The following is a 72,089-nucleotide window of genomic DNA, read 5'->3' on the forward strand; positions in this document are numbered from 1 at the left end:
GAGCGGAGGTGCAGAGCAAGAAGGCAGCAGCTTGTAGAGATGACAGCACCACAAAATCCTAAAGAGGCAGAGATGCAGGTTAGATTAGGACATTTTAAGTGCATGATTCTTTTTTTAATTAGTCTTTAATTATTTTAGATGGAGTAACTGTACAGTAAGTCATATGTGAGAATTGCAGTTCTTTGTTATCATCATAAGCATTATAGTAACTAAACTAAACGTTTTTAGCATTTCAGGCTAAGGAGGTCAGGACAAAAAAAATTTTGCTGAAAAGGGAAACAACCACTGTCCAAAATGCCAGAAAGCCCTCCAGAGACTGATGCATGTGGATGAATCCTCTCTAAATCTACAGAAAAAGGTTGAAAGATCCAAAAAACACGTTTTTCATAATGTGCTGATAAACATTTACCAAGTACCAAGGAAATACGGCAAGAATTGTGTCAAGAAAGATTACAAACTACAAGGACTAACATTAATAATCTTTTCAAAAAGGGAAATATCTATAAGGTACAATAACATTTATTTTAGAAAAAAATTCTAATTGATACAGTACAAAATCTTAATGGCAAATACCTTCTCGAGAATTTGTCAAGTCAGCTGTCATGCACTTTTCTGATGCATGTGTCCTTTCTGGGTTGTCCACCCATTCATATCTAACAAAGATGCCTTTCTCTATAAAGGTCATAAAAACAGAGGCTTCAGGGGCATGTGCTCAGTGGACAACTGAACTGGGAGAGAAGAGGGAGACAAACAAAGAAAGTAAGAAAGAATCATGACCAGGCTGAATGACTGTGGAAAAGTAGGTAGAGTGTTCTTTATGAGACATGACTGACATGTCTGACATGACAGAATCTGCTGAGAATGGTCACATGGTAGCAGTATTCTATGACCTGAAGAAAAGCAGGGAATCTGATGAGCTTCTGATTCACACTGATTTTTCCAAAAATCATTAATGCAAATTGTCATCAGCAAACTGAGGTTCGGACAGCTCACTTCACATCCTCTCAGCAACAGGCGACTCCTATATACAGGAATCTTCAGGTGGATGAAAAAAAAGGGCAACTTCTATATTGTTTAGCCCAGAGATATTTGAGAAGGGCTAAGCAAAAGGCACATGTGTCTTTAAAGCAAGCCATGGGAGAGGTTTCAGAAGAACAGCAGACAGATTATTGGTCAGTGAAGGAAAAGACATTGCAAATGCCAAGCGATTGCGGGACAGTCTACTGAATTCTCGGTACAGCTGTTCTACATTGACGAGAAAGCTATGGAACAAGCTTGTACAGAAAATGGCAAAACAAGTACCAGTGGTTCCTCTTACACCAGGAAAAGCCATCTACAGAGATGTCAGCTGTCTGTGCTAAACTTAGCAGACTCTTGAGTGTACACAGAACATCTTTCACAGACAGATGAAATCGGCCAGGAAAGCAAAGGTATTATTGGACAGTGCACCATCTTGGACACTTCGGTTTTTAGACTTAAAATAGAATTATTTAATGTAAGTTATCTACTGCGTCCTATGCTTACTGACTGCTTTTAGATTGTGTTTACAGTCTATTCCCACAAATATATCCAAAAACAAAACAAAAAAAAAGTGGAATAGCCATTTACCCCTACAACAAAGTTTATTTCAGTGCCCAAATCAACTGCAAGCCAAGTCCAGGTAGAGGTATGCATAATGCTTCCATTATTCCTGGTCTAGCAGCTATCAGCAATCTTGGCGTCATATTCAATTCAGATCTATCATTTGAGCAACATATACCCAATATTAGTAGGACAGCCTTTATGCATCTTAGGAACTTTGTCAAACTAAGAAAGTCCTTATCTCTACAGGACGCAGAAAAGCTAGTACACACTTTTATTACCTCAAGGCTAGATTACTGTAATGCACTACTGTCAGGTTGTTCCAGCAGGAACCTCAATAAACTTCGGTTAGTTCAAAACGCTGCAGCCAGGGTCCTTACTAAGACTAGAAAATTTGACCATATCAGTCCAGACACCCGTTTATCCATATCAGACACCCGTTTAGCTAAAGGAATTTAGCATATCCACATCAAAACATTCAGCTTTCAAACACTGAACTTATGATCTTAGAACAAAAAAGTAAACATTTCCAAAGAAGTTCTTCAATCAGCAGTTAGGTTTGGTTAGTTTTAATGTGAGGAGTGAAATGTAACTGTCATGACCCAGTTGGATTCAATTATTTTATTTCCTTTTTTTGTGCACTTGCAAGTGGGATTTGGCAGGTGGGGGCGGGTTGGGCATTTTTCTGCATCAATGAGTATTAATACTCTTTCTGTCTCTTTACTTGATTTAAATTGCCTGTCATAACAGGAAATTCACTTGGCTTTTAAAGGTATTCGACCTGAACCACAGTAGCTTTTGCTCTTTGAAAGGTTGCTTTGCTTTGTTATTCTGTTCCTGAGCAAATGTGATGACACCTCTTGTCAACAGCTCATTATTTATACTTAATTCAAAATGAGAAAATAATTAGTGTGGTGTAGTTACAATATAGATGTTTTTTGTGCAATTATAACCCGGCTTCATCTGAATTATTAGTGATAATGAAAGACTTTACCCGACCTATTTGTTCACGGTGCTTGTGTTGCTTTGCTCATGTAATCTTTTGTTCCTGTATCACTGTTCTAATGAGCAACTGATAGCAACTGATAGCAACAATGATATCAGATGCATTCAATATTGCATTTTTCAGGTCTAAATTTCTAGACCATTGTAAAACTAGTACTCCAGAAAGAATATTATTTATTACACATTTTACACATTTTACTTTTAAAAGTACTTGGACTACAGTATTACAGCCATAAATTGAAATTGTATTTGCTTTGGACACTATTCAGTCTCATAATTGAGTTGTGGATTTGAATGCACATTTAGGGGACATGTGGTATACCATTTTAATACTCAACAGAAATTAGCAGTGTGTGTAACTGTGTGTTATTAACATTTACATTTAAGGAATTTAGCTTATCCAGAGCGACTTACACAAGTGCTTCGCTGTTTACTCAAAAAAAAAGCCTTAGTAAGAAAATGCATGGGACGATATTACTTTACCAAGAGAGCCAATGTAAAGAAAAAAAGAGGACCAAGCACTGAACCTTGTGGAATGCCAGTGGAGAGACAGCAAGGAACAGATGTGTCCCCATGTCATGTCACCTGCAGGTACAATGCAAACCCTTGCCATGCAGAGCTGGTAATACCTAGGCTGCTGAGGACAGACAGGAGGATCTTGTGGTCCACTGTATCAAAAGCTGCGGTGAAGTTGAGGAGAATCAAGACTGATGACAGTTTGGCAGATTTTGTTACATTGTGTTTGTCTATAATTGTGATTTAGATAATGACCAGGCCACATTTTATTAGTAATCAATGCAGAAATCTAGATCATTCCAAAAAGGGCACTTACTTTTTCTTGCAACTGTAAATGTTGCAGTGCACTTTTATTAAATTATGTATGAAAAATGTCACACATAAGTGACAGTAAGCTAAAAAACTTTAAAATAGCATTTCCTACACTAAATAAGTAAATGACTCCCACCCCACCCATTATATTATTCTGATTAATAAATTCAACTTATATTAACACACAATACCCAGCCAACATGCTGATGTCACTCTCATTAGTGGGTGCCAGGTGGGCATGGGTTCTGAGTGGTTTGCAAGGGCTTTGAATGGCCGCTATTGTTACAGCCCACTTCAGTCTCACATAGGTTCCATCTAGGCCACATGGACAGTGTACATCCCAGATAAGGCCCATGCCTAACCCCTCCTAGTCGCATCACTGACCCTGGTGGGCATCCACATGTGGTGCTAATGTGGAACCAGAGAACAAAACATTCTGGTTCTTAGTTAAGCTGCCTATTTGGGCCCCACATGGAGATGTTAGCTGGGTAATTATAATTCAATTCAGTGTCACATTTTTGTACTTACTCTATTAACAGTTATAGAATCAATAGCATATAATATTTAGGCTATGTAGAGTTATAAAGTTTAGTAAAACCGCATATAATCTGTGAAGGGTTCTACTTCAAAACATGTGACTTGCAACCAGTGATGTTATTTCCTCTGGTGGGAAACATGTGGAAGGTAGTAACTGCCGTAGGCTGCATTTTCCGACTGCTACGTCATAAAGGCTGATCCAAGGTGAAGCACCCTTTGTATACACCCTAAAATGCAGCCTACTTGAATTCCTCTTTGTTATCCTGTAAAATTTAAATGACTGATGATTTAAAGAACATCTTCAGCATTTCCATTTCTGTAGAAAAAGGTGGACATGCATCTCGCCACCATTTCCGTGAAGACATGGAAAAGACAGAGGCACAAGTCAACAGGCTCCATTTTCTCCCACAAGTTCTCTCACAAATTCTATGCCGCAATTGCAAGAGGCTGCAAGAACCATTACAGGTTAAGGAAACTGCAGATTTTGTATTCTAGCTTTCAGCAGCAGGCAACAGCAATACAAGTCACAGTGAGATGCCGACCCTATGAGAAGGGCAAAGAAATTGCAAAAAAAGACAGAAATAGGAGCACAACAGGAGAAATGCAGGCCAGACAAAAAGAGTAGCTGATCTGGGTGAAAAGGAGCAAATGCACAAACATAAGTAGCGGAGAGCGGAGGTGCAGAGCAAGAAGGCAGCAGCTTGTAGAGATGACAGCACCACAAAATCCTAAAGAGGCAGAGATGCAGGTTAGATTAGGACATTTTAAGTGCATGATTCTTTTTTTAATTAGTCTTTAATTTTAGATGGAGTAACTGTACAGTAAGTCATATGTGAGAATTGTAGTTCTTTGTTATCATCATAAGCATTATAGTAACTAAACTTAACGTTTTTAGCATTTCAGGCTAAGGAGGTCAGGACAAAAAAAAAAAAATTGGTCCAAATTATAAAGAAATGAACAAAAAATGAACAATTTTGCTGAAAAGGGAAACAACCACTGTCCAAAATGCCAGAAAGCCCTCTAGAGACTGATGCATGTGGATGAATCCTCTCTAAATCTACAGAAAAAGGTTGAAAGATCCAAAAAACACGTTTTTCATAATGTGCTGATTTTTCCAAAAATCATTAATGCAAATTGTCATCAGCAAACTGAGGTTCGGACAGCTCACTTCACATCCTCTCAGCAACAGGCGACTCCTATATACAGGAATCTTCAGGTGGATGAAAAAAAAGGGCAACTTCTATATGTTTAGCCCAGAGATGTTTGAGAAGGGCTAAGCAAAAGGCACATGTGTCTTTAAAGCAAGCCATGGGAGAGGTTTCAGAAGAACAGCAGACAGATTATTGGTCAGTGAAGGAAAAGACATTGCAAATGCCAAGCGATTGCGGGACTGTCCACTGAATTCTTGGTACAGCTGTTCTACATTGACGAGAAAGCTATGGAACAAGCTTGTACAGAAAATGGCAAAACAACTACCAGTGGTTCCTCTTACACCAGGAAAAGCCATCTACAGAGATGTCAGCTGTCTGTGCTAATCTTAGCAGACTCTTGAGTGTACACAGAACACCTTTCACAGACAGATGAAATCGGCCAGGAAAGCAAAGGTATTATTGGACAGTGCACCATCTTGGACACTTCGGTTTTTAGACTTAAAATAGAATTATTTAATGTAAGTTATCTACTGCGTCCTATGCTTACTGACTGCTTTTAGATTGTGTTTACAGTCTATTCCCACAAATATATCCAAAAACAAAACAAAAAAAAGTGGAATAGCCATTTACCCCTACAACAAAGTTTATTTCAGTGCCCAAATCAACTGCAAGCCAAGTCCAGTTAGAGGTATGCATCATGCTTCCATTATTCCTGGTCTAGCAGCTATCAGCAATCTTGGCGTCATATTCAATTCAGATCTATCATTTGAGCAACATATACCCAATATTAGTAGGACAGCCTTTATGCATCTTAGGAACTAAGGAAACTAAGAAAGTCCTTAATCTCTACAGGACGCAGAAAAGCTAGTACACACTTTTATTACCTCAAGGCTAGATTACTGTAATGCACTACTGTCAGGTTGTTCCAGCAGGAACCTCAATAAACTTCGGTTAGTTCAAAACGCTGCAGCCAGGGTCCTTACTAAGACTAGAAAATTTGACCATATCAGTCCAGTTCTATCAGCACTACATTGGCTCCCAGTTAAATTCCGTATTGATTACAAAATTCTTCTATTAACATACAAAGCCCTACATGGCCTTGCTCCTGAGTACCTGCGAGATCTTACTACATATTATGAACCATCAAGAACACTTAGATCAAAGGGTGCTGGCTTTTAACTCATCCCCAAAATGAGAAAACCTCAGCAGGGGGAAGAGCCTTTTCGTATAAAGCCCCCCAACTCTGGAATAACTTTCCAGATAATGTTTGGGACTCAGACACAGTCTCAATCTTTAAATCTAAGATGAATACTCATCTGTTTAGTTTAGCTTTTGGTAATTAATGTTTCCCCTTAGATAAAGGTTGCAGGTCCAGGGGTTCGTGGACCCAGGGAATTGTGGCATACTGAAATGCTGGAGCTGTCGTCTTGCTGCTTACACGCCATCACTCAGGTTTGTGGACAGTGGAGCAGATGGACGCTATTGTTTCAGGGTGCTCCCGTGTCTGCGTTACCTTCTGGTTCTCTCCTTTTAATTAGGCTGTTATAGTCAGACCTGCCAGAGTCGTCAGACACACTCTGATACTGCCCAACATTCTCTGCTCTCTATAAATTCATTCAGAACTAACTGTCTGAGTAAATTGTCACCCAGCCCGGCCTGCTGGGGTCCTCTCTACCTGCGTCTGACCAGCTGCCACCTACCAGTCCGACCTTGCTTTGCTCCCTGGCTGCCTACCAGCCTCAGGTGGCCTTCAGGTTTTGCCTGCATTAGTTTGTCACGTTTGTCTTGTTTATCCTTCTCTGTTATTGCTGCACTCTTGTGTTTTCCCCTGTTTATTTTGATTAAAACGTTATCATGCATCGCACCGTCCCTGCGAGTGTTCACCCGTCCATGTCTAGCTTAGCCAGCATGACACTTAGACAAAAGCCAAACTGTGATGACTAGACAACTGGGTCAGAGCATCTCTGAAATTAGGCAGGCTTTGTGGTTTTAATTTTCTAAAATGTAGTAAACCATGACAGTAAACCTCAATTTACAACATTCAACAATATTCCATTATTATTATTAAATATTAACATTAGTAATGCAGCATTATTAATAACACATTTAACCAATAGATTAATACATTTGGTTGTTACTCTATAAATATTCTGGGGACAAAAATAACAATTTCTATTAAAAACAAATATATTGGTTACATTTGATGAGTGTAATATAGAATTTTTTGGAAGGATAAGTCCCAATAAAGACACTGAAGTGAAAAAGTTTTTCTTACCTGCACTCCAATAAAGTCTAGCCTGCATGGACTGTACGTTAGTTTTATCCCATCTTCTAATAATACTGAGCATGTGACCTGCGCTCACTTACATCTTCATGTGTCCTACCTTGCTTTCACATTAGCCACAGTTTTGTTTTTTTATCTGGTGTCGACGAGGAGGATTGGTTTTACATTGTGAGTCTTGGTTCCTCTCAGGGATTCTTCCTGTTGATCTGAGGGAGTTTTCCCTTGCCACTGTCACCGCTGGCTTGCTCAAAAGAGGCTCAGATTCAGATCACTGTGAAGCTGCTTTGTGACTACATTGTGATTAACATCAATTTGATTTGAAATTAGCTAAATGCCTCATCCTTCCAAATTCTCTCTACAGTAAAAGTCACTTTTGGTGATAAAGGCCACCTTGAGTCTAGTATTTGTTTGACTTTTTCAGTTGTGCTTTTTTTACCGTCAAGTTGGAAATGTGGAACATAGGCAATAGAGTAAACACTGGGAAATTTTGGTCACATTCACTTATCCCAACTGATTTTCTGGGGGGTCAACCTCTTTGCCATCATGACTGGCTCCAAATCGGAGAGCTACAGAATGTGTCCACCAAACGACAGGAGAAAACATTAAACCTTAAAACCCTCTGCATACATTATCCCGACTTCAAGCTCACACAGACTTTATGGCCTCTGCCTGGCACACTCCTTTTAAAATGTGCAAAGACCAAGGCCGAGCAGGTGAGTCTCCCCAGACGTGCACAAATTCACTAAATCAATAGTGAGATGTGGGTGGCGCTTAAGATTGAACAATTTGCATTTTCTTGTTCCCTTGTTTTTATTTCTGTAAAAGCTCCCTAGACAGATGAAGACTTTGCAGGTGCCAATAGTGGTAAGTGTTGGGGACAAACTGTACATTTTGTGTCAGTTCTCAAAACACTGAACATGTGTGAACATGTGTGCTAACATCACTTGCATTATCTGGTGGATACTGGTAAGACAAAACATTTCCACATGGCACTGGTCCAAAATTTGATTCCACCAGCATCACGTCTGACAGTTCTGAAAGAAAAGTATCTAGGCCAAGCTTGTTTTCTTTTAAAACCACCATGCAATATTAGAATATATGAAAGCTGACATCAGCACCAAAAAGAAAAGTACAGAGCTCCTGAAAGTGAAGAAATGGGTAAAAAGAAAAAACTTCTGCCTGCGAAATGACTGACTGGGATAATTACAAATAGCATGTTTTCCATTAATCTTGGTGTTTTCCTAGGCTAATATTATTTTTTTTAAGTATAGGAAAAACGATATAGTAATTACCCACTCCATTCTATTCTGAGGTGCTAGAAGTTATTTGGGTTATTTACACAGTTCTAATGGAAATAAACCACTGTATATCACTTTAGTTTGAACTCGCTCTTGGTGAACGGTGTATTAAATGTGAATGAAATCCATCTCTGACCACCTCTGAATGTGGTTTAAGTGATCAGATCATAATCTAATTACAATTCATCTTGGTGTCTAGTGAAAAGCATGATTCAATAGATTGTTCTCGCATTCCCATGATGGCTCTATCAGAAAACGTAATGGACAACAGAAACTACAAGGAAAACATATTCCATTTACACTTGTGTTAAATGTGGACGAGATCCGTCTTCCACCACTTTTGACTGATCCAATGTAATTTGATCGCAATGTGTCTTAGGGGTGTTTACACCAGCCTTTTTATGCAGACAAGTAAAATCTGAACGTGATCCGTTCACTAAATATGCATGTTAATTTGAAAACCTAAATGTAAAAAAATATCGTTAACAATGTTATAGGGCATCAAACAGCGATGTAAAGATTGTTGCATCCTACATAGACAGTCACATTGTAAATGCTTAAGTGCGTAGCAAGAAGACAAGGAGGCTGCTGTGTAATGTCGGTTACCTTAAAAAAGGTTTGTCCTCAGCGCTCAATAGACTGACTTATACACAGTACAATGAGAAGCATAATAAAGTCAGGAATGTTTCTTGGAACCATTTTTAAACAGATCACATATCAAACAATTGTACATGAGTACAATTATTGGCAGATGTAGCCACTTTACCACGGTCTGAAAGAAGACCTTTACAAATGATTGAATGGCATTTAATCCTATCGAGTTGAGTCTATCAAAGGAAACCCTCAGCTCTACCACTGTACAAAGAAAGTCCAATATTGCCATGACATTCATGTCCATGATGAGTGGAGGTAAACTTTTGACCAAAACTGTAAACAGAGCAGTGAATGTTTTGCCACTGCACTCTCAAATGGTTATTTACCTATAGGGGTTACTTGACATCATCACAAAGATGTACATATATGTAATGATATCAGGTCAACCCCTATAAGCGAATCCCCTTGACTGATAACAAGACCACTCCTGTAGTGATGCAACTTCAGAAATGGGCTGGGGCAATCCTGTTCCTTTTTGGATCTGAAAGGGTCCAGGATGATCCAGGGGTAGGGGGAGCCTGTGGGGAGCGAGAAAAGAATGATTTAGGTAATGTATATGAGTGGTACCAATGTTTGAGCTGTACCCACATGTAGTCTCTGAGTCTGTGTGGTTTCACAGCACTAGACCTGTGTTCATTGCAGGTATAGTGAAAATCCAAAATCCCAGAATAACAGTATGTTGACTTATAAGCAACAAGATTGTTTTTAGCTTGCTATTATAATTTCTTTTCTATTTTACTCATGAGTGTAAATGTTTCTGTGTTTAACGCTTAAATAAATCAAGAGCACTTTTGGGACTTTGGTGCTTCTGTGGCCTCCGACATTCGGCCATTTACACTAACCTACTTGTGACTTCACTAGAAGTGCCCTCGTTACCTATCTAAACTATATGGATAATATGCTCGTTTATTGTTCCTTCCAAAATCAAGGGTATTAAAAAGAGTTTATCCTGCTTATGTTGGATTAACTGGCTCCACTGTCCAGTGAATGCTTTCTACTAGATCAATTTGCTACTGGAGCATTGCTGTGAGGATTTGATTGCAGCGACAAGAGCATTAGTGAAGTCAGGATGTCGGATGGTCATCAATTCCTCTTATCCCTAAAGTATTAGTATGGCGCCCTATCATTCCAGAGCTCAATGCTGGGGAGCTTTATACCACATCTGGCATTAGGTATGGTGCTAAAAGGTTCATGCTCATCTGCTCCAGAGAGCAGCAAACTTTTAATTTGACTAAAATTACTGCTCAAACTATTTCAGCACATGCAACTGCCATTATGAAAAAGACTGTGATTGTTCACAGACCATTGAAGATCACTAACATTCTCCACTAGGAGGCGATGTAATAAATCTAATATGACAGATATGTTTTATATTAACCTAAATAAACTTTTTCACAATATTTACTTATTTTGAGATGCACTAGTATATACACTGCGCAAAAAAATAAAGGGAACACTCAAATAACACATCCTAGATCTGAATGAATGAAATATTCTCATTGAATACTTTGTTCTGTACAAAGCTGACAACAAAATCACACAAAAATCATCAATGGAAATCAAATGTATTAACCAATTTGTAACCGTTTGTGCAGACACATGCACATTTGTGTCCTGCTGGAGGTCATTTTGCAGGGCTCTGGCAGTGCTCCTCTTGTTCCTCCTTGCACAAAGGCGGAGGTAGCGGTCCTGCTGCTGGGTTGTTGCCCTCCTACGGCCCCCTCCATGTCTCCTGGTGTACTGACAGACACAGCAAACCTTTTTGCCACAGCTCGCATTGATGTGCCATCCTGGATGAGCTGCACTACTTGAGTCACTTGTGTGGGTTGTAGAGTCCGTCTCATGCTACCACGAGTATGAAAGCACCACCAACATTCAAAAGTGATCAAAACATCAGCCAGAAAGCATAGGTACTGAGAAGTGGTCTGTGGTCCCAACCTGCAGAACCACTCCTTTATTGAGTGTGTCTTGCTAATTGCCAATAATTTCCACCTGTTGTCTATTCCATTTGCACAACAGCATGTGAAATTGATTGTCAATCAGTGTTGCTTCCTAAGTGGACAGTTTGATTTCACAGAAGTTGGAGTTATATTGTGTTGTTTAAGTGTTCCCTTTATTTTTTTGAGCAGTGTATATGTTTCTCTGTAGCGGTGGACAAACTGTCTATAGTTCAGCTGGTGCACAAACAGTCAATTAATCTATACCAATCTATATCAAAGTGCACTGAAGCTGTTCTGTGGCTTATTGTGGCCAGACATCTTCCTAAAACACTAGATCGTTTTGAATTTCATTTGCCTGGTGTGTACGTAGACTTTGTTTATCATCTTTGTATGTTTTGTCAAGTGTTGACAGCTTGATTCCACTGCTGCCAGATGTTTTTGCTTTCACAGAGCTGATTTATAGGTCCTGGATAGAACCCTACTAAATCAGTGCTGCTTTTAAATATATACTAGTTCACCTCGGGCAAGTGTAATTATTTTAATACTAGGGGCTAGTGGCAAATATTAAGCTATAAGTTACCTGAAGTCGAGGTCTGTGCCATTGTTAAGGATTGCTTTTAGTGGGCTGACTGTAACAGCAATGCTACTATATAGTTACCCAGACCTTTGCCAGTAGTACATGTGCATATGTGCCATTAAAGGTGAGTCCTGTTTCCAGGCACCAGAGTTATTGTTCTTTCAGAATGGTTCTAGACTACCTGTAGTCCACTGCCTTCTGTAGAACACCAACAGTTTGGTCTTCGATAGCTCTCTCAACAGTTCTGACCACATTATTCTGTCCACCACGTGGGAGTTCAGCCAAAGACAACAAATAATACAATGCAACCACCCCCTATCTGAGAAAACTGGAAACGCTTACACATCATCTTAACCCGCTCCTCTATAAATGAAAGATTTATTGGTGTTTCCTTGCATCTATAACAAGGAGTGTGTAATCTGCGACGTATGCGCACTATTGGTTGATCTCCCTAATGTAATGTGGAATAAGCATGAAAGACAATCAGAAAAAATAATAGATAGCATTACAACAGTCATCACACGATATATGCAAACCATTTACAGGTCAGTGACTCATTGAGCAAGATGACACATGTAACAACTAATCCAACTAATCCAAGCCAAGCCTCTATTTCACACAGGTGCTATCTACCCAAAATATGTGCCGAACCTGCCAAAACAGCAACGAACAGTGATCAGGTAATGTCAATGAAATCAAAAATATGTATGAATCCACACATATTTACCTCCCCCTTTCAACAAAAGTCCAGGCAATTGGGCTTTGGCCTTCAAGAAAAATTTAAGAAACGTTTAAGTCAGAGGACGAATCTAAAAAAATCTAACTAAGCATTCAGTTAAATCAATCATTAATAAATGAAAGGAATATTGCACGTGTTAAAATCTGCCTAGAGCAGGTTGTCCTCACATGCTGAGAGAGACAAGCTCAAGCTCCATCATGACCATGCTGGTTGACCGATCAGCATGGTCAGCCTGAACACAGTGGTCCATCAGTATGCCCAGGTTAGCTAAACTGGTTAGCCAGCTTTGCCAAACTAGTCAAAGTATGATTGATAATGCTGATTAATCAGGACTGAGATGGTCAACCAGCTGTTTTTGCCTGGATAACAAGCTTTTCCACCACCTTCCCCCTTAAAGAGCAGTTTAGACCTTCTTAAACCAGCTAGCAGTAAAATCTGGTCTTCAGGATTTCTGAGCTAAACATTAACCTCATAACTTCAGTGCAAACCTAAAGAACCAAACTACAGACACTAGTCTGTGTTGCTCTGTATTAAGAACGCACTCATTTTGGATCATCAATGGATTAAGTAACAGTGCTACACTGCCCTTATGTGGTGTAACTCCTCAGTGCACCAGCCCCTGTTCGAATGGCGGTACCTCCCATAAACCCACGGTCCACGCTGAACAGTGCTTCTCCTATAAAATTATACATTAATATAATTAAGAGATTACAGGGAACATACCCTGTGTGGCCAAAAGTATGTGGCCACCCTCGCTAATGATTGAGTTCAGGTGTTTCAGGCAGACCGTTAGCGAGGGAACACTTTGCAGCAGTGAATAGTGCAGCCAGCCTCTTATTATAGATAGTTATTAAAAGGTAAAAATGTCACTTCTCTCCCATTCATATTTTTTTTAAATGTGTGTTCAGGTCGACTGTGCTTAAAGTCCTATTTTGCATAACGGAAAGGTGTGGGTAAATAAAGAGAAAGCTGGGCAGTTGGGAAGATAATGTAAGCCTAAGAAATGAAAGGAAAGCTCAATAGAATAACACTAATATGATTACTACATTATCAATCAGATGACAACTGTATTAATTAGTATGATCTATGCCTCTGTTTATAGTTTTGATAGATTCGTTAGATACATATATAGTCATGAGCCGGCCTCGGAGCTCCACACTCCAGCCCAATAGGTGGCGGTGGTGCACCAAACCGCCAACCACCCACCAGAGGAAGAACCACGAAACCAAAACACTCCCAGCGCCACAGCGGAGAGTCAATAGAGTAAATATACTGCACGGTTTTACAGATAGTCAACCTCGACAGCTGTACGTTCTCCATTTTCCTCGTGAAACCGAGTGCTGGTGTCCTCTTGTATCGGTTTAGTAGTTTATGTTAGCGCTTAGCTGGCTAAACAGCCTCCTGTCGAAAGCTAGCCAGCTAGTGCTAAACGCCGGTCTAATACACCGATGAGCCAGAACATTATGACCACTCACAGGGGAAGAGAATAACGTCGTTAATTATCTCGTAACATCGGTGCACGTTAAGGTCTGTTAGCTAGCATTATATCAGACATTAAGGGAACAGTTGGTTCTAGCTGTCAGCCTGTTGACAACAGGTGCGGGAGAAATGGGCGGGCATGAGGATCTGAGCGACTTTGACAAGGGTCAGGTCGTAATGGCCAGACGTTTGGGTCTGAGCGCCTCCGAAACGGCAAAGCTTTTGGGGTGCTCCCGGTCAGCAGTGGTGAGTACCTACCGAGAGTGGTCCCAGGAGGAACACACCACGAACCGGATACCCGCCGCGTGGAAATCAGGCCAAGGCAGTGCATTAAAAAAAGGGACAAAAAAGCAACCAGGGGCCCCCCAAAGCTCGACAAACAGCCCCCAAAGCTCGACAAAGCAGTGATTTAACCAAACACTTTAACCAAAACTGAAGTGAGGGTGCTGTATCTGTCTGCTGCACATACAGTACCCCCTACATATATCCAACCCCCCCCCCTTTAAAACTCACTAGATTTATGTGGCTTACAGATTACTTTGATATTTTAAACGGTTATATTTACTAATTCATTAAAAAATGTAGTCATTTCAATTAATATGGAGTTTCTGCTAGAAAATATTTAGTGGCACTTATGCTTGCCTTTAAGCTCCTGTGCTGTGTAAGCTCCACATTTACACATTTACATGTTACAATGTAGGAAAAGGCTATGAAATTATTATTATTATTATTATGTAGTGTTTAGATATTCCAGAGAGCACTGTTGGAGGAAATGGTAGCTGCATCCTATCACCCAGGAACTGCCTAGACAAGGCAAGTCTCTCAAAGCTCAGCGTCAGAGCAAGGAGTGGAATTCTGAGAGAAGCCACAAAAATGGCAACAATCACTTTGAAAAAGCTACAGAGACCAGTGACTGAGACTGGCTTCCACCAGCCAACGATACAGGCATACATCTGTGAGGATGGCTATAAATCGCTATAAAAGAGAAAATGCATCAGAGCACATCTGAAGTTTGGCAGAAAGTTTAAGAGTGACCCAGATAAAGTCTGGCGCAAACCTAACACTGGCTGTTCCTCAACAAACTCATGATGACACTATGTTGTGGGTTTTTTACAGGATGTTTTAGCTAAAAAACATTAAAGCTTGGTGGAAACTCCACCTTTCAGCAGAACATTGATCCCAAGGCCAAACAACAGAATGTTCTGCAATGGCCAGGTCAAAGTCCAGATTTCAGTGCAATCGAGAATCTGTGGCACTATTTTAAAACTGAGGTCCACAAGTGTCATTTAACCTGCCTGAACAACCTTGAGAACATTAACCTAAAGAAGTTGAATATTTATAGAAGCAACACGTTTATTAAAGAGGGATTCCCTGATCTGTATGAGTGTCATTGACTTTTGATGAGTTTTAAGGGAGTTAAATACTTTTACAAGGCATATATAATGTATACTGTTTACTGTTAGCTGGATCACTACAGATGCTAATAATGCTATAATAATAATAATGCATAACTTTTCAGCCTCTGAAATGGTAAAAGTTTATTTGTAAAGCACCTTTCAACTCAAAGTGCTTAAAAGAAACAAAGAAAAAAAGACATTAAAATGCATGAATTAAAATGCAATAATGAATAATAATGAAATAAATAAGTAAAGAATAAATAATAAACAGCAGCTGTAACTTAACAAATCTGTAAGACCAACCTCATGTTTGTGTTTGATGCCAAATCAAGTTGCCTACTACTTTTAAAACAAGATTACAGTGGTGATAATAACAATAAAGAAAACTGTAAAATATGTCTATGAATGTCTGTTCCATCCATTCATCAGAAAAAAGCATCCAGAAACGCCCATGCATTCCCCCCTTTATTGATTGATGGTGTGGAGGTGAAAAAATTTGGTCATTTTGAGCTCTACTTATGAACCAAGTTTATTGCAGCAGAATTTTCCCCAAAAATCAGCTTAATGCAAACGCTATCACAGTGCACAAACACAAGCATAGTCTTCTTGTTTTTCCTACATTTCTGTAAACTAATTACTGTTTAGCACCTTACATAGCATGGCATTAGCCACCAAAATGCTAAATATTTGCATCCATCAAATTGATATACTAATTTCACTAATACTTTAATTATACAGCATGCTCTGGGATGCTCTATGTTACATTTTATACAACAGAAAACATACAAAAATCAATGCTCTGTCGTGCTTGAATCCACTGATTACATTTACTCTCTATCTGCTGTGCTGCTCAACATTGCTAGGAGTAGCAAGTTCTACCCCGGCTTTGGGTGTGTTTATTTGATTCTCCAAAATGATGCAGGTGTTTGATGTCTTCAGCATTTCTTTTACTGGTTACAGGAGAATTGTCACAACAAACAGTGCACCCCACACTGCTGTGTATGGAGCTGTGTAGCTGCAGACTATGCTAACTCTCCTCTGCCATCAAAAGCACCTACAATCATGCAAGTGTCACAACTGGGCCGATGAGATAAGGTCACCTGATCTGATGAGTCTCATTTTCTTTTACATCATGTGAAAAGCCAGGTACATGTGTGCCGTTTGGATTGGTAAAGTGGTGGTCCTAGAATTTACTTTAGGATGAGGCAGTGGGATGCTCTGGTCAACGTTCTGTTGTCGACTTGCAGGAGTTGCTGCTGCTATTGCTATGTTTGTTCCAGATACCATGGAGGTCTTATAAGGCCTGTGCCTTGGCAGACCAGAGGTTGAATGTTAAGGACCAACAGTAAGCAGTGGTCATAATGTTTTGGCTCATCGGTGGGCGTATATAGGCTTGCCAAGTGTTAGTAGAAGTGTTTCAGTGTTTAGGCAGAACAACCGAGATCTTGTACGTTGAGAGAGTGGTGGTAGTGAACTTTCACTATATCTCCCAGGTTTTACAGGTGAACAAAAGTAATTTGCTGTATTCATACATCCCATAATTTTATCTATATCAGTTTGTACTCAATTCTTATATAATGGATGGCTTTAAAGTTATCCTATAGGCAATATAGGCAATTGTTGATCATTTATTTAACCACCATATAATAAGATCCATAGTAATACTATAGGAAACGATTTTACATTTTTATTGTAAAGTATAACACTTGTAATATACAGCCTTGTACAGCCACCCCTTTAAAACATTTGTCTTTATTATATTTAAACATATGACCCTGGTATTTTTTGACAGCAAGAAAAAGATACTGATGGTAGATACTGGAGATACTTTGAGACATTAATTGTCTCAACAGCTACATGTAGATTCCATAATGACATTTTAGGATTTTTACATAGACTTTTTATACATTTGGTGGTGTAATTTTAGGCTCAACCTGCTAGGCAGTTGTTTCACTTGTAAATTATTTTGTAGACAGTGGAACGGCTGATTTATTTTTAATTATTTATTTTTTCATGTCTTGCCTTGCTCCCACGCATCTACAGCATTCTTTCAGAAGGCTGGAAGATACCTCTTTGGATCTTGCCATGGAGTTCCCCCACTTACTTCAGCAATCAAGAGCAAACCAAGCTAAATGTCTTTAGTATGTCTTTAAATATCTTTAATTACACCCCCGCAATAAGTGCTGATAACATAGTTCTTTCAGGAATAATGGAAAATTCCTGTAGTATTACTTAAGGGTCTTGTTTTGTTAATCTAAGGGACTGCCAACAAAGTAAACAGCTATTGGCATGGTATGTATTTTCTAATGTTGGTTCTTTCTGCTTTCTTTCCTTCTGTTTTCCTGCATTTTGCTATAGAGGTCTAGTTGATGCACTTAATAAGAATCTTGACCATTCAGTACCAGTGAGCGTTTTGAAATGGAGGTGGTTCCACCCAGTAGTGAGACAAAAGCCACTGCAAGCAGCGAAGCAGATGTTGAGGAGGAAGGACAGGAAGAGGTGCACACGGCCATGCTGTGGTCCATTCAAGAGGCTGTGGAAAGGCAGACCCTTCAGATCGGAGTCTCAGCTTGTGGGGCTACGGCTGTGGTGGACGTGCTTCAGGCTCTGGGGATTACGGTGTCTCCAGAAACGGCAGACCATTGTGTACGGACTAGACTAAGGAGAAACGATTCCCCGTTGCCTGACTACCTTCACTCACGCAGCAAAGCTGGTACATTGCCCTCTACCACATGTCACTTATAGCAACATTTTATAGCTTTTTTACTTTTATAAAAGCAATGGCAGCTCTGCATCTCTAGACTAATTCTTGCTGAGGGTTTGTCAGGGTATCAAACAGTGGACCCTGTTTGACAAATCAGTTTGAATCATGGGCTGAGTGTATCTGCCTCTCTACAATCAGTATTCTCTATACGGTAGTAAAGCCACACATATCTCAAATCTAGCTCTAGACAACACACAACTGGTCCAAAGATCTGATTTGTGCCATCTAAATCCTGCACTTTAAGATATGAACAACCTCATCACTGCAGAGCTCAACATGCTTAAATCAGTTTATAAACTAATTATTGTACTCTTCATTCATTTGGGTATGTTAAAGAAAGATATTCTCTTGGCCCCAGCCTATGAATCACTCATAGACACCCATAATCTAACCCAATATGCATATCCTCTCCATCAGGTGCCACCCATCATCAGTTGATAGACGGAGCAGAGCAGGCCAGTGGTGGTCGAGTGCTGGGCAGATTCTTTGGTTTCCACCCAGCGAGGCGGGTAAAGCTTGTACCCTGGCTGGCACGTTGGATTAGGCGAGGAGCTGTGCCTGTAGCCACTATGAACATGCAACGGGGAGTAGCAGAGGGTGCAGAAATCCCTGATGCCTGGCATCACCAGCTGATTTTTGGGGTGGCTCCCAATGCTGTGTTCATGACTAATCCTCTGGATGTGGGTATGTGGTGCAGTGTTGGAGGCCTGTGATCTCCACATCCTAAAATATTTTAGAATCCTTATAATGGCCACTGAAAATCTGGATTAGGTTTAACTGGGGAGATATCATATAATTTAACACTGATTTCAAATTGAGAACCATAGCTTTACACTAAGGCACTATGTGCATGTTTGTTCTGTCCCTCATCTCGCACACCTGATTCATGTCATTAACTAATTTACAGGCTCCTCCTTCATGTGCTATATCAGGTGTCTTTGAAGTGTGTGACTTTTTTTTTAATGATGGCAGTGACTGTTGTCAGCCATTTATTGCTCATCTGGTATTTCATGTTCACAGTTGGTGAAGAAGAGGTACACGTGCGCCTGTGCAGTGAATCGGTGCTGCTTATCCGGCGTGAAGATGTCTTAAAGAGGCTAACGCAAGACTGCACACTTTCGCTGATCTCAGACCAGCAGGCTGACGCCCGTTGGAAAACCCTAAATGTGGAAGGTACTTTAAAAGCATGTGCTGTAGACATCCATATTTGTACATACATTTGTCTCCTTTGCCTTGCTCCGCCATTTCAACATAATGTACCATTACAACGTCACACAGGCTATATTATATATATATATATATATATATATATATATATATATATATATATATATATATATATATATAAAAAATATAGCATTATTGTTTTTCAACAAAACACTGTTAGGCTAAGTCTCCAGTGCAGAATAGGTAAGCAAGGTCATTAGAGAAGACATGAGACAGGGTTCATTGACAACTAAAATACAAAGACAGTAAATGCAGTAAATGTACAAATATGTGCATGAATACAAGATACTTTTTACAAAATGTTTTTTTTTATGCACTCAGAACATTGAGATCTGCAGACAGAGTACAGTCCTGCCATCTAGTGGTTGGTGTTCAAACAACACAACCTAAAATGAACCACTATCAGACACAATTGTTTGCATGCAGACTATTAATAAAAAAAGATACTGTTTTTTTGAGTCAATACTGTATTGCAAAACATGATATTGCGTCACTTCAATATATCGATACTTTCTACATGGGTCGGCTGTATTAAAAACGCAGAATGGCTCAAAATGAACATTACATACTGGATCCAGCTCGCTACAGTCTGAAAAATGTGCTACTCTGAGGCTTCCGCCTGAACTAATACTGATTACATGCGTCTTATGCTGGTCTGTATATGTATATATATACACACACACACGGACAAAATTGTTGGTACCCCTCGGTTAATGAAAGAAAAACCCACAATGGTCACAGAAATAACTTGAATCTGACAAAAGTAATAATAAATAAAAATTCTATGAAAATGAACAAATGAAATCCGACATTGATTTTGAACCATGCTTCAACAGAACTATTTAAAAAAATAAACTCATAAAACAGGCCTGGACAAAAATGATGGTTCCCTTGAAAATAATGTGACCAAAGAGACATGTTAAATCAAGGTGTGTGCACTAATTAGCGTCACAGGTGTCTACAATCTTGTCAGTAGGCCTATATAGGGCTACAGGTAGTCACTGTGCTGTTTGGTGACATGGTGTGTACCACACTCAACATGGACCAGAGGAAGCAATGGAAAGAGTTGTCTCAGGAGATTAGAAAGAAAATTATAGACAAGCATGTTAAAAGTAAAGGTTATAAGATCATCTTCAAGCAGCTTGATGTCCCTGTGACTACTGTAGCACATATTATTTAGAAATATAAGATCCATGGGACTTTAGCCAACCTCCCTGGATGTGGCCGCAGGTGTGGTAACAAAATGGTAACAAAAGAGCCCAGAAAAATCTCTAAAGAGATTAAAGGTGAACATCAAGCTCAAGGAACATCAGTGTCAGATCCGTCATTGTTTGAGCCAAAGTGGACTTCAGGGAGACGACCAAGAAGGACACCATTGTTGAAAACAAATGATAAAAAAAGCCAGACTGGAATTGGCCAAACTACATGTTGATAAGCCCCAAAGCTTCTGTGAGAATGTCCCATGGACAGATGGAACTTTTTACCAAGGCACATCAGTCTCTATGTTTACAGATGGAAAAATTAAGCATATCAAGAAAAGAACACTGTCTCTACTGTGAAACATGGAGGAGGCTCTGTTATGTCCTGGGGCTGCTTTGCTGCATCTGGCACATGGTGTCTTGAATCTGTGCAGGGTACAATGAAATCTCAAGACTGGCAAGATTCTAGAGAGAAATGTGCTGCCCAGTGTAAGAAAGCTTGGTCTCAGTCGCAGGTCATGGGTCTTGCAACAGGATAATGACCCAAAACACACAGCTACAAACACCCAAGAATGGCTAAGAGGAAAACATTGGACTATTCTGAAGTGGCCTTCTATGAGCCCTGACCTAAATCCTATTGGGCATCTTTGGAAGAAGCTGAAACATGCCGTCTGGAAAAGGCACCCTTCAAACCTGAGACAACTGGAGCAGTTTGCTCATGAGGAGTGGGCCAAAATACCTGCTGAGAGGTGCAGAAGTCTCATTGACAGTTACAGGAATCGTTTGATTACAGTAATTGCCTCAAAAGGTTATGCAACAAAATATTTAGTTAAGGGTACCATCATTTTTGTCCAGGCCTGTTTTATGAGTTTATTTTTTTAAATAATTCTGTTGAAGCATGGTTCAAAATCAGTGTCAGAGTTTCTTTTTGGCATCAACCCTGCTGAAGACTAATTCTCAACAGCTGACTCACAAGTAGACTAAGCTCAGCAGAGTAGATTATTTCTATAGCTCTGTTAGACCACACTAAAAATTTCAGGTATGTAATATCAGGTCCAATTCACATACAAAAGTGTGCAATGTCTAAGAGTGAAACTTGCTTACCACTGAGCTGACCGTTAACAAAACTTGACTGGAACAATTGAATCATTTTGCTCAAACAGTTTGAAAGATTTGCCATGGACTTCAATAGTTTTATTGTGTGCTATTTAAACATCCTGACCAATGACGAATGTTGTTCTTTGGGTTGTGGGATAAATCAAGGCATTCTTTAACAAGCACAAATAATTGGCTCCGAAAACAAGGCAGGTCAATTTTTAGCCATGTCACATCAAGACCTCTTAATTGTATTTTCAGCATTTTGTAAAAACAATATAATTGCGATACCGTTTTGTCCATATTATGCTGTCCTAACACCAACATATCCTTCTTTCTTTTTTTTTTCTTTAAATAAGGTCAAGTTAGGCGTATGATTAATGAAGAAGACCACAGTGATGAAGACCATCCAAAAATGACACACATAAGGATCCCTGCAGCTTACAGCTCTGGAATCACATTGTTTGCTCTCAGAGACTCTTCGCTTGGTCAGGAGCTTCTCAGTGCCCCTGAATTGCCTTTGTTGTTGTGAGCAGCGTACCACTCCCTACATTGTGACTGGATCTGTCTCTCGTGCCGCTCATTGCTGTGTTTCTAACAGATGTGCAAATGAAGTATTGTGACAGTATTTTAATTTGTACAAAGGCTTCGGCAATATCTTTGACACTTTCTTCTTTGAAAGACTGGTGAGAAGCCTGCAAATGACTTTGAGCACAAATTTTAGGAATGTGCAAGTTGTGGCATGTTGCACGTGTGAGTGTGTTCACTATCTAGTTGTGAGAAACATGTTCAGATGTGTAAAACTAATTATTTATGTAATTAAAATCCTGAAAATGGCTGGGTGGTGGTTCTATTGAAAAAAAAAAGCTTGATGTAGGTGGTCCATGTATGGAAACGGTCTTAGTTCTTAGTTCATGATGTCACAAAAAAAACAGCTCATTTACATATAGCAGGGGTGGTGAACCAAGGAATAGAGTCCTACACAGTTTGCTGATTTTCTTACTAACATTGGCAATTAACCGGTGAGTTGAATAAGGTAACTTGGCCCTCTGGACAGAAGTTTCTCAACCCTGATATATCCAGTCAACTCCAGAATGAGTTCTCAAGCATGTGGGCAAACGGGTGAAAAATGATTCACATGTTTCTCAAAGTAGCTTATCATTTATCTAATAACAGTAAGTGCTACAAGAGTGTTGTTTTACTAGAAGAGTAATGTATTCATTCAAAAATATATACAGCCAAATGCTCCCCTAAAGCTTACTTTACATAAACCCATAGAAATCTGCATCTCCTAGAATGTTCACTGGCTGTTCCCAACTCAAATCAGACAGAAATGTGTGGACCTGCCCAGACGTGGTCATTAAAAAATGTATACTACTACATAAGCACAACCAGGGTGATCTTGAAGTTTAAAACAGTTGAAGTATGGTAAGTCTTGAATTGGTTTGAAGAATTGAATCTTGGGTTTTTCACATTTCAAACTCTACCATCAGAGACCACCCCCATGGTCAGAAGCTTTTTGGAAGAGCCTCAGTGCCTGAACTTCTCAAAATGCTATTGGAACTACAAATAGTGCCATGAGGTCACATGAAACCAAACTTATTATGAACCTCGTGAGTTTTTGGTAGAGGAGATCACTGAAGGACGAAGGGTTGCAACGGAATTATGAGATTTTGTGTTTCCTACAGTGGACCAGGTAAGGCTATCGATTTCTTTAGTTGAACTACATTACCCATGAGTACCGAAAACATCGCGGAAGTGTGGCAAAAAAGGCTAAAATGAAACACGTAGACCTAAAGGACAATTTAACTACATTTTAAACAGTTAACACTCTTCAAACCCTACGTGGTGTCCAATTGCTCATGCTCACATAGCTACATAGTTGAGAGCTTGTGTTAATTGTTAAGTCAGTACGCTTTAACTGAATCCACGTGCTTACAGTGCTCCCTTTCCCCGATAAACTGAAGTCTGCTGATGAAAGAGTCGAATCTTTCTTTCGAACCCGTTCCAATGAACCGAACAGCCTTCTAGGATCTGTACTCCCTAGTTAGTGCGCTACATAGATCATGAAATGATGGCTTCTCCAGCCAAAAGAAGAAAGTCCACAGTGCAATCTTTTACTAAAGCTCAGTATATTACTTTAGCCACGTGTTACACAGTATACAACGAGTCAACATAGGAAGTTGGGAGCTATGGTATACAGAACATTCTCCATGTACAACGGAATTGCGTTTGGTGAATCCAGTGTTTGCTTGATAACAGTAATAATTATATGATAATAGTAATTAATGGTAATTAATAATAATAATAATAAATAATGCCAAAACGACACCACTATATATATGTATATGTATATATATATATATATATATATATATATATATATATATATATATATATATATGTGTAGTTTTGGCTATTTATTATTATTATTATTATTATTATTATTATCAATAATAATAATATACTTGCGGTAATTGCACACAACAGTCACATCATTATTACCCCCGAGTACCAAAAACACACCGCGGACGTGTGAAAAAATAGCTTATTTTATACTAGTATTATTATTATTATTATTTTATTATTATTATTATTAGTAGTAGTAGTAGTGGTAGTAGTATTGTTGTTGTTGTTGTTATTGTAACATAAGCTCTAGGTGCGACAAAACTTACTTCGAATCAGTTGGGCTTGTGAGCCGAGTTATTGAAAAGAATCGATTGAAAAGAAACGATTCCTTGTTGCACGTCGTTTGCAGGGTCACAATCTACCCTGGCGCAATCCCTTCACTGAAACGGACCGTAGCTGGACACCATTTAGGCTACGTTATCCTCGCTTGTATTATAAAGGTAAGAGCGTAATCTAAATCATTTGGTGAAACTTTCTGTTGCATTTAGTTACTTACTTTTAACTTGCTACTGCCTTAGGGAAGTTATCTGTAGCATTGCTTCATCTGAACTTTTCTGCACACCTAGTTAGCTATATTTACGCTTGTCGGTGAGCACCTGAGCTATAAGCGTGGCTTTCTCGTAGACGGGCAGAATATGCGATATTCCAGGTGTCTTTTAAACAGTGGGCGTTTCAGTTTGTTGGCGTGAAGCTTTCTGAAATACAATGATTTAACATGCTTAACTTCGACCTCGTGAATCACATGGTTGCAGCGATCAAACCAAGTTAATCACTGCAGTAAATTGGGAGCCATGTGCATCGTTTTTGCGCGACCGAGTGGCCTGCTATTCCGTTATATTCATGCTCAAAGGGCCGTACAGCAGTATTTTGGACGATCTCTCAGGCTTTGGGAAATGTATCAGTGGGTTTTGGTGCCATAGGTCAAACAGGGGCGTTGTGAACTGAATCTTTGGGATCAAAAAGCTTGTACCTGGTTCTTTGGACAAGGTAAGGTTGCTAGTCTCATGGAAGGAATGCCTTAAATCTGTAGTACTTTTGTACAAGCTTTAGTAAAAGCATGTGCTACTACACTTTGTTTTGATGTGGAGTTCTGCTGATGTGCTCCTTGCAGCCCTTCTTTTTGTCAGGCAGATTAATGAGCTGTTTCATGGCTGTGTGAGTCCTGTCTGCTTGGACGTTTATGTTACATTTGGATTTAGTGCCTTATGGCCGTATAAAAGGTCACTGATTTTCTCCAGCTATTAAGATGTTGGTTCCAATCTCTTGCTGGTAACCTATAGGTCAGTTTTTGCATTCAATTAAACAGACTCCTTGATTATTTTCCCCCTCCCCTGATGTCCACTTATTGCAAATGTCTAGAGAACATTAAGTCTTCAAAATTTCACAAAACCGATTGCTCAATCCAATAAGATAAGGGCTGAGGGGCATTCCTATTGGACGGTCCTCACCTTTGGGCTTAAGTTATCTGATTGACAGAGAAGTCCTGCTGTGTAGAAAACCCCCCTGGACCTCTGCATTATGGCAATGCTCAAACCGGTCCATAGATATTCTGAAGTTTGTAGAGGTTCTGGGTGTGACGTCCAGAAACATCTACACCGAGTGTGGCGAGACGAGTGTGTGGCAGTAGAGCCAGTTTTTAGTTTGAGCTGCATGATGTTCCCTCATATTTCTTCATAAGCTGATGTAATGCACAATACAGCGAGGTTAGGGTTCCTATTTACTGCTGAGGATAACGCTTATAACAAACAACGTCCTTCTTAAACATCAGGCTTCTGTTTTTGGTAAACTTTGACATGATGCTCTGATTTGTGCTTTACAGACAGTTGCCATGGCAGAGCATGTGCTCGTGATTGGCAGTGGTGGGCGGGAGCATGCACTGGCATGGAAGCTGGCGCAGTCGCCTCATGTCCAGCAAGTCCTTGTGGCCCCTGGCAATGCGGGCACGGCCGACTGTGGAAAGATCTCCAACTCCGGTAAGCATATGTATAAACACTCTTTCGGACACTGGGAGCGGGACAGTTTTCTGGTGGGTTTCAGTGACCTTCAAGTTCTTCCAAGTACTGGATCTGAGTATGAGTTTAATTTGGGAAGGGCATTGAGAACCACATCTTCTCTTTACTAAACTAAGCTTAGTAAGCCGTTGATATTATTTGAATGCTTCTTAATACTTTCCTTGCCTTTTATAAATTGGTGGGTCTCTCTATCTCTCTCTCTCTCTCTCTCTCTCTCTCTCTCTCTCACATCTCAGCTGTTAGTGTGAGTAATCACACCATCCTGGCTCAGTACTGCAAAGATCATAATGTGGGACTGGTGGTGGTTGGCCCAGAGGTTCCACTAGCTGCAGGTAAGGAAACCTTTTAATACCACTGTACAATTTTAACATTTTCTCCCATTTAAATCTGTTTTATTGCATTTTCAAAGTTTGTTGTGGTCTGAACTAACTTTCACTTTTAAAGCTTGCATTGCTATTTTTGAGCCTATAAAATTAAAGGTCCCCTTCAAACAGAATGTCCCTCATTTTATTGAAATAAAGAATTTAAAAGTGACACCGTAATGTCACTGTTCCTCAATGACACAAGAATAAAACAAAATTACATATTACACATCTCTGCCTATTCAGCCTACCACAGTTTAGCCTCTGCCTACCACAGTTTAGCCCCGCCCACCATGCTTGCGCTTTGTAGTTCTATATTTACAAACTGTAGTCCACCTGTTTTTCTGCATATTTAATGTTCAGGACCTCACAGGACCACCACAGAGCAGGCAGTATTTGGGTGGTGGGTGTGTGTTGCACTGGTAAAGAGTGCATGAGACACAGCAGTGCTGATGGAGTTCTTGAACACTGTGTCTACTCAATGTCCACTCTGTTAGACCTGCCTACCTAGTTGGTTCACCTCATAGATATAAAGTCAGAAACAGAAGCTCATTTGTTGCTGCACAGAACTACAAAGTGGAGCTGATAAAATGGTATGTGTATATGTTTGAAACACTGAGATAGGTTCCTATAGGTTCTTATTGCTCAGGGTGAGTAAAGATCTTTTTGCCCCAGGTATTGTGGATGATCTGACAGCAGCAGGTGTGCCATGCTTTGGACCCTCAGCGAAGGCAGCACAGCTGGAGGCCAGTAAAAGCTTCTCCAAGAGCTTCATGGACCGCCATGGTATCCCCACGGCCCGCTGGAGCTCCTTCACTGACCCTCAGGAAGCCTGCAGCTACATTCGAGGGTAAGTTCACAGGAAGAAGGAGAGAGGATGTGTTGTGAGGTTTGTGTTATTTTAGGAACGTGGTTTGTGTGATCATCAGTGTCGGTGGCGTATTATAACTGATTAGAATCGCTTTTACATTTTTAACAAATCAATGCAGTTGAAACAGCTACCTTTGAATGAAGGCGGGGGTGGGCAGTGGAGGCCCGAATCCAGCACAGTTTGGTGATTTCCCTGCCCTAACAGTTGAATCAGGTGTACTTGACAACACTGTGCAGGAATCTATCTATTCAGGACTAAAGTTGCTCACCAGCACAATTTTTTAAGGGTGTATTACATTACAAATATTATTACATTTTGTGCTTGGGCCTAATCTAGGTCTGGGGAATTGCCCCACTTGGGCTACATTTGTATAAGTGGGCCAATTTCCCAGACCTAGAGTATGGCTTGATGAAAAATGTTTTGCCAAAGTGTATGTTCTTCGTAATAAGTTTTCCAGCAGATTTCATCAAACACTGAAGTCAACAAAGTTAGGAAGTGCTTACCTTTCATAAAATGGCTTATTATTCTATTGTTATTATTTTTACATATTATACTTTTTACCAGATCTTTTTCCATATTATAAATGTGTAACTCTCTTGTATTCTGTAGAATATGTTAATTGGTAACATCGTAATTTGATATGCTTCGTTTATCCTGCAGCAACAAATCAATTTCCCTCCGATCCTAATAAAGTACAACTCGAAAATAATAGAACTCACATTAAAAATGTCTTTGGTATTATTCAAATTTTTTTATATGTCTTTGGATTCTTGGGTAAGGTAAAGTCTGCCCCCGTTGACCATTAAGAAATATTAAGGCTTAGTTCTAAAGCAAAACTGTGAGCCAGTATGACGATGAATCTGACCTTTTGTGCAGAGCGGATTTCCCAGCTCTGGTGGTGAAAGCCAGTGGCCTGGCTGCAGGGAAGGGAGTTATTGTAGCGAAGGATAAGGATGAAGCCTGTCAGGCAGTACTGGACATCATGAAGGTCAGTGAGTTTCTGTTTTTGTAATTTTCTTTCTTTTTTTCTTATTTATTTGTTTCTTTATTTATTTTTGTCGATAAAAATATCGACTGGCAGATTTAAACTACAACAAAAATGATTAAAATTATTAAAATGAAAATTATTCATTTATGCTGATTGAGTCCTTCTCACTAGCGAGAATCATTTGAGTGATTGATGTTTCATGACATGGACAAAATTAAAGCTTGGTCTGCACTTTTCTAACCAGAATTGATCACCATGTAAATACTTTCATGCTTTAAGGACATGCAGTTACTGCACAATTGAATATGATTAGATAGGAGTGCTCCGTAGAACTGCAGCCTTCTGCAGCAATCAGTATTGGAGAGGCCGGTATTGCAAAAAATGTGAACAATGTGTTAGGCGTATGTAGCGTCGGCTCTGAGGACATATCTTAATTGTATTAAACACCTGCTTTTTTTTATATGAAAACATTTCCTTATCTTGTAGGACAAGGCATTTGGCACTGCTGGGGATACTGTGGTGGTGGAAGAACTACTTGAAGGAGAAGAAGTGTCTGTGAGTGTCTTTTCTTACTTGCACACACAAACGAATCCATTTATATATGCAAGTGTGTGAGGATTAATGCCTAACATGCACATTAAACCCTCTGTCTTCCTCTTAGTGTTTGTGTTTCAGTGATGGGTCTACAGTGGCTGCCATGCCCCCTGCACAGGACCATAAGAGGCTACTGGATGGAGACCAAGGCCCAAATACAGGGGGAATGGGGGCCTACTGCCCCACCCCACAGGTAAATAGTGATTCATGAGTCCGTATTATCATAGTGTCTGGGTTTTTATCTTGATTACTGTGCTTACTTCGCACAAATCAGTACTCTGCCAGTTGTGTGTGCTTGCAAGGGAATTTCAGAACTGTCATTTGAACAGTTTAGCCCAAAAGGGAAGATTTATCCAATAGGGATGGGCTGTACCCAACTGGACAGACATGACCTTTGTCTTAAGTTACTCAGATCTGCTTTGTGACGTAGCTCACGTATCTCGAGAGCCTTCAGTAGATCAAAGTCACTGTGTGTATGCATGTAGGTACCTGAGGAGATGCTTCAACAGATCAGGACCACTGTTCTGCAGAAGACAGTAGACGGCATGAAAGAAGATGGCATACCGTATGTGGGTATGTGATTTGCACTTGAAAGTGCCTAGATGCTAATAAAAATAAAAAGGGTTCTGTAAAGTTCTGTATATATTGGAAAAAACACCTGGTGCTATATATAATTATTTTTAAGAAAAAAAGAGATTGCTCTGCTTCACTATTTTATGTTTATTATAGCTTCTTTGTTTTAGGAACAATAAAGTGAAGTTTCTATGATTAAAGACACCTGATAATGCTTGTGCAAACAGCTGTTCATTGGCCTTTGAACTTCCGCCCCTCTCCCCAGGTGTGCTTTACGCAGGGCTGATGTTGACCAAGCAGGGGCCAAAGGTGTTGGAGTTCAACTGCCGCTTTGGTGACCCCGAGTGTCAGGTCAGTGTGTAGATTGTTTACTGTTTCATCACTAATCAATAAAATGACACAATGGGGTTGGTCATTGAACCTTATTATCTTAAATTGTTTTAAAGTTGTGTGTTTATTTGACCTCCTGATCAGCAAAAAAAATGCACATATGACTTTTATTTTGTGTTAGATTTGGTGCATCATAATGGTTTTTATAAACAAACAAAAACATACAGAACACTAAATTAATTTATCCCATATACTCAGAGTTGTCTTTCAATTTTTACAATATTACTTAATTCAGGGTGTAGAATGATTCTAATGGGGCTGTGGTGAAAGCTGTCTTCTTTGACAGTTTCTTGATTTCCTGCTTAAACACAACAGAAGGCTTTTCACAAAGCAGGATTAGTCAGGCCACACAACCCTGTCCAATTAGAGAAAAGCTGATGTACATTCCTATTGGACAGTGCTTACCTTTGAGCTTAAGGTGTTTGTGTAAAATGCCCCCTGGTAAAATGTTTAAGGTTCAGTAGGTATGTTTTAAGCAGGGAACAATACTGTGAGGACTCCAGTCCTCCAGGACTACAGACCTTCAAGATTTTACTGTTGGCATTACAATTGCAGTGTTTTTCAGTGTAAATGTAAATTAAACATAAGATATTTTAATAGTGAAAAATATTATGAGCAAATTAATTTTTAAAAAAAGAAAAGCATCTAAAACCGAATATTGGATTGAAAACTTTGGATATTCTATTATTAATTACCAAACTTGTTTTGTCTGTTTTATATTCATTTCTTTTTCTATTACTACAGTTACTTTTACTAAATCATTGTTTTGCTGTTTTATTTTTATATGCTTATTAACCCATGTTTATTATTATTATTATTATTATTATTAGTTATTATTATAGTAATAATCATTATTATGATTATTAGACTGGCCCAGTGTGTGTGTTATTTCTTTAATTGTATAGATAATATAACTATTTTAATGACCTTGGACAGTGTGCCAAATATCCATAAGTAAATATTTTTTGAAAAAAATAAATAAATAAAGTGAAATTTTAAAATGTTGAAAGTTTCTGTTCAAATTTGAAATGCCTACAGTGGCCATTTTATTACATAAAGCATAAATGCACCTACTTCGTACTTATGAAAGTAGTTCATAAACTGGCCATTGATGACTTTCAGTGAATTATTGTAGTCTAGTTTATTGTAGTTGTCTTTCTTAATATCTGTACTAATTTATCTTTGTAATAATTTATCTTCAGATTTTGCTTCCCCTGCTGAAGAGTGATCTCTATGAGGTGCTGAAGAACACACTGCAGGCTAAACTGGCCTCCGATCCTCCTGTGTGGCTGGATAACAGCGCTGCAGTCACTGTGGTCATGGCCAGTGAAGGCTACCCTGGAGCTTACAAAAAGGGCGTTGAGATCACAGGTAAACTCTTCTAAATATGCCCCCGCTGGACGAGACAGCATCAAATGTCCTCACAACAAACATATTTTAAATTAGATGTTGATCATTATCATAACTGGTTTCCCTGTTAAAACAAACACCCTGAACAGAAGACTAATCGAGGACTACAGTCAGATGTGTTTGATCATGGACATCACCAAACTCTGCTCCATGACAGGACATCCCGAAGTTAGATTTAATTCTTATTAGTTTGCTACATAAAGCCCTTTTCTCACCTTTAAAAGCCAAGACGTTCCCTTTACTGGTGCATTTGGCATTTGCTTATTTAGACAGGATGCATGCGTTTGTTTTCTCCTGTATTGTACAAGCATATGCTAGGTCTTGTGCAGTAACATTTCTGTCAGGTTTGCAGGGTATTCTTTTCTGGCTTGTGTTCGCACTTAAAGCAGCATTATTTGAGAATTTCTATTTCTTGTTTTCGGGTTCCCTCTACAGTCAGGAAATGTAACTCGTGCTTTGAGACATATAGGACATGCTTGACACAGGCATTTCTGGACAAGCTGAGAGATACAGAATCGTTACAGAAAGTGGAAGTAGTATGTTGACTAAGGCGGTAGAGTAATATTGCAAGATTTTATGGCGCAGGTTATGCAGCGTTGGGCATTGTCCTGCCCGCTTCACCAGAGTTACAGTTAGCAGCATCCAGAGTAGCAGCGTTAGACACTATTCTTATAGTTCGCATAGTATGTTAGTATATTCGCGTAGTGTTGCTTTTAGCCTTTGCTGTTAAATTGTGTCAGGTAAGAATTGTGAAATCAAATGGAAAATGCTCAGTGGTCTCTGCATTTCTACAGGTCTGTCTCAGGTCACAGAGATGGGGCTCCAGGTATTCCACGCTGGCACTGCCCTAAAAGAAGGAGACGGAGTTGTGTCCAGTGGTGGACGTGTCCTGACAGTGACCGCTGTCCGCCCCACTCTAGAGAGCGCCTTGCACAGCGCCAATCAGGGAGTGGCAGCGGTGGGCTTCCCCAACGCTGTGTACCGCCGAGATATTGGCCACCGTGCCATCGCCTACCTCACCCGCACAAGGTGTGTGTGAGGAGCTGATGATTTATGTGTCTGTGTGTGTGTGTGTCTGTGTGTGTGTATATGTGTGTATATATAAATAATAATAAATAATTAGTCTGTATTCGGCTCAGAGTTGGGGTGTTTAGTACTCTAATGTAACAGTACAGTCACTGACGGAATAGGAAGGTTGTTCATCAGTTGTTCCTAAGATGAAACTATATTTGGGGCTTACAAAAAGGACAACAGTGGTGTCTGTCATTATAAGAGCATAGCTGTGAACAATTCTGCAACTTGACAACACATCATGAATCTGCCAGACACTTTTTATTTAGGGTTTCTTCAAATTTAAAAAACATTCTTAGGGAGATGTTGGTGACTGAGGCCCATTGTTTGTTTGAGTGCTACAAGTAGAGTGGTAGGAAATTTATTTGAAAGATTTAGATTTGCATTGTACTGCAAAAAGCTGACACATCTCATATTATGGTTGTTGTATGAATATTAAAAAAAAATAGTCGATGTATTTCTAAACATTATTTGTTTGTTTTTTGTCATTTTATTCAGTGAAATAATTTCACTGCATTGGCAAATATTTTTACATCCTTCAGTCCGTTATCTGCCAGTGAAGTAATAATATTATTTCACCTGATGAAATGAATTAATACAACAATCTTAGAATGAGAAATATTTAATGAATAACAAAATGTGCCAGTATCAGCACTATGGGCTCCGATAAAAAAGCATAAGTTAAAAAACAATAAGCAAGAAAACAAACAGCCTGTTTATTAAATACTGTGTTTTGTGTGGTGTCAAATATAACAATTACTTTTGACCGTGGGATAATTCCTTCCACAGACAAAAATGAGTCCACAGAGAAGCAAAAGTTGACGTCCCTGTCACTTTTTTTTTCCTTTCTTTTTTTTTTTATGGCCGTACCACAAGTAAAGCTGTTGTAAAAAAAAAAGAAATCTGGTTCTGCAATAATGTGCTAAAAGTGTTAAGCTGCAGTTATGTTGATTTCCATGATGCTGAATCCAAACAAATTGACTGGTAATTGTGTCTGTGTGTGTAAACAGTTCATAACAGTATAATGATTAGTTGAAAAGGTGTTCAGTTATGAATTAATAATGGTGCATCCGCGGGAAAAGCTCCTGATGGCACCAAATCTGGTGGTGCGTTTAATAAATCTGGCCCATTGTCTGCTTTTCATTTCCTTCAGTTGACAAGCGGATTTTCTGTTTTCTGTGACTTAACAGTTCATTTTAAAGAGCTAATAGAGATAGAGCTGCTTCTTCAGTAATATTAGTGCATAACATAAGTACAATAGGTTTACTTTATGTTCATATGTATTGTTGTGGGCTTGTGGACTGGATGTTTGTTTTTTGTTTGTTTGTTTGTTTTTTTTCTTTGTTTTTTTTTCTTTAATAAACGCAACATTTTGCAAAAATGTTCTTAACCACGTCTGTTTGGGGAAAAAAAAAAAAAAAACATTTTGTCAAATTATCAAAATTCACAGTATAAATATTTTTGTTGTTTATCAGAACCCAAAAGGGTGCACTGACATGTCCCCTTGTGTGCATTTTGCAGAGGATTGACTTATAAGGACAGTGGAGTGGATATAGCTGCAGGGAACAAGCTGGTGGACATAATTAAACCTCTGGCCAAGGCCACTTCTCGCTCAGGTACTTTCAAAAATTACAAGAAGCTCAACAATGCGGCTTAATAACCTGCACTACATTTTGTCATGATCAGAAGTCATTTCAAAAAATTCTGCTGTCTGTTGAAAAAGTATCTCCAATTTTGCTTTCAGCGTAAATGATTCTGGATGAAGGGACCAATAGAAATGCTCTGAATTACTTGGAATAAACTTATGTAATAAGAAGAATACATTTTACATTGAAAAATGTCAAAGTTGAGAGCAAAGTTTGCTCTTAGCATTTTCTCCTGTATAGTCACTATGTTGGAGAAATATAGTGAAATATAATTTAAAGTGGAATGTTGTAAAATGACCATGGGATTTTGAAACTTAATAGAATCAGTTATAATTAATAATAATATTCCAGAATTAGTTGACTTTAATATCCAACTTCAGATGTATGCCTCACAATGTATTTTTTTTTATTGTTATTACTACAGCTCTACTTAATTGAGTGTGTTTTGCGTTCTGTGTTTATCAGGCTGTAATGCAGAGCTGGGAGGCTTTGCTGGACTCTTTGACCTAAAAGCCGCCGGATTTGTTGACCCCATCCTTGTAGCTGGAACTGATGGAGTTGGCACCAAACTGAAGGTACAGATTGACCTTGATCATTTGTTCAAAAACCTTCATGAATGGCCGTTGGCTTTGGCTGGGGAACTGTTTGAGTGTTTCAGTAGCACAGCTATATTCTTTTACTGACCACTTAGATTGCACAAGTTTGCAACGTCCACAACACTCTCGGCCAAGATCTGGTGGCAATGTGCGTGAATGATGTTCTGGCCCAAGGGGCGGAGCCTCTTTTCTTTTTGGACTATTTCTCCTGTGGGCACCTGGATGTGGGCGTGGCCTCATCTGTGATTGGCGGTATAGCGAAAGCGTGCCAGATGGCAGGATGTGCTTTATTAGGTAAGTGTCACCAGCTACCCTCTAGCTTTGTTTTCATTTAAGTAGCCTTATGAAAATGGGAATTATTATGTTTATTTGTTTCTGTGTTAATTTTTGTGATTTTCCTAGGAATTTTATTTATTTATTTATTTATTTTTTTTATATATCTATTTTTTGGGGGGAAGCTGACATGGCTCAAGCAATGGTGTGCAGTATCTTGATGTTATGTAACAAATAACAGAAGGAATATAAAGTCAAATAAAAGACTTATACTAAATACACAAACTGAGAAACTAATATAAATTACAAATTTAATGAAAATATATGTTTGGATAACCTTTGTTGCGTATCCGGGCACTACCTCAGTTATGGCCAACATTTTCATATCAAAAATCTCCATATACATATTACATATAGTATTTCTGATTGTGTATTTTTAGTATTGCTGCTACCCAACTGGGACCGGAGTACCTTATTTCATTCCCTTTCCTGTACAACATGTCTGGAACGACCGTAAAACAAATTCTGTTTCTAATCCCTGGTCAAATAACATGCATTGCTTCTTAGTGAAAATCAGTGAATAATAATAATCTTCTACAGAAAACAGACTTATGATTTTAGACTTTTTCTCTTTGCATTTACTGAATTTAACATTGGGGAAAAAATAACATTTAAAAAACATTAATTATACATACATAACCTTGGAGCTCCAGTGCAAGACCAAAAGAACAAACCTCAGACTGCATTTGGTTTGGGGGGGGGATTTGAGTTTTTCCAGCATTGTTGACTTGTTGACTAAGAAATCGGTTTGTACATGTTCAGGTGGTGAGACTGCAGAGATGCCGGGAGTGTATGGCTCAGGAGAATATGATCTGGCCGGGTTCTGTGTTGGGGCAGTAGAACGGGGATCTCTCCTACCCAGGCTAGGGGATATTCAAGAGGGAGACCTGCTGATTGGTGTGGCCTCCTCTGGTGTGCACAGCAACGGTTTTAGCCTGGTGCGCAAAGTCCTAGAGCGGGCTGGCCTCCAGTACAGCTCTCCTGCTCCCTTTGGCCTACCTGGACAAACCATGGGTATGACTTTACAAGAGGGTGCACATATTGCCAGCATAATTTGTTACAAAGATATATATATATATATATATATATATATATATATATATATATATATATATATATATATATATATATATATATATATATATATACAGTGAGTCCAAGAAGTATTTGATCCCTTGCTGATTTTCTTCGTTGGCCCACTAATAAAGACATGATCATTCTATACTTTTAATGGTAGATGTATTCTTACATGGAGAGACAGAATATTAAAAAGAAAATCCAGAAAATAAATCTAAGGAATATATATTAATTGATTTGTATTTCATGGAGTGAAATAAGTATTTGATCCCTTAGTATTCATTAGCAGTTCTGGCTTTTACAGACCAGTTAGACACTCCCAATCAACTTGTTACCTGACCTGAAGCCACCTGTTCTCACTAATCACTTGTGTGAAAAACACCTGTCCACAGAATCAGACAGATCACACAGATTTCAAGTCTCCAACATGGGTAAAACCAAAGAGCTGTCACAGGACCTCAGAGTCAGAATTGTTGACCTTCACAAAGCTGGAATGGGCTACAAAAAGATTAGTAAGGTGTTGGATGTGAAAGTAACAACTATTGGTGCAATTATCAGAAAGTTTAAAGAGTATAACATGACAATCAACAGACCTCGGCCCGGTGCTCCAAAGAAGATTTCGCCTCGTGGGGTGGCAATGATGCTGAGAACAGTCAGAAATCGTCCTGCAACCACTCGGCAGGAGTTAGCAAATGACCTGAAGGCAGCTGGGACCACAGTTTGCAAGGAAACAATTGGCAACACTTTGCGCAACAATGGATTCACATCCTGCAGTGCCCGAAAGGTACCCCTGCTGAAGAGAGCACATGTGGAGGCGCGCCTCAAGTATGCCAATGATCATTTGAAAGATGAACCAAGTTATTGGGAGAAGGTTTTGTGGTCAGACGAGACCAAAATTGAACTTTTTGGCCTCAACTCCACCCGCCATGTGTGGAGGAAGAAAAATGCTGCCTATGACCCCAAGAACACTGTGCCCACCGTCAAGCATGGAGGTGGAAGCATAATGTTTTGGGGGTGTTTCTCTGCCAAGGGTACAGGGCTACTTCACCGCATCACTGGGAAGATGGATGGAGCCATGTACCGCACAATCCTGAGGGACAACCTCCTCCCCTCTGCCAGGGATCTGAAAATGGGCCGTGGTTGGGTCTTCCAACATGATAACGACCCTAAACATACAGCAAAGGCAACAAAGGATTGGCTCAAGAAAAATCACATTAAGGTCATGGAGTGGCCCAGCCAGTCGCCAGACCCTTAATCCGATCGAAAATCTGTGGAGGGAGCTGAAGGTCAGAGTTGCCAAGCGACAGCCCACCAACCTTCATGATTTAGAGAGGATCTGCAAAGAAGAGTGGGCCAAAATTCCCCCTGGTGTGTGTGCTAAACTTGTGGTTAACTACAACAAACGTCTCACCGCTGTGCTTGCAAACAAAGGCTTTGCCACTAAGTATTGAGTGTGTTTGGCAAGAGGGATCAAATACTTATTTTCCTCATTGAAATACAAATTAATTAAAATATATTCTTTAAAATTATATTCTGGATTTTTGTCTTGATATTCTGTCTCTCCATGTTAGAATATATCTACCATTAAAAGTGCAGAAGGATAGTGTCTTTATTAGTGGGCAAACAAAGAAAATCAGCAAGGGATCAAATACTTCTTGGACTCACTGTGTATATATATATATATATATATATATATATATATATATATATATATATATATATATATATATATATGATCATATCATATATATATATATGATTCATTTCTGATGTCCCAGAATGTTTTGGAATAGTAAGTTATTAGGCAGTATTTGTGGCTTTTTATTTTGCAGGTGAGGCACTGCTAACACCAACTAAAATCTACAGCCGCCTTCTCCAGCCAATTTTGCGCAGCGGAGCAGTGAAAGCCTATGCCCACATTACAGGGGGCGGCCTTTTGGAAAACATTCCTCGAGTTCTACCTAAAGAACTGGCTGTAGACCTGGGTAAGGATGCAGTGTTACACTGAACACAGAAGCCTATTAATAATAATAATATTTAATTCCAAAAAACAGAAAAGCTTTGAGAATGATGTGATCTTTGAACAGAAAACTGCTGCTGCACAGTTCAGTGTTTTTCCACATTTACAGGCTAAAAGTTTAAGATCAAATAAAACTTTTTCTTTCCCCCAAGAAATAACAGAATGTTATACGCAGAAATGTGTTCCTTAACATGTAACAAGAGGCTTCTGTTCTATTAGTGACATATGGATCCTTTCCTGAGTTGTAGTAATAAGGTTTGCTTTTCAGATGCAACTCGATGGAGAATTCCTGCAGTCTTCTCCTGGCTCCAGAAGGAAGGTGCTCTCTCAGAGGAGGAAATGGCCCGAACATTTAATTGTGGGCTAGGAGCGGTGCTGGTGGTTGGCAAGCAGGATGCCCAGAGGGTCCTCAGGCAGCTGCAGGCTCAGGAGGAGGCGTGGATTGTGGGCTCGCTCACACACAAACTGCCAGGTGTGTTTACCGTTATCATTTATTTGTCAGATGCATTGATATAGCGTGACAATTATTTAAATGAAACGATGATTAAACTTGATTAATTGTGTAGACAACTAATTAATTGTGTATATACTTTCTATGAGTTTGCACTCATTTTTGTTTGTTTCAGTGTCCAACAGTGACCGAAACATGGCAAAATTTTATAAGTTGTATAAGATACCAATGAAATAAGATGTAGATAAAAAGGTTAGAGGCATACAAACATTTAAAGATTCTACCGTCTGAATGAGACATGTGCATTAACAGCATTTCCTTTTTTTTTTTGTGTGTGTTTTTAAGAAGGTCGTATGGATGCACTTACTTGGATGTAGTGCTTCATGTGTAATCACCAGATTGTTTATATATATATATATATAAACAGGTAGAGAGGCTGTGGTGATCAGAAACCTGGAACACAGTCTAAGAGCTGGCCCCAACCCCTGTCCCGACACCAGTGTCCTGCAGAATGGAGCTTCTCACACAGATTCCAATTCCCGCAAGAGGACCAAGGTGGCTGTGCTAATCTCTGGGACTGGTAAGTGTCAGGAGCTTATACATTATTGTCAGAACTTGCATAATTGTGATATTTCACTAAATTAAACAGGTCCTTTTAAAGAGAAGAGCATGATTTCTACAGTCAGACATGGTGGAGGTTCAAAAGTGTTTTGGGGTCCAATATAGGGCCCAGTTTGTCAGTCTTTGCCAGTGGTATTTGTCAGTAGTCATGCAACAGTACAGTGACTCGTACCTAATATTAAGTTGAGGGAGCCAATAATTATGTGAAGTCCATTTTTTAGCTATGTGTATCTTTCTTCTTTCTTCTTTTTTTGTGTTGTTCTACTGCAAACAAAAGAAATAAACATGTGAATACCAAAGCATTTGTAAGTGCAGCAAGGTAATGGGAGAAGTGGTGCATTTTCTGAAAGAAGTGCTGTTGTGTGGTTAAAACGCGTAATGGTAGTCCTCAGTCTTGCACATTAGTTGATACTCTCAGCGCCTCTGGTAACTGTGATCTATTTGTATAGAATGTTTTCATTGGTCATATTGTCTATGAATGAATAGAAACTCATATTTGCTTATTGCCCAAATGTTTACTGAATACAGTGTATGAAAACAAATGTTGGGTATTATAATATGGTATTGAATTTTGTTGTGTTTGTGTCTCCTAGGCACCAACTTGCAGGCCCTGATAGAGCAGACTAAAAAGCCATCTAGCTCTGCCGAGATTGTAGTGGTCATCTCCAATCGACCTGGTGTGCTGGGTCTGAAGAGAGCCTCCATGGCCGGCATTCAGACTCGGGTACATGTCCTTCCAATACTTTACTTTCTGATTTGTAGGCAACTAAAAAATCACAGGTCTTTATTTTTCAGAGAACAGTTTAAAGGGCAGACTATTATATGTATAATATACTATAAGGGCACCTTTTTCCTTTTGTGGATTTGTATTGTTTTCATGGAAGAGAAATGCCAGCTACAGCTTTTGTAAACCTCCTGCAGATGATTGGTCTTGGTATGAGAAGCAGGCCTGTTTTGTAGAAGCTAGTTTGGACTGAGATGTATTTGTGCTTGTACCAACTCGTTAGGTGGTGGACCATAAGCTTTACGGGAGTCGTGCTGAGTTTGATAGCACTATAGACCGTGTCCTGGAGGAGTTTGGAGTGGAGGTGGTGTGTCTCGCTGGCTTCATGAGAATCCTTACTGGAACCTTTGTCAAAAAATGGAATGGTATGGAGCTAAACATGTCACACACTAACTCATGAATACGCTTCCCCCATTCATCAGTATCTCAAGAATTTTCTTAAATAATTGTTGTGAAAAGTCATAACAAAAGGTCTATGTCAGAATTATTTGCAGAACCATTCACAGCTATACTCTTATAATGTTAGATCCCATTGTCCTCATCAATTGAAAAAAAAAAATCCCAAATAAGAAAACTGCGTAAGATGAAATGTCTTCGGCCTGTGAATGAGGCCCGTTGTTTTCAGACCTTGGTTGACTTGCCCTGAGAGTTAGATACATTTGGCTTAGTGTAAAAAGTAATTTACACTACTGATCCCTGGTTCTCCTAAGAACTGTAGTCTGGGGTTTAGGATGAACCTGTTATCTACCATTTTGCAAAAGACAAAAAGTGATGTATGGAATTGTGCAAATGATGCAAAGTTTAAATTAACTTTTCAAGTGTTTAAAATAAATCTGTGCTAATTAACCCCTTCCCCACAAAAAAAAAAAAAACAAGAAACGAGACTAGCCGTTTCAGATATTCAGGGCAAGGGTGAAATTGGTCTAATGTAAAGGGTGATATTGTCACTCAAACATGGCAGACTGCAGTTCGATCTACTGCCTGGGGAAGAACACCACAGTATTTCAGGAACACCATTGCTCAAGACGGAATGGAAAAACTGAAAAAACATTTATGTATAAACGCTAGTTAATGTATAACTCTTAACTTATTAACACCTGTTGTACGGCTGTGCGTACAGTAAAGTGGATATTTGAAAAACAATGTTGATGAATACAGCACCTGCTGCATGTCCCATCCAGCTCTTTAAAATAATGAACCGACCAAGGCTTTATTTCTAGTGCTTCATATGACTGTGTTGTGTGTAACAGGAAAGCTGCTCAACATCCACCCATCACTGCTGCCTTCCTTCAAAGGTGTGAACGCACAAAAGCAGGCCTTGCTAGCAGGGGCTCGAGTTGCTGGCTGCACTGTGCACTTTGTGGCTGTAAGTCCTATAGGATATTCAAATTGGGCACAAAGGAATTATGTTTTTGGGTGGGGAGGGCCACAGGTAAAAGGTGATTATTTATATATCAAAATGTGATTATTCAAAATTAAATTTAAACTATTTACCTCAAATGTATTCAACTGCACAAGATGCTTGGTGTCCAAAGTTAAAAACGTAGCCCCTTAAAAAGCAAACTTTAGGACACCCAGCATGTCTCTGGCATGTCTCCACCTATTGGCTCTGTTTGAGAATGGGATTTTTGAGATGTTTGAGAATAACTGGGTAAATCTATTTTGTGGTGAGACACTCTTAACAATTAACCATGTGATGGAAATGTGTAGATTAGCTATGCACAGTGGTATCGAGGTGATTAGATTACATTACTTATGAACTATGATAACTAAAGCAATACTGAAGAAGCAAATTTTGTGGGGTTTTGCATGCTATTTAAATCCTAAACCATGACATAATTGCCAGAAAATTCTAATTCTTCTTGTTTTATTTGATCTTCTGACCAGTTGAAATTAAAAAACAAAATTTAATCCCATTTTGCATGCATTATGACTTATGATGCATCATAGTTGATATAGTTTTGTATTGAATGTTTTATTAATAATCATAATAATAATAATAAAATAAAATACTGTGAGCAATACATTCCAGCTATAACTCCTTACACTACAGGTTGCCTTTATAAATTTTATTCAAGTAATTTTAAACTTGCCAATTAGTATATATCTTTTCTGGTTCATGCATTGATTTAACTTTTTTTCTTATTTATTAAATGTATTATATAATATTGTTTTTATACTGTGTAATTATTTAATTATCACTTGGATGCAGAGGTCTCTTTTTTTCTTTTCCTTTTTCTTAACTGTATTTTTCTTTTTTTTTTTTTATATTCCACAGGAGGAGGTGGATGCAGGAGCCATCATAGCACAAGAGGCTGTCCCTGTGCTGATGAACGACACAGAGGAAAGCCTTTCGGAACGCATCAGGCAGGCGGAGCATCTGGCTTTTCCCGCTGCTTTGGAACTCGTAGCAAGCGGAACGGTCAGGCTGGGGGAGGACGGGCGCATCCTGTGGAGCCAGCCTGCATAGGGGTTATGACTAGAGTGGTGTAACCTGGAGCAAGTTCAGGGCAGAGCTAAATTATATAGATCAGACTTCATCAACATGTGGAATTACATCCAGTAGTAATTCTGAATTAGCTTTGTTTACATTACTGAGAGCACAAGTAACCTTTCATTTCCTCTCCGTTTCATTACTGTGCTGTTGGCATGTAGAACGCTCTTCTCTCTAGTTTTACAGGGAGGATAAATGTTACAAGTATTCCTGTGTTATCGTGTACTTCCAAGCATTCCATTCACAGTCAAAAAAAAAATCCATGGCATGGTTTCATTGTGTTGTAGTAGAAACGTTTGACACTAAAGTATTCTTTAAACATCTTATGTAAAGATATATTGCATGAGAGGTGATCAGGTTCTTAAATGTAGAAAGTACACAAAGATAAACTGCATTAAAACTCTTTACTTCTCTCTGCATGTAACTGTAGATACTGTGATTTGCTTCACACTGATGGTATTAAATCTTAATGTAGCCCTACACTTGCACAAGTGTAACAGCGTTGGTCCTGTATTTTAATCACATACTAAAAACGCCTCCTATAAAGTGTAACAAGGAACCAGTTTAACAAAGTCAAAGTTTTTTTTTCCCTACAGTATGTTTTTTTGTTTAACAGTAGGCTCCTAAAGCATTTTTTGTTTCAATGTACGATCCATAAATGACCATTTTAATAAACAGACAGTGGTTCTGTTCTGACAGGTGTTGTATTAAACCCTGACCATTAGTGTTGTTCTGTCTTTAGATCTCACTGTTCTGGCCAAAACGTAAACTTTTCTTTTACTCAGATTCTATGCATATGATGGTGTTTTAATACAGTGTTTCAAATCACATTTTAGGAAAGCTGTCAATCACCTTGCTTACTGTATTATTACTGCACAGTATCGTGAATCGTGACCCCTGGATCGTGATGTGCATCATATCGAAGGTTCTCTCCAATTCACAGCCCCGGACATCCATTGATCAGCATTTCAGATAAATGGAACTAGTGGTATTATCTTTATTGGTGGTAAGTGGTGTGGGTGAAGTATTGATAGTAGACTTTCCAATATATACATATACATTAAAAAACTTATACTGTTGCCACTTCGAGTGTCATAACTTGAGTTTTAAATACCAATTTATTTATATACCAGCAAGATTCAAGTTGGGTTTTTTTTTGCCAGTCCAGCTTTGTTCATTTTAATCTTTGGCTTTTGTAATGCATATTAATTTCCTCTAAGGTGCAGCTGAAGTTTCATTAGGCAAGACACATGCACTGCATGGAGCGCATTCAGTCATCAGACCTGAACACCTGCTCCATTAGCCAGGGTGCAGTCCCTTCCTCAAAATCGTAGCCCATGGCAAGAACCTGACAGGGAAGAAGTTGTTTGTGTCACATGGCCAGAACTTCCAGCCAGTTCTCTTTCACTCATTGAGAGAGAACCTTAAGTCAGTACGGAGAGCGATGCTGACAACAGTATTTATTGTCCAGTCACATCACTCTTGCTGAAGCGCAGGATGGATAGCCTCTCTCTCCCAGCCTGACGGGACAGGCACATAGTCCCTCTTAATCCAGAATTCCTCAGAAGAGCCAGAATCTCCTCTACACACAGGGGCAGAAAAGAGAACAGTAAGTCGGTCACATCATAAAACGATCGACAGCACAATATTTATCTTTAACATGGACTATATTGCCAAAAGTATTTGCTCGCCTGCTAAACCCTGACTCATCAATCAGATTGTCAGACAGAGAAGCGTGATTCATCACTCAAAAGAACACCTCTCCACTGCTCTAGAGTCCAGTGGCAGCGTGCTTTACACCACTGCATCCAACAGTTTGCATTGCACTTGGTGATGTAGGGCTTGGATACAGCTGCTCGGTCATGGAAACCCATTCCATGAAGCTCTCTACGCACCATTCCTGAGCTAATCTGAAGACCACATGAAGTTTGGAGGTATGTATCGACTGAAAGCATAAAGTTGGTGACCTCTGCGCACAATGCGCATCAGAATCCGTCGACCCCGCTCTGTCATTTTACATAACCTACCACTTCGTGGCTGAGTTGCTGTCGTTCCCAATCGCTTCCACTTTGTTCTAATACCTGACAGTTGACTGTGCAATATTTAGTAGCAAGGAAATTTGCACATGTGGCATCTTATCACAGTACCACGCTGGAATTCACTGAGAGCAACCCATTCTTTCACAAATGTTTGTAGAAGCAGTCTGCATGCCTAGATGCTTGGTTTTATACACCTGTGACCATGGATTTGATTGGAACACCTGAATTTAATGATTTGGATGGGTAAGTGAATACATTTTGCAATATAGTGTAACTGCAGTATGATTGTAAGTTTACATGTACACAGTTCACACCGATTGAGCAGTAGATCAGCAAAGGCATGTTTGCTGTTCATGTTTACACTAGAGCAAAGAGGCGAATGTACGATCAGGTCATGAGAATTTTCAAAAGTAGGTCATACAGTGTCAGGTGCTTGATAAACTAGTCTCTTTGAGATGATTTAACTTAACATGGTTTAAGGCAAGTGTGATTTAAGTATGCTGTGCATGATTTCTAACTCCGATATTAAATGCCTTGACTAATCACTAATTACTTTACATTTAATGGAATATTTGTGATGCTATATGGTTAACACAATCATTAAATATGGTCCTTGCAAACATGTTTTTAAAATGTATCAGAGCCAATAAACTAGTTGTCACTTTATTCATGATCCCAATGATGAGTCGTCATAATATTGAAAAAGCAATTAAATAAATAAAAACCATAAAAAACAAACAAAATAAATAAATCTAATGCTGAACCTAACGCTGGTCTAATGCTGAACCCGAGCCATGCCATTTTGCCATTAGTCTGGGAGTCAGAGAGAGCACAACTGGCCTTACTCCCCACCAGTGAGTAGTCTGTTAGCTGGTGCAGTGAAGCATGTCAGCTGCCTGGACATGCCGCATCAGCAGCAGTTTGAAAAGAGGCTGCGGGTGGCTTTGCAGCTATAGGAGGAGACAGGTTAAATCTTTACATTCCTAGTGTTGGGAGCATTGCTAGTGCTAGGAGGAGTTGCGATTGGTCAATCAATTGGGAGAAACAAGGAAAAATTCAGAATGAATAAATAAATACTTGGGGAAGAACATGTTTAGTTTAGAACCAGTGTCATCCAACCAGCACTACATTCTACTCTATTGTATACGCTATGCTTGCAATTCAGTGCTTTAAGATTAAATTCATGCATATGACACAACAGAGAGCGAGCTCATTGAAAACCTTAATGACTGCCTTCAATTTGCCATGCTGCGGCTTATACTTTAACAAAACAAGAATTGGTTTCAAGATATCATCAAATATCTTATTGAACATCCTACCTGGGTTATTGTCAGACACCGTAACAAGGTAGAAGAGACCCTTATTGGACAATAAGTGTGGAACCTCTGGAAAGAATCGGTCCATCACCTCCCTGCCCCCCTTTCCTCCAGCCCAGGATGCCTCAATGCCATGACTGCCCACCTGCACACAAGCACTTAACAATATTAGATAAACCCATCAGGATGCCTCACTATTCTCAACAGTGACTGCAGTGGCTGCAAAGTACACCCCATACCACCTGTTTAATTGGGAACGCCAACTAACGTTATTGCTAGAAATGCGAATAACACAAACTCAAACTCACAGATTCCTACAAGTAATGTCAATAAGTAAGTGATCCAAATCAACAGAGGTCCAGGCAGTTGGTGCTTGCCGCCTCACAACTAGTGAAATGGAGATTACTGCAGAAATCTGCAAAATGATGCCATTTAAAAACAAAAAAAGGGGCAGTGAACCAATACACCCTTTGAATTAAATCAAATATATAAGATTTATTTTGTGAAAGATCTCTTTTCACAAGTCTCAGATCTTAAAAAAATGTTGGTGGGAAATTTGATCAGAAAATCATGTTGATCTGTTATGGCACTAAATAATCAGTATTAAATATAGCATATCACAGCTGAAGAAGCAGAGAACTGACCTAAACTAATTGTTATCTGAAAATTTCGCCAACAGCATCTCAGCGATTAACTCTGTGTTTACCTCCTTGGACGGTGTAACAACGTATGGGGGGTTGAAAAGAAGAACATCCACCATTCCTTTGAGTCTTGGCAACAAACACTCTGTCTGGGGATACAAAAGGATCAATACAAACCAAACAATTAATAATCAACACATCAAGGTATGCATGAGCATAGTACTACAATAACAGGCAAGAAACTCTCACAGAGGGAGCATATTCTGGCAGCAACCACAAATGTATGGTGGCACTGCTGGGGTAACTGTCTAATAATTAAAGAGCTGGGAAGCAGAGAGAGCCAAATGTGTCCTACCAAGTCTGTGATGACTGGCTGTAGGTCCAGTTTATTGCAGCGAGACGTCTCAGCAGTGCACTGAGCTGCGGCCGGATTCAAGTCAGTACATCTTTAACATTTAACACACAAAAATAAAGACAATATAAATCATTACATAAAAGTAAATATTTCTGAAAAACAGAACTTCTGGTAGGTCTGTTTTTTTATTTATTAATTTATGTGTTTATTTAATGGTTTCTGTGTTGTCGTGTGGATGGATGTTTTTTTCACATCAATGGATTCTTTTTGAGCTACCCTGGAAATACAGAATACAGAAATGCATGTGTAATACGTGTCTTTCACGGGTGGCTCATGTTGCAAATTACACTTCCAAACTGTAGGAAGAGCCCAGGAGCAAGAATGCCAATTCTCACATGAGGCTGCAAAATCTTTGTTTTAACATTAAAGCTGGAACAGTCTGAATAGAGATGCAAAGTGAATCAGTTGACCTCTATAAGAGTATTTGGAGTGTCACTGAGTAAAGCAGCTTTTTCATGAGCAATGCAGATCAGTGATGTCATTTTTTGTGTGTTATATATATACAGTGTGTGCAGCATTATTAGGCAAGTTGTATTTGAGAGGATTCTTTTTATTATTGAACAACAACTATGTTCTCAATCAACCCAAAAGACTCATAAATATCAAAGCTTAATATTTTCGGAAGTTGGAGTGTTTTTTTTTTAGATTTGTCTATCTTAACTGGATAGATAGAGGATAGAGGATAACTGTTTGTGCAGAATTATTATAATATAATAATTACTTCAAGGACTCGGGTGCATGTGGCAGAGCATCCAGGAAATCACAAACTACAGGACAATGCCACCGTCCTGTGACAGTGATGCCTTCCTCCCCGATGCCCTGAACGACTTCTATGCACGGTTTGAGGCACAGAACAACACGTTGGCGAGCAAGATCACACCCGAGCCAGACGAGCACGTGTTGTGCCTGACTGCAGTGGACGTGAGGAAAACTCTGCACAGAGTCAACCCACGGAAAGCTGCAGGACCAGACAACATCCCCGGCAGAGTGCTCAGAGAGTGTGCAGACCAGTTGACAGATGTTCTCACGGACATCTTCAACGTCTCCCTGCGCAGCTCCACTGTCCCAACGTGCCTCAAGACCACCACCATCGTCCCTGTGCCGAAGAAGTCCACGGTGTCCTGCCTCAATGACTACCGTCCCGTTGCGCTCACGCCCATCATCATGAAGTGCTTTGAGAAGCTAGTCATGAGGAACATGACCCAACTGCCCTCTTCATTGGACCCCCTGCAATAGTCCCAACCGCTCCACGGACGATGCCATCACCACCACCCTTCATCTCTCCCTTACCCACCTGGAGAAGAAGGACACCTACGTCAGAATGCTGTTCATAGACTTCAGTTCAGCATTCAACACAATCATCCCACAGAATATCACCAGGAAGTTAAGCTTGCTGGGCCTCAACACCCCCCTCTGCAACTGGATCCTGGACTTCCTGACAGGGAGGCCCCAGTTCGGGGACAGCAGCTCCAGCACCATCACAATGAACACTGGGGCACCCCAGGGCAGTGTACTGAGTCCTCTGCTGTTCACCCTGCTGACTCATGACTGTGTTGCACAGTTCTAACAGCATCATAAAGTTCGCCAATGATACAACTGTGCTGGGTCTCATCAGCAAAGGTGACGAGTCAGCATACAGAGAGGAGGTGCAGCAGCTGACAGACTGGTGTACAGTCAACAACCTTCACTGAAATGTAGAGAAGACCAAGGAAATGGTTGTTGACCTCAGGAAAACAAGACACAACCACTCTCCGCTCAACATCAACGGCTCCTCTGTGGAGATCGTTAAGAGCACCAAGTTCCTTGGTGTCCACCTAGCGGAGAACCTCCCTGAACACCAGCTCTACAGCCAAGAAAGCCCAGCAGCGTCTCTACTTCCTCCGGAAGCTGAGAAAGGCCTGTCTCCCTCCACCCATCCTCACCCTCTTCTACAGAGGGACCATAGAGAGCATCCTAAGCAGCTGCTTCACTGCTGCTTCTGACCGCAAGAGCCTCCAACGCATTGTGAGGACAGCTGAGAGGATCATCGGAGTCTCTCTCCCCTCCGTCATGGACATTTACACTGCCCGCTGCATCCGCAAAGCAACCAGCATTGTGGATGACTCCACCCACCCTTTACACAGACTGTTCTCCCTCCTGCCATCAGGAAGAATATATATATATATATATATATATACACACCCCAGATAACATGGGAAGCATTTTTAGCACAAAGCATTTGCACTAATAACTTTACTACCTCACTGGACTCAATATTTATTACACACTGCATCATTTGCACACTACCGCCAATTATTTATTATTCTCTGTCTGCACTGTGTTGTCTGTCCGCACTTCTTTGTGTTGCACTTGTGTTTTGTATGCACTGTGTCTATGTTGCACCATGGTCCTGGAGGAACGTTGTTTCGTTTCACTGTGTACTCTGTATGTAGTTGAAATGACACTAAAACCCACTTGACTTGACTTGACTTGACTTGAAGATGTCTTCCAGAAACTGGCAGTAGGTCTGGGAGTTGAGCTTCACTCCATCCTTAACCCGAAAAGTCCCACAAGTTCATCTTTGATGATACCAGCCCATACCAGTACCCCACCTCCACCTTGCTGGTCGGACTGGAGCTCTCTGCCCTTTACTGATCCAGCCTTGGGCCCATCCATCTGGCCCATCAAGAGTCACTTACATTTCATCAGTCCATAAAACCTTCGAAAAATCAGTCTTAAGATCTTTCTTGGCCCAGTCTTGACATTTTATCTTGTGTTACTTGTTCAAAGGTGGTCGTTTTTCAGCCTTCCTTATCTTAGCCATGTCCCTGAGTATCGCACACATTGTGCTTTTTGATACTCCAGTAACATTGCAGCTCTGAAATATGGCAAAACTGGTGGCAAATGGCATCTTGGCAGCTTCAGGCTTGATTTTCCTCATTTCATGGGCAGTTATTTTGCGCCTTTTTTCCCAACACGTTTCTTGCGACCCTGCTGGCTATTTGCCATGAAACGCTTGATTGTTTGGTGATCACGCTTCAAAAGTTTGGCAATTTCAAGACTGCTGCATTCCTCTGCAAAACATCTCACAATTTTTTACTTTTCAGAGTCTGTCAAATCTCTCTTCTGACCCATTTTGCCAAAGGAAAGGAAGTTGCCTAATAATTAAGCACACCTTATATAGGGTGTTGATGTCATTAGACCACACCCCTTCTCATTACAGAGGTGCACATCACCTGATTTGCTTGATTGGTAGTTGGCTTTCAAGCCTATAGAGCTTGGAGTAGGACAACATGTATAAAAAGGATGATGTGATCAAAATACTAATTTGCCTAATAATTCTGCACACAGTGTATTAACACTTAGACAAATAACAGTACCAACTAATGCATTCAGGAAACAGTTGTTATTTGCAGCCACAAATGCAACATCAACATTAAAAAGTTTTCATTTATTAAGTATTGTGACACACGTCATTCACATACTCACAGATATAAGGCTTCTGGCCCAGTCACAGATGCCAGAAAGGCAGAGACCACCCCTGAGCCACTGCCCACCTCTAGACAAACAGCAGGTCTGAACACACAAGAAACCAATTAGATTTCAGCTGGATCAATTATGCAGGCAGCATCCATGTGTTTTCTATCAAACGTCATCATGAGGGGAAAGAGAAATATTGCCATACATTCAAACATGACTGTCTTCAATTTGCGGCAATGTATTCCCGCTGCCGATATTAAGGTTAGTAGGTACCCACTTTTCATACTGTCTCAAAATAGCACCACGGTACACAGTATTAACATGGGTGGTCTTACATTTAGGTACCGTCCAAATAATTTATAAAATGATTTTAAAACCAAATAATTTTAAAACCAAGAAACCAAAGACAACATTCAATGCTGAGGCATCAATCCGACAGTTCCAAATATTATAAGTGCTCTGAATCAGGAGAAAGAAGTTGGTTAACAGAAATTTAACAGTATTACCATTATACCGCCCAAGTGTGATCTGTTATAAGTGCTCCTACCCAGAGCAGTTTACAACTGCAGGTGTGCAGTGTAATGTTAGAGGGCTCGCTCATTGATTCTTACTAGTAAGTGTTTCCTGCTTGAATGGAGGACAGATCCCATTTTCTTGTGTAATTGCTGCGAGCGCTTTGCCATCTGCACTATCTGACCATTCCTAATAACAGTCCTCTTGACAAAAACCTTGGACTCACCAGAAAGAAACCATGCCATCTTGTGGATGAAGGGATAACACACACTTTAAAAATCTGTTTGACTACAGTCCTAAAACAATTATTTATAAAGACATTACTAAATAATAAAATATATATTACTTGGGACTCTCATATATATTAGTATCATATACTATAACTATACTATAATTTTGCACTATAAACTACAAACACATACACCATATCAGAGTTCTAAGCATAAAGGGCCTATTTAGCACTGAAAAGGGTTATTTGACTCAATAACAGTGGAACCCTAGTTAAATCCATTTCTTAAAGATTCTACATAGAACCATATTGGTTTTCTACCAATCTGAGCAACCCCTAACCAAGCAAACAACAATTCCAGCATCCAAACTATTTTATGAGTCGTCATGGTTCTATATAAAACATCTGCCTTTAAAAACAATTTAAAAATAGTCTAACAGTCTTAATTTTGTCTTTACTTGTGTCCAGTTTTTAAGGATACCAGTGTGTTCTAAATTGTCAGAAGCCACATTAGCTTATTAGAGTTTAATTCCACATGACCTGCACTGATCAGCCATAACATTAGTACCGGAAGTGGGAAAACACTTCATCTTCAGTGGCATCTGTCAAGGGATGGGATGGATTAGGCAGCAAGTGAGCAGTCAGTTCCTAAAGGTAAAGGCATAAGGATCTGAGCCACATTTTGGCTAGACAACAGAAAACATCTCCAAAACATCAGTCAGGTTTTGTGGGGGGGGTTTTCTGGTATGTTGTGGTCAGTACCTACCAAAATGGCCCAAGAAAGGACAACCGGTTAACTGGCAGCAGGGTCATGGGTACCAAAGGCTCACTGATGCTCACTGAGGCCCCTGCTGACAACTTACTGGCCGTGGGCTGCTAACGTTTTTCGTGCCAGATTCCACAGTACACCTTCAGAGGTCTTGTGGTGTCCATGCCTCACATGGTTAGATCTGTTGTGGCAGGACCTACTTAATATTAGGCAGGTGGTAGTAATTTTATGGTTGATCGGTGTGTCTGTTTGAGATACTTAACAACTCAAAATGGTTAGAGTGTGGCAGTTTACACAACGCTAGGTAGCGAGGTCAAATGTTCCACAACCAGTAATTTAAGGATATACTAGCTCAGACAACAAATCTGTCTTGGCTGATTGTCTACACAGTAAACTTGTTTTTGTGCGTATTGATTTCTACCATAACAGAAAGCAGATGGATACAAACGCAGCCCAACAGGCACCACCCACCTGCTTTGCTTCAGCAAATCAGCATCCTTCTCCAAAGCATCAATCAGAAGGAAGGAATCTTCAGCCGGATCATACACCTCTGAGAAAGGCCCACGACCAGCATGGGAGTACAAGGGAGTCGGGTACATCAGACCGGCATGTCAGGTAAAGGACAGCATGTGAAACTTTCCTAAAACAAGAGGGAGAGCACAATAGATGAACCACAAGTTACATGCATCAGATATTGGGGGGTGAAGTGTGGGAAACAACATGAGAGGTGTGAGGATATGACTTATTCATCTTAAAATTTTGCAATGTTTCCTTTAGCCCAGCAGCGTCTCTACTTCTTCCGGAAGCTGAGAAAGTCGTCTCCCTCCACCCATTATAGAGGGACCATAGAGAGCATCCTGAGCAGCTGCATCACTGCCTGGTTTGGGACTTGCACAGCCTCTGACCGCAAGACCCTCCAACGCATTGTGAGGACAGCTGAGAGGATCATCGGAGTCTCTCTCCGGTCCAACGCGACCAGACTCTGCAATAGCTTCTTCCCCCAAGCCATCAGACTTCTCAACTCAACTTCTGAACTGATGTCTTTTCTGCTACATGCACATTCTCTCTCTCTCTCTCTACCCCAGATAAAATGGGAAGCATTTTTGCACAAAGCATTTTGCACTAATAACTTTACTACCTCACTGGACTCAATATTTATTAGACATTGCATAATTTGCACACTACTCCTAAATATTTATTATTAGATTAGATTATTTACTTTGGGCAATGGATCAGTCAAAATAGGGGGAGATAAAACACTAGAAGCTGGATCCAAACTAGTGTTATGTTAGACAGACAAGCGTAGTCTGCTCAGAAGTTGGAAGCATGCGGGGGTCCACCAATTAGAGAGCGAGAAAATAAGACAGCAAGAGTGACTGCGCTTAAAAGCATGTTTTATAAACAATCTGAAAGACTGAATGACTGAATGAATAAATGAGTAATGTTTTTTTTTAAAAAAAAAGGATTATCATATCTTATATACATGTGTGTGTGTATATATACAGTCAAACCAGAAAGTCTGCACTTCCATTTCACTTTCTCCACAGTTTATGACCTTTTTTTACACAAAATAGCCCACAATGACAAAGTGAAAGCATATTTTTAGACATTTGTGCTAATTTATTTAAAATCAAAATATAAAATCATTACATGTACACAAGTGTACACACCCTTTGGGACAGCACCCATTAGTAAAATTCAACTGATTGGACACGATTGGGAATTGCAAACACCTGCCTATTTAAGGCCCCACAGTTGACAGTGCACGTCACAGCAAAAAAAAAGCCAAAGAAATGACCTGCAGACCTCAGACAGAGAATTATGTCAAGGTATAGATCTGGAAAAGGCTACAAAAAATGCTGCAGCTTTACAGGACCCAATGAGTACAGGAAACACTGTTCTAGGACCAGAACGGAATACCTAAGGTGGTCCACCTCCATAAGGTATTATTGCAATTATGCAAACGTGCAATTATATAAAGTATTAGGTTTTGGTCCTAGAGCAGTGTTCTTCAACCCTGGTTCTGAAGACACCTTGCCCTTTAGTGCTCTCCCTCTTCCCGACACACCTGATTTAAGTAATGAGCTTATTATTAACATGCCCTTTCAGTGGTGCAGGAGGTCTATTAAAGCAGGTAATCCACTAAAATGAGAAAAATCAGAACAGGGTGCTGCTATCCTCAAGAAATTAGTCTGCTGAATGAACAGTAGGTGGTGGACTGTGCACCTCATTTGTACCATCACACCTCCTCCCCATACAAACACTCTGCACCCTGCACTTACTACTGGTCACACAGCACCCACAAAGACACTTCCCCACCCACACTACCCCTCTGAGGATATAGATATACATACAAAATATATGGATTATACAGGAGCAGTTGTTTTTTATGCGTATTATAGATATGTCTGTCCTCAAGTTGCAATTAAAAATATCAAATATAGAACATATAGCTAAACTATGGGGATTACAATCATAAAACATCAAGTTAAGTCTGAGCGTGACTAGCAAAGGAGTGAATAAGGGGTGTTTCTAACGAAGGGCATGTTGGAGTGTACAGTACAAGCTAAAAGCACTAAAAACAATCCAGCCCACAAAATCCCACCACAGCCCCAGGTCCCACACCAACACGACTGTAAAAGTGCTGCTCCTAAGCACGCGAAAGGAAAGGGCTCCTTTTTAGTTTTATAGGTTTATTTTCTGGGAGTCGGCGGACATGCAACTGCGCTGGTAGTTAAAAGGCCCGAGAGTGTGAGATTTGTTAGCTATGTAAAAACGAGACGATTAACAGAAATCTGTCGTCTGGGCGAGATTTACAGTGTCTTTAACGAGCTATGCTCTATAACGCTGCCTGCTCGCCGTTGATGTGCTACCGAAAACAATAAACATCAGCTGGGCTGAAATAACAACCTACCACAATTACAGTACAGACTAACGCGCAGATAAATCCACAGACAAAGAAACACGTTTTAATTAAAATGATAAAATGAGTGTGTGTCCTGTTAGTGAAATGCCACCATGCTAGCTAGCTAGCTACATTACAGGCGCTGTCTGAACCTACACAGATACCAAAGTCATCCACAAAACGCTCAAACAACTGACACCAATGTCCTCCAGCGAGTATTCCTACATTCAAACACTTTTCCAACCGCCCTGATTAAGTTATTAATCAGAATTAGAAAACGGTCTTACAGAGTTGCACACCTTCTTGCCTTTCACCGCACTGTTTTGAAAACGCACATGTACGCCCTAGCGTCGTTCCACTTCCGGGTACTCTCCAAGTGCATTGTGGTAGTTGTAGTTGTGGCAAAAGTAATCGACATGTTGCCTTTAGAGCTTAGTTTTAAAAAAAAAACTTTACAACTGTTACAAAAAGATATGCGTGGCAGTAGTTAGCATGTAGCCATAAGTTATTTCTTCATCATTGATCACTGTTTACAGTTTTGTGCAGTTTTTTTATGATTAAATGCAAATGAGCCGACGCTTGGCTGCAGCATTTTGAAGCCTACATGTCATGGTTACATAATGGTTTGAAGATGCAGGGTGTGGAAGAAGCCAAACCAGCCATTTGTGGTGTTTTAATTTTGCAGAGTATGGCTTGCCCTTGCGCCCCGAAGAGACTTGCAGGCACCATCCAGTGTGATGGCTTTTATTTGATTTTTTTCTTTGAGTTCCACTTCTACGGTTTGTGTGGTGTGGGTTTATTCTCCAGACATAGATGTAATAAATTTTTTTACAAAACCTCTCTTTATCCACTACAATTAAACAGGCTGCTTCTGATATTGTGCATTTAAGAAGGATATAAGAGAAATGGCACTGTTTTAATTGGATGTCCTTTAAGCACAGAGAGCTGCAATATGAATGAGTGGGGCTAAACTGTGGCAGGCTAGATGGGTGGAGATATGTAAATGAGTTAGTTCTTGTGAAATTAAACAAGCAGTTGGTTGTATTGGACTGAGATTGTTTTTTTTAATAAGAAAAAATGTAGCTTTCCATGATATGGGCCCTTTAACATTTACAGATTCCAGCCCAGTCAGTTTACTATTGGTGTTTGGGGGCAGACGCCAGTAGTTCTCCAGCCTCACTGTTAGGCCAGTGTTTAAAACAAATGTGCAATTATCCACAATTACAGACTACCAAAGAAACTTGGACAATTGTGAACTGTGCACCTATGCCCTCATTTTGACAGTGACAGCCCTGTAGCGCAAACAAACTTCTGAAATCTCCCACCCCCTTTATTTGGTCTGGGATATGGGGAGCCACTCCAGATGGTCTCAGTTAAAAACTTAGATGTGCTGTTTTACTCATTAACAGTCCCCACTCGGCCCGAATTATAGACACGAGAGGGACACATAAAAGAGAGGGTGTAAAAACGTGTAATTTGTGTGTGTGTGTGTGTGTGTGTGTGTGTGAGTGCAGAGCGATAAGGAAACAAACTTGTTTTTAATTTAGAAATTCCTGGGTCTCCAGAGGGCCAAGTCTTTATAAGGGCCACACGCACTAGAAAAAGGAGGCCAGGGCAGGCCAGGCTTGGAGAGTCGAGCTGCCACGCTATGTACGAGGAACTGATCCAATAAGATCTGATCCAATTTGCTACAGTGTACTAAAGGAAACAGGTCTTAGATAGTGAAGCTATATGGTGAACTGTATAGTGTGTACATAATAGCAATGGACTTCCATTAAAAGTACACTTCACTGTCTTGACAGAAAGTTTGCATGCTTCTTTAAGGGCACTTTTTTCCAGGGACGGTTTGAATGAATGGAATGGAAAGTTCCATGGAAAAAAGGCTGCATGAAGAGAGTCAACAGAGGGCAGCATTGATCCATGTGGGACAGGTTTGAGGGTCCTACTTTTGCTTGAAGCTGAACAGCTTTGAGAGGTGCTTTCTTTGTTTTTGCTGGCAGGGAAACAGACAGAGAAAGAGAGAGAGAGAGAGAGAGAGAGAGAGAGAGAGAGAGAGAAATGAGAGGGAGCGAGATGGTGATACATGCCCTAGGTTGGCAATATATCCACTAAATTTCTTCTCTTAATGTTTACTTTGCAGAAAGGAGTAAATATACGCTGTTGTCTGAAAAACACTGGCTAACTCTTACAGGCTTTCCAGGAACACTCAAGGAGTTAGCCATGACAGTCGATCCACAGTGTTACTGCAACCAAAACTGATACAGGTGCAAAAGCACCTCCAACACCACCTACAGTGAGCATATGAGTATATGAAAACTGAACACTTGTCTGCTGCCAGTATCCAGCATTGTACAGAATATCATTGTCATCTATCAATCTAATAGACTAGACTGGTCTCAAATATTTATGACTGGTATTTTTAAAATGGTCATACTATGCTAAAAGTACACATGCCAAGAGCAGTTCTTTGGAGCAGTTTGTTGGAAAACCAGATTTTCAGTGGATGCTTTTGTTAACCTTCTAAACTCCACGAAACTGCCAGTGTTTCCTGACTTGTAATTCCTTTTAAGAGACCTACGGGATGTGTGAATGTGAAGAACCTTTTAAACATTTCAAGAACCTTTAACGCAACATAAAGGTTTGGTGCCAATAAAATCGAAAACTTTAAACCATCTTAAGGCTGCCCCTTGAGGTCATGAGGACATTTTTTCGGACCTGTCTGAGAGATATCCTAAGCCCAAGCCCTCACCCAATGTAAGAACACGTACTTTAATGCTTAATTCTGCTTTACCTTTTAAAATTTACCTTCCTTTACCTTCTAAAGTATTTTATAAGCAAAACCGACTCACTTTTGCCTCAACCCCACATAACAAGACAAAACCGTGCAGAAGTGCACCTTAATTCTTAGACATTTTAGGCAATAGTAGCTTGACAATCAGGTGGTAAATAGACTCAGGTTCCTTCTCTTCGCTGAGGCAGCTGATCTCCACGAGGGTGTCTAACATATCCCAGACTGCCTCGTTGTGACTGTGACCTGGCCATGATCCACAGAAGAGAGTATTTAACACTTTCCAGACCCGCCAGCCCCAAAAGGCCATCAAGCAAATGAGTGAGTGGGTGGGTGGATGTGGAGGTGGGGGTGAGGAGTGGTGTGGGGGAGGAGACCCCAGAGCAATCCAGCTGACTCCACAGAATTGAATTCTGCTCTATTTACCTTTATTTTCTTAGTAATGGAAGTCTTGGAAGGTCTTTGTTGCAAAAAGAGTCTGGCGACATGTCCATGTTGAGTGCGGTCCTACTGGGTTTTTTTGGACTCACAGCATTACCATTAAAGAAACACATTTGACTCATTAACTCCAAGAAGCCTAAGGTTTATTATTCAGGTATTAATGTAGTTTGGCCTAATGTACAAACTATTTGAATGATTTGAACTGTTGGGTTTAGCATATCTTGTGGAGTCCCACAGGGTTCTATATTAGGGCCTATGAAACTGATACTAATTAGGACAGTGATGTAGTTATGAGAGTTGGAGAAAGTGTGGGCTTATATACAGAGTCTAAGGGGTTAAAGATGCTTTCAGTAGATGGTTCTTTTAACGAACCATCAACTAATGAGTATCATCTGCATCTGCAGCATACTGTCGATTTCCTGGGACTGGAATTCTAACGTTTTCTTGTACTTAGAAAGGTACAAAATATCTCTTCACTCAAAACCACATAGGAGCCTGTGAGCAGTTTCTTTGGTAAGTACAGGGACATGATGACGTGATGATGAACAAAATGATTGTCCATGGAAATCAACTGTACACTGCAGCACTGTGGCACTTTGAGATGTAGTTGAAAAACTTGGTGGAGAACCCAAGAACAGAATTTTCAGATAACAGGAAAACCTGTGCTTCTATGTACTATCCCCTGTGGACACTTGCGACATCTTTATGGGTGTAACATTAGAGCCTGAATCGAGTGAATTAGGAGCACTGTAGGGCCAGCCTCCAAGAAAACTGCCATGATCAGTGAGACGTTTCTGTGCAGGATGTTCAGTCCTGGCCACTCAGCAAAAGATTCAGCCAAACGGAGCATAACAGATTTGTGGGATGGCTTTACGAGCGGCTGGCGCATGCTGGGATTAGGAGACTGCATTTTAAGGATGCAGCTTGACACTTTGGACTTCAAAGTGGTTCTGTTGTGAGGATGAATCCTGGGAGGGGTCAGTGTGCTGAGGCGTGTTCAGAATGTTTAGTCCTGTCAGTTGTGCACAAGAAGCTATATGAAGGTGGTTGTACAAAAGGAACAGTTCGGCACAAACTCAAATCAACACACCTTATCCGCACCCCAATAAGCTAAGACATGTTCAGTGTATGAACTGTGCTTCTTTTAGCTTCTTGTTTTGCACCGGAGCTACAAGGAGCTAGAAGCAGCTGTGTCTGTGCTTCTTAACTAAACCAAGAGCATTTTAGACTCTGTTTCTGGACTGCAGCTGCTTTCAAAGTACTTCTCTGTTCTGCACTGGTGTGACTGCCTAATTCAAAGCCCTGTGTACATTTTTTCAGAGACCAGCCATTTAAAATATGTTCCTGCAGTATCACTCAGCCCCTGCTTTAACTTCTAGACTACTTTAACTGGGCAGCTGTGTCTTTAGTTATTCGGAATATGAAAGTTACAATTAATAATGCACCTATTGAACCATTCCTGTACTATTTGTACTTGTACTGCTAATGTACAATTAAAAAAAAAATTTCTCTGTGTCCAGGTCCCTGTCCAGCACCCTGTCCGATCTAGAGTCCCATTCCCTGTCCGGCTCCCTGTTGAGTACAGTGCCTGGTGGACTTAAGTGCCTCAAGAGCGTTCGGGGTGTGGGGGGGGGATTCACACCTGCCCTTGTTTTGCCTTGCCATGTGCTTTCTAGCACATGGCTTTGTTTTGTATCTTGTCAGTTTCAGTCCCTCCTGTGTTTACACCTGTACCCCGTTACTTGCCACACCCTCTTATTTTCTCCAGGTGTCCCTCGTCCTTGTGTATCTACCCCTTGCCTTTGTCTGTCCTTGCACATGGTGCACGTGTTTGTTTTCTCTGTTCTTGATGTGTGCCTATCAGCCAACGGTTTATCTAGTCAGTGTTACCTCGCTCAGTTTATGTCTGTATCTATTCAGTGTTTCTTTGTTACATCACTTTGTTCATGTCCTTAGGTTTTCTTGTCTTAGTCTCAATAGGTTTATGTTCTTGGGTTTGTCTGGTTAGTGTGTAGAAGCCCTCTTGTTCTGGTTTCATTGTTTCCTGTTCTTACCTTAGTTCATGTATCGTAAAGTACCTGCAAGTGTGTCCACTTCTGCCTCAGCAAGCCGCATGACAATAACATAAGCTAAGGAAACAGGTCAGTCAGTAGGAATCAATTAGTAGTTAGTAGTTGCTAAATAATTATTAGTAATTACTTAATAATTTAAAGTAGTTACTGAATAATTCATAGTAGTTACTAAATAATTAGCAGCAATCTGGAGCAGCAATCCCACCAAATTATCAAAGAACCAATGGTCCCTGTACATTGATGTGTAGCCAGGAACATCCAACTAATTGAGGCTAAAATGACACCCGTTTGTCGGATAAAGCCTCATGTCCGAGAGGTGAAAGTCAAGTGAACAGACAATTTTCAGGCCATTTTCAGACAATTTTTATCCGATTTTCCCCCTAACCAAGCTGGTTAACCACCATGACCAAGTTTATGACCTGCATTTAACCTCCTTGACCATCAAGGAGCAGCTTAGATCATCTGGAACCAGCAAAAAAAGACCAAAAGCTGGCATTGGGATGGATTTATCAGCATAGCAAAAATATTACCAGGCTCCCCCCCCCCCCCCCCCCCCCAATACATTAGTTTGTAAACCACCATTAAGTTTCCAAAGATTCCCTATCCTGTGATCTTCACATTATGTAATACATATTATATTGTTAGGTTTATGAGTGTAAATTGTGTAGTCATTATGTTAATAATAAAAATCTAAGCTAAAAGTGAGTGTTGCTGAGCAGAGAATCATGAAGAAAGAGAGGAGCACAGCTGTTCCATTGATTTTACCCAGACACAACTTGGAGTGAAGCAATCTTTCTCTTTTTTATTTATTTTGAGCAGAACACTCTAAAGGCTGTGCTCACTCCAGAACATTCACTTCTTTCATTAATGAGCTTTGGAAAAATACTAACCACACATCGGAATGTCCTTTTTAGTGAACAAACATTTTTGCTTCTTAACTAGGTAGCATTTGTTGTTCTGTGACTGCTTGCAGGACAAACAGAACAAAATGAAATTAAACATAAATTAGTAACTCAGTGTAAATGGCTAAATGGGAAGTGAACTGGGTAAACAAGAAGCACATGCTCACCTCACAAATAGGCACTGTAAAATGAATAACTCAGTCAGAGGTAATGATACTCCGAAATGATATTTTAGAAAGCAGTCAATAAAAGCTAGATTTATTTTTTTACATTTGGTCTTGACAAAGTCCTAATAAAATGTAACTGCAAAACTGTTCACAGCTCTGCGCTCATAATGATGGATCCCATTTTCCTTGTAAATTGAACAAGTCCCAAATAAGAAAACCTTGGTAAATGTCAGAATCATAAAAACACTGCATAAGAATTCCTTATTAGGAGGGGTTGATAAATAAGGCTCGCTGTGTTCAATGGACATAATGTATGAATTTGTATTCTTAATAAAAATTATTAAACATCCTTATTTTATAAGTATCCAAATATTTTATCTGAGTTCCATTATGTCTGCAGACTAATGCAACCAAAGTAGTTGTGTTAATTTACCCAACATTCAGAGCACCTTTGTTTAGTTTTGTTTAGTTTTTTAGTTCAGTTTTAGTTCATTTCACTGCTAGTTGTACTGTGTATACCTATATATATAAGAAATAAATGTTTGAGTTCAGCTTGTATTACTGTATTCTATTCTGTATTCTATACTGTATTCAATTCTGAAGTTTAGATCTAGTCCCTTACAACTGGGTGCAGAAAAAAGAGCCTTCAACTATGTTATTAAATAACATGTTTGAGCACTGTATTATGTTTATGAATGGGTTTTTAATATATTATAAACCATCAAATACTGCAAGTTAAAAATTAAAAGATCTAAGTTGGCCCTATTTTTTACAGCACACTTGAGTAGACAATGGAATATTATAGACTGGACTAGAATGGAATAGTATGTAATGAAAGCCCATTCTTGCCACTTTTTATTCCAAAAGCATAAAGCAAAATACCAAGAAAGGTTCTCAAAATACTAAGAAATCATCTCAAAATAATGACTTAGCATTAACATCTTAAAAGGACTTAGTCAGGAAGAGAGATAAGGATTTCAAAATAATGAGAACGTTTTCGCAAAATACTAAGAAACCATCTCAAAATAATGACTTAGCATTAGCATCTCAAATTGTCTGCAGTATCACGTTCAACTATGTGTGGATTTGGTGGGACTGGAATGTGGTGCAAACGGCCATATGACACGTGTAGACTCCTGGCCACCGGTCCAGTTCCCTGTAGCACCTTTTCCACTGCCCTGGATTCATAAACGTCAAAGCTGTGGAAATATGACCTGCAGGAGAATGCCACAGACCTTACAGTGGAGTCTCAGAATTGCAGCACTATTAAGCAGAAGCTTACGAGAATTCCATACGGCCGCAATTGTCACTTTCGAACCCCTACAACACAGGTGCGGTGAAAATCATGTGCAGCCCACATTCGAAGAACTGATACTTGCGCTGTATGTGTATGATAAATAGTCTCATTGCTGACTGAGTTATTATGGAGACCCACAGCATTCTAGGACTGCGTCTCAGCTATGAGAAACCATTAGATAGATGAATTGTGCACGCCATGAATTTATTGGAATTTACACAGGTGATATCTCTCTGGTTACACAGAATCTGACACACTCAGAGGTCTGTTTGAATGTGAGCGATCACTCAACTGGGCTGAGGGGGTCGAGTTTTATACTTGCACAGGAGCACTTGGGGTCCTAGCCAGATGTAGGAGTGCGGCACTGTATGCAGCGTTTATCATACCGAAGCCGTGAAAATGACAGGATTTATTGCACCCCACTGTCCATCATCTCAGCGCTCTGGCCAGACATATAATAGAAAAAAAGGTAAAGATGAAGACAGAAGACGAGGCAAAGAAGTGAAACAAAGGAACAAATGAACCCTTAAATTAAGTAAAGCGTGTTGGTTCTCTTTGAAGATGATACAAATGAAGTCTACAAAAGAAAAAAACAGGGAGTAATTGATAGAAGTGTAATAAAAGGCCTTGAAATGTAACAAATCAAAGGGGTGTTCGAATGGTTTGTTTAAAGGGACAGTTCAAAACTGAACAGAATTTCAGAATTTCTTCAAATATACTTTAAATGTAATCAAGACATGTTTGTTATCACAGACTACCAGATGCAAGCTTAACCAATTGGAGCAAACTGATTGTCTCGGACAACATTTCAGCCTTAAAGCAGCAATATGGAGAATTGATATTTCTTACTCCTGGGCTTCCCCTATAGTGAGGAAGTGTAATCTGTGCTTTGAACCACTCCTAATGGAATTGCTTTACATATGCATTTCTGGACAAGCTGAGAGATACAGAACTGCCATCTGAAAGTGAATGAAGCATGTGGACTAAGGCGGTTCTGTAATTTTACTGGATTAATGGTATGCAGCGTTCTGCAGTTCTGCAGTTCTCATCGCAGTTGTCATGCCCTCTTCACCAAAGTTACATAGTGCAGTTAGTAGCATGAGTTCATAGACATTATTCTTACTATTCATAAGTCAGTGGAGCACCACAATGATTTTCAAGCTGTTATTTTAAAATAAACAAGAAGACAAGGAGATCATGAATTAACACAAAACACATTTAAACATTTAAATGATGTAAAATTAACTGCATCCCTAAGCGTAATAACTGCCACAAAACACTTCCTAAAACTAAAGATTGCTTAAGGGGATTTATAGCATTTTGGCCCTCTCTTCTTTGCAGAATTGATTGAACTCATCCACAATAAAGGGCTTATAAGCATTAACTGCCCATTTAGGGTTCTACCAAAGCATCTTAAACTTTAACTAGGCCTCTTATGACTTTGACTAGCCATTCAGAAGTGGACTTGCTTCTATTACCCGTTAACTACGTTAGCCTTGTAGCTCCAGGACAAAACTAAAGAAGCTTCAGAGACCAAACAAGTCTCAGAGTAGTGGTTCCCAACCCCCCACACGGGCTGTGCCCGCCCTGTACAAGCTAAAGGAGTAAGGAGTCTTGAAGCTCATGTTGTCCCTTTTGCAGCTATTGCACAGAACTACTTAGCTACTGGGCCCAATAGAATAACTAGTGTCTCTTAACCCTATTTCACCCTAAGTGGTTGGTGAAATGGTTGGTGATTGATTCAGACTTCAGTTTTGCCTCATTAACGTCTTGAAATCTGCTCTCCGAGTTATTTGGATATGTCCATACTGGACATAGATACATGGATCCACATGTGGAATCAGAGTTGCCAGTATCACTAAATAGACAAACACAATGCTGTCCTTAATGTTGGATGCGCTGTGATGGTTATTGAGCTAGCGTTTACACATTCAGAACAGAAATCCGATCACTGAAGACTTATTTGTTGTTGATTTGTAAAGGTTACTGAAATGTGAAATATACAAGCAGTCATATATTTGCTTTCTGAGAATAGTACATTGTGACAGGAAAAAATGAATATTATTCCTGCCTATATAACGTTTGTTAGACAGCCTTGAGAAGTCATGTTATTAAAACTGAAGTGTAGAAATTGCTACTTTTTTTTGTGTTGACTAGGTGTTGACTAGGTGTGCAGCTTTCTTACCCTTATTTCTGTCAGTCAGTCACTCACTCAGACACACACATATACACACACACAGGCCTTGCTAGGGCCCATAAAGCGAGAATTTGGCCTACATTCACCACAGGGCCAATAAATGGCAGGCCAGGGATGTTTTTGAAGTTAATGATGGCGTGTTAGGGCAGAAGGAGAGGGAGGGCTTTCTCAACTGACGCTGCTATCCACTGGGAGCGGCGGGGGTCAGGAGCAGGGAGAAAACGTCAAATAACAGCGGGGCCTTTTCCTGAACTGTCACCACACACCTGCAGAACCACCCGGGGCCCCTCACGTCCCACTATGTGGGTGTCATGACGATTAATGACTGTGGTGGGAGAAAAAAAAAAAAAAACACATACATGAGCAAACACAGCCTAGGACCACAATAGTTGTAGGGCTTTAAGGCAAAACTAATAGTACATAGTAAACTCTTAATCAATTAATTTAACCTTAATAAGTAGATGTATTATTATGATCTGAATATGATTAAATGTCATTACTGTGTGTAGTCTTGTCCTAATTTCATTCTTATTGTATAAATCAAAACAAACAGAACAAATTCAGATCTAGATATGTCCATACAGAATGTAAATTTAATGCAATTATGTAAATACAACAGGAGCAGTAACATTTCTGAATATATTAAACTGCAAACTACTTTAATACGGTCTATATTATCTATTGTTTACATTAAATATCACATTTTAAATGCATTTGTCTTGCTTTTTAAACCTTAGACATGTTGTTTATGATTATGATTTATTATTTGTCACATAGGATATACTGTACTTTGAGATTAGTGCAATTAAAACAATGGTTCTTATTATTAGTACTATTATTAGTAGTTTATAAAAGGTTATTAATGGTTTAAAATGTATTAAACGGTTATTAATAGTTATTACTATATGTTTACTGAATCATAAATAAAGCCTTAACAAGCAGCTACATAAATAAAAAGGAGCAACAATGACCTGTTGCTTGCTTTTTTTACTTTACAAAGTACATTAAAACTTAAATAAAGTAAGTAAAATTTCTGTTTTTTTAATATTGTATGTCTTTACTATTGAACGTTTAAATAGTATATAATAATATTGAGAAGAAACATAATAGCATGTTAGCTAACTTTCTGTATAAAAACAGAATACCGTGGTATAATGCACTTGTTATAAATTTTGTTACAGACAAATCGCAAAAATAACTTTAAACCTTTAAGGGATATAGAAGAGGGAGAATAGAAATGGACAGAATTCATAAAAACAAACCCTAACCCAACTTTCCCTAAGAGCTGCATATTTGCGTTTGTGTGCCTGTTTGTGGGCGTGCCTGCACGTGTCCTGGGTTTGCGTATGTCTGTGTAGGTGACGTGCAGATTTGCACAAGCTACGAAATACCACAGAAGAGTCATGACAGGTATTTAAACATTTGTGAAGAATTGAGGATTATAGGGGTTAAGGAGGGCATCCCTGAAACTAAAAAGGTCAAATGTTGAAAGACGAGAGGAAATATTCTCGGCTTGCCTAAAACCATAAAACAAAAACCTCTCCTGAGGCACCATCCCTTCACAATCTCTTTAAGAGCTTTACACAGCCTAAACTAGAGGACGCTGTAGGTCAATAGAATGATAGTTTAGTAAAAAATCTAATTTGGTATTCATACTGGTTGGTAGTGGATAACAACCACAACCAACATGACAACTCATGACCAAATACTAGTATTGTACAAACTGCATGCTTAAATTATCACACGTTGTCCTCAAAATCATGTTTAGTTGCTTTTCAGTGGAGAATAATCTAGGTTTGTGAAATTGCTGTCCATTTGTATCAATAGAAAAAAGATTGTATAACTCTAGAAATGTTGCAGTAATAGTCTTATTTCATTATTAGATTTATAATTCTGTATATATGTAGACTTGCCAAAAATAATATATATAAAATATATAGACTTATATAATATATGTAATATATATTAAAAGAAAAGAAAGAAAAAGCATGTTAGCTAACTTTCTGTATCAAAAATGTCTTAAAATGCAATATATATATATATATATATATATATCAAGTCAACTCAGGCAAAATTCAAACCTTGTACCTTTGTAAAGGGAGGGACATGCTTCCACAGTGACCCACCAGTGGCCCATGCTGGTACTGCATGTTTTAATAACTATGTACAGACTTTTAACACACCATGTATATTCATGGTTTATAATATTTTTTTTATCTTTAGAGACCGATTAAAAAAAAAACCCTCAGCTTTCAAACATATATCAATTGCCTTTATACCAGAGTTGTTCAGATTCTACTACTGAATCATACATCACCTATGGTTTATCTGAAGACTGCACAATATTATCCTAATTTGATTGTTAACAGTTTTAGGATTTTTGAGCGCTGTAGCCAAAGTTTCAATTTGGACCAAAGTTTGCATACTTCATCAGAGTGTTATTAGATATAAGTGTTAAAATTGTGAGATGATCAGACCAATTGATGATGAGTTATAGCAGTTTAGATTAGAAATGCTGCAAGCTGCAAGGACTGATTGATACAGGGAAACCATGATTAGTGAGTTTTTGATAATTATTTAATTATAAACTCAAGAAAACTAAATTAGAGATGATCGGACAAAAAGCCAGAGCTATTTTTTTAACAACAATTACAAAAAATCATTTTACATTTTTTTTTGTTACACACTTGCATTTACAACTTTGTCTAGATCACTGCATTAGATAAGAAAAAATCTATAGTTATATAATTTGATCAAATTTTAAAGGAGACATACCTATCTAATTTATTATTTATATACTTATATAATACAATTTTAGTTTAGAAGATCCACCCAGTGACCTTTTTCAACTTTCAACAAGTGATTAGAGTTACATGAACATAGCATTCAAGTTTCATCCCAATTGGTCAAATGCCTGCTAAATGCTGATTGGCTGGTGGTGTCACTTAGAGATCAGATAATAGATTCTGTTTGTAAGATTTTCAAGATTTGATATGATGTACAGCTTCTGAGATCACACAACAAATTACAGTCTACCTCAGAGTCTAGTCCCGAATACACCTGTGAAGCTTATATTTTTATTTATAGGTGTGTGTTTACTTGAATATGCCAGCCATATTATGTAGGGAAGTTTTAGTAGAGAAAGTAGAGAGTCTTGTGAATTTTGAGTGAAAACCCTTGCAAAAGAATGTTTTGCATTTACTTGTCACACTGTTGTCCTGTTTGGGCCTTTCAAACACTGTGTCGGCTCTCAGGTCTTCAGTTTGTGTGCCGGCTCTCAGGTCTTCAGTTTGTGTGCCGGCTCTCAGGTCTTCAGTTTGTGTACTGGCTCTCAGGTCTTCAGTTTGTGTACCGGTTCTCAGGTCTTCAGTTTCTGTGCCGGCTCCCAGGTCTTCAGTTTCTGTGCCTGCTCCCATAACGGCTTCAAGGTAGTCTGCGCATGCGCCCATACCAGTTCCAAGGTCATCTGCACATTCAGTTTCTGTCACTGTGTCGGTGCTAGTCCCAGGCCCGTGTCCAGTCTTGTCGAGTCTTCTTTCATGTCGCCAGTCCAGTCTCCTGTCCTGTCCTTGGTCCAGTCTTGGTTTGTGTTATGTGCCCAGTCTCCTGTTCAGTCTAATGTCTAGTCTCATGTCCAGTTTCATGTCCTGTTTCCTGTTTATGTCCCTGGTCAGCTATCTGTCCAGCCCCCTGTCCAGTCTTTTGTTTCTGCTCCTGTCTCCTCCCTAGTCAGTCTCTTTTCCAGTCCCTCGTTCGGTCCCCTGTCCAGTTTCCAGTCGTGTCTCCTGTTTAGTCTGTTTATTGGTTTCTGTTTTTCTGGTCCCTCTCCTTCGCCAGCTCTGTGCATCAATGCAAATTTGCAAGAAATCTAAGTAGGTGGAGCTGCATGGATCTATGACTTATTTATTTATAATTTTTTTTCATGACCCAATGAATAAAAAAGAGAACATTTTAAAACATTTTTGTTCAAGGGAAACACGTTTCCATGCGATTTTGTGCTATGTAGATCATGCACATAAATATACCATTACTGACAATAGCCAGTATAATGGGTTTGAAATGTAATGTAGGTCTCATAGAGCCATCCAGAAGCACAGGTTCTGGTTCTGGATCACTGGAGAACAATGTTTGTTGCATGTTTGTGTCTGGCAAGAAAGCTGACAGGCAGCCTTGAAGAAGTCTGTTAGTGTGTGTCTGGGTATGTGCTTTTTAATGGCTAGGGTCTTCCTATGTGAACTCACATGCAGCTAAACCTCATGTGATGATTTATGGAGTCACGTGTTACACCGAACTTCGAGTAGCTGAACTTCGACCCTCCAAGTCCATTGCATGCTGAAGGAGAAATGTCTTATCGGCTGGGACCACACAAGACCCAAGCAAGGCTGTCAACTGAGCGGAAAAAGATGAGCTGTCCCGTGGTCCTTCACAAATGTTTTCTGACAACTTGGCTCCTTCTTTGCTATAATCCCACCCACCCCCTCCGCCCCCTGTCAAACTCCCAGTACAAACACATTTTGTCAAACACATGGTCTGAGGGTAACCCGTGGACACAATTCACGCTGCAATAATAAGCAACAGCCATTCAGTGTCACTGAGCAATATTCTCTTGCAGAGATATGTGTTTTGGTTGGACAGCTGTGAGTATGTTTAGAGGGTGTATTGTGGCTGTGAACTGAAACATGCTTTAAAATCTTTGCATATAAATCAGGTAAGAAAGGACATTTTACATCATTCTCATTAAAAACATATTAGCCCAGTTTTGAGCCTCACTGCTCCAGGACAGCATCGTTCTTAAGGGTGTTTTTAAGAGGGCCACCGCTTTCTGGGAGTTTTCTGTGGAGGGACGAAGGAAAGCACAAACAGCATCTGGCCTGCTAGAAGACAAAATCTTCGTGTTTGTAAATAAAGCATTCATGCTGGGTTTATGGAATCTTTCTTGACCTCATTTCAGTCTCAGATACTCTCTGGTTCCCATCTCTTTGGTATAGTCAGCACTTGGGTAGCATAATTATGCATGAATAGAATCGGGAAGAATTGGAAAACTGGCATTCAGTTATTGCCCCTATTAACATGCAGTACGCTTGCTGAAATCAATTTAGTTGACCCAGTTGTTGCAGTCGCAGCAGAAATGGTATTCGGACCTGCGGTTCAGACACGTTTGGCAGAGGTTTAGAGCCAAAACTGTTTCATTTTGTGGGGCTGAAATTAAACACATTCAGTGCATGTACTATCCCATTCCTGCTCTGACAACAGATCACAAAAAGAAAACATGTGCTCTGCTTGTTTTTCATTTCTATTTCCATCTCCTTCCCCAAGGATTTATGACTATATTGTCAAATTGTTTGTTTCTTTGTTCATTATGCATATAACAGCTAACCAAAGTTACATTTAACTCTTAGAAGTCTGGAGTCAGAGTTGCCCAATTACTACACATTCAATTTACATGATGTAATTAATTACATGGGTTCATTTGTGACCTTTTTAGTTTTAATGCCCAATTATTTCAATTATGTTTTAATTTCCAACTATTGGAAAGTATTGGGAGGGGTTTGGGGGTCGACAAAAAACAGGGTTTCCAATTCATGTTTCTTACAAGTATGCAACAAAAAGTGCAGAACGAAATTTGGTACTGCCTAATTTAGCTGCATCACAAACAGCTCAAATGCTTGGCACTGTGTTGCTAGGCTATTTTCCAAAAGATAAGATAAGATAAGATAAGATAGTCCTTTATTAGTCCCGCAGTGGGGAAACCCCCCCAAAAGAAGGCTTTTCCAAGATTTCTTAGGCAATAGGTAATGCAGAGTACTGTGGTAACTTATATATATATATATACTTATATGTATTTAGTAGCTTTTGGAGCCTAGTCTAAACTACATAAGGGTATTTTTTGAACAAACAGTGAAGGACTTTTGTAAGTAGCTCTGGATTAGATCATCTGCTAAATGGCTTAAATGTAAATGCTGCAATGCTGAGGATTTCTGAAATAAAAAAGGGCAAATGATTAGTCAATTTACTCAAATTTAGTGGCAGGAATCATTTTCTCGTATTTGGTGCTAGGATTGCAATGGCGTTGACCCCCCTCCTTAAATCTATGTTACCATCATTCTTTATAATTACCTATTTATTTATAATGACCTTTTGTCTATAATTACACCCTTTCTAGTGTACACATTTTTGAACAATGGTGAAGCACATTTATATTATCACAATGTTTGAAATCAACAACTGGTCCAAGGCAAGCATGGATGCTATTAGGAGTTAAGTCATATAGTTTGAAGCTAGGCACATGTAGGGAATTGTCAGTGGAATACACTCACATTCCCAAATAAAGAGAAATGGTGAATTATACCCAGGACTGACAACCTAATAACTGATAAGCTACCCCATGCCACCCCCTGGTACTCCTACACTGAACTGTAAAGAAACTGTAAAGAAAACTATCATGGCTAAATTATTAGTCATCGTCCTGAATGATAGCATGCAAGTGCTTTGTCAGATAACATTATCATCAAACCTTTCTGTCATTTAAGAAAATACCATAACATCCCCATGAAACTACTCTATTAAATTTAACAGGTGTGCATATATAATGTGAGGACCATTTTCCCTCCATCTAGCTGTTCATTAGTCTATTATATTACAAGTTACCATGCACAAGATTGAAGTGGTACGAGTCATTAAGATCTTAATTACCGGGCTGACTCAAGTGCAGAGCACAATTAGAGAAAGCGGAGATGGTAGGGTATTTGTAAAAATAACACTTTTTAATTATCTGTAATGTAAGGCCTCCTTGTCGGAAATCTCAACTAGCAAAGCTGTGGTTAGCTGCTAGCATGCAAAGGCTCGGGCCAAAACTCACATACAACTACCAACTATCTACTCAACGTGCCTTTTCCTACTTAGTCATGCAAGGCTGCTGGTAACATGATAGAAGCCCCACATATCCGCTTAAAGAGAAAATATGCCCCTATTACTTTTCTGAGTAATGAACTAGGCATTATGGCACGTTCTGCCATTGGTTAGTAGACTTATAAAGGAAACACTTTTCTTAGTGGCTAGCATGAGTTTCTAATTCGTGGCTAAGTAGCCTATGTTTACCAAGGAAGTCTGTGGGAATCGCTCTGTGATTAGCAGCAAAAGGCAGTTGCAGGTTAGCGGTTTGAGTTTAGACAAACAGATTAAGAGGGGAAGGTTTTAAAAGTTCCTGTTCCTTGATGCCTGCCGCATTGTATTAGTGAAGACACATGCGCACACATAGTCTGAAAGGTGAGGACCAGGGAGGTCTTCCTGAAGGTTAGCATAAGCATGGAGACCGAAGCCTATAATCTGCCGACTAAGGCCGTTCTTCACTGGTGTGTTGTTGTGGTTTTGTGGCCCTGTTGATTCTGCTGCTATTCTCACCCCGGCCCAGAGCAGCCCTGAGGGAAAACATGTGCGAGCCAAATGTGCCTCCAGTGAACTGCAAGCAAGGCGCTAAGCCAC

General features: G+C 39.6%; 3 protein-coding genes across 9 annotated transcripts; 2 read left to right on the forward strand and 1 right to left on the reverse strand.

Moving 5' to 3' along the window:
* The first annotated feature begins 13,791 nt into the window (after positions 1 to 13,791).
* Positions 13,792 to 22,592, forward strand: LOC140536097 (uncharacterized). 6 transcript variants are annotated; one of them, XM_072657739.1, is made up of 6 exons: positions 13,798 to 13,857; positions 17,514 to 17,611; positions 17,829 to 18,183; positions 18,652 to 18,918; positions 19,255 to 19,407; positions 22,115 to 22,592. In XM_072657739.1, exons 3-6 carry the CDS (start codon positions 17,889 to 17,891, stop codon positions 22,285 to 22,287), a joined length of 888 nt encoding a protein of 295 aa, XP_072513840.1. In that variant the 5' UTR covers positions 13,798 to 13,857; positions 17,514 to 17,611; positions 17,829 to 17,888; the 3' UTR covers positions 22,288 to 22,592. The 6 variants fall into 6 exon arrangements, with proteins under 6 accessions (XP_072513838.1, XP_072513840.1, XP_072513837.1 ...); XM_072657740.1 differs by having other exon boundaries at positions 13,809 to 13,901; XM_072657737.1 differs by lacking the exon at positions 17,514 to 17,611 and having other exon boundaries at positions 13,792 to 13,857.
* Positions 22,593 to 24,520: 1,928 nt separating this feature from the next.
* gart (phosphoribosylglycinamide formyltransferase) lies at positions 24,521 to 42,881 on the forward strand. The gene is made up of 22 exons (XM_072657379.1): positions 24,521 to 24,604; positions 25,984 to 26,137; positions 26,413 to 26,508; positions 27,214 to 27,388; positions 28,286 to 28,397; positions 28,884 to 28,952; positions 29,059 to 29,184; positions 29,477 to 29,564; positions 29,830 to 29,915; positions 31,157 to 31,325; positions 32,159 to 32,393; positions 33,957 to 34,051; positions 34,547 to 34,656; positions 34,773 to 34,971; positions 35,773 to 36,024; positions 37,920 to 38,072; positions 38,376 to 38,579; positions 38,986 to 39,138; positions 39,773 to 39,903; positions 40,187 to 40,328; positions 41,214 to 41,329; positions 42,242 to 42,881. The coding sequence occupies exons 2-22, from the start codon at positions 25,993 to 25,995 to the stop codon at positions 42,431 to 42,433; spliced, it is 3,048 nt and encodes a 1,015-aa protein (XP_072513480.1). The 5' UTR covers positions 24,521 to 24,604; positions 25,984 to 25,992; the 3' UTR covers positions 42,434 to 42,881.
* Positions 42,882 to 43,434: 553 nt separating this feature from the next.
* On the reverse strand, positions 43,435 to 55,098 carry hemk2 (HemK methyltransferase 2, ETF1 glutamine and histone H4 lysine). 2 transcript variants are annotated; one of them, XM_072657380.1, is made up of 7 exons: positions 55,031 to 55,098; positions 52,310 to 52,478; positions 50,337 to 50,423; positions 46,809 to 46,899; positions 46,519 to 46,602; positions 45,816 to 45,957; positions 43,435 to 44,039 (listed from the first exon to the last, which is right to left on the reverse strand). In XM_072657380.1, exons 2-7 carry the CDS (start codon positions 52,435 to 52,437, stop codon positions 43,918 to 43,920), a joined length of 654 nt encoding a protein of 217 aa, XP_072513481.1. In that variant the 5' UTR covers positions 52,438 to 52,478; positions 55,031 to 55,098; the 3' UTR covers positions 43,435 to 43,917. The 2 variants fall into 2 exon arrangements, with proteins under 2 accessions (XP_072513481.1, XP_072513482.1); XM_072657381.1 differs by having other exon boundaries at positions 55,043 to 55,079.
* Positions 55,099 to 72,089: the final 16,991 nt, after the last annotated feature.

This window comes from Salminus brasiliensis, chromosome 15, assembly GCF_030463535.1.
Source record: "Salminus brasiliensis chromosome 15, fSalBra1.hap2, whole genome shotgun sequence".
NCBI lineage: Eukaryota > Metazoa > Chordata > Actinopteri > Characiformes > Bryconidae > Salminus > Salminus brasiliensis.

Coding starts and splice junctions, on each gene's coding strand:
- LOC140536097 (XM_072657737.1), top strand. CDS start 17,889: ATGGAGGTGGTTCCACCCAGTAGTGAGACAAAAGCCACTGCAAGCAGC. Junction 18,184..18,651: donor TCACTCACGCAGCAAAGCTG/GTACATTGCCCT, acceptor CCTCTCCATCAG/GTGCCACCCATCATCAGTTG. Junction 18,919..19,254: donor GACTAATCCTCTGGATGTGG/GTATGTGGTGCA, acceptor TCATGTTCACAG/TTGGTGAAGAAGAGGTACAC.
- gart (XM_072657379.1), top strand. CDS start 25,993: ATGGCAGAGCATGTGCTCGTGATTGGCAGTGGTGGGCGGGAGCATGCA. Junction 31,326..32,158: donor AAAGGGCGTTGAGATCACAG/GTAAACTCTTCT, acceptor GCATTTCTACAG/GTCTGTCTCAGGTCACAGAG. Junction 36,025..37,919: donor CCTACCTGGACAAACCATGG/GTATGACTTTAC, acceptor TTTATTTTGCAG/GTGAGGCACTGCTAACACCA.
- hemk2 (XM_072657380.1), bottom strand. CDS start 52,437: ATGTACCCGACTCCCTTGTACTCCCATGCTGGTCGTGGGCCTTTCTCA. Junction 46,900..50,336: donor GGGCCAGAAGCCTTATATCT/GTGAGTATGTGA, acceptor TAAATGTTAAAG/ATGTACTGACTTGAATCCGG. Junction 44,040..45,815: donor GGTGTCTGACAATAACCCAG/GTAGGATGTTCA, acceptor CCCTGTGTGTAG/AGGAGATTCTGGCTCTTCTG.